Source organism: Vipera berus (genome assembly GCF_964194415.1).
Source record: "Vipera berus genome assembly, chromosome: 1".
NCBI lineage: Eukaryota > Metazoa > Chordata > Lepidosauria > Squamata > Viperidae > Vipera > Vipera berus.
This window is the reverse complement of record NC_138202.1, coordinates 312,941,414-313,013,502: the sequence shown is the minus strand read 5'-3', so window position 1 is coordinate 313,013,502 and position 72,089 is coordinate 312,941,414. Positions and strand designations below refer to the sequence as shown.

At 39.4% G+C, this 72,089-nt stretch overlaps 1 protein-coding gene across 2 annotated transcripts; it reads right to left on the bottom strand.

The window, feature by feature from the left end:
* Positions 1-19,371: 19,371 nt before the first annotated feature.
* On the bottom strand, positions 19,372-70,148 carry LPGAT1 (lysophosphatidylglycerol acyltransferase 1). Of its 2 annotated transcripts, XM_081315322.1 has the most exons (9): positions 69,827-70,148; positions 68,028-68,252; positions 66,761-67,028; positions 54,580-54,698; positions 50,466-50,561; positions 40,776-41,049; positions 28,788-28,914; positions 22,260-22,366; positions 19,372-21,186 (listed from the first exon to the last, which is right to left on the bottom strand). In XM_081315322.1, the coding sequence occupies exons 3-9, from the start codon at positions 66,996-66,998 to the stop codon at positions 21,035-21,037; spliced, it is 1,113 nt and encodes a 370-aa protein (XP_081171448.1). In that variant the 5' UTR covers positions 66,999-67,028; positions 68,028-68,252; positions 69,827-70,148; the 3' UTR covers positions 19,372-21,034. The 2 variants fall into 2 exon arrangements, with proteins under 2 accessions (XP_081171448.1, XP_081171449.1); XM_081315323.1 differs by lacking the exon at positions 68,028-68,252.
* Positions 70,149-72,089: the final 1,941 nt, after the last annotated feature.

Below are 72,089 nucleotides of genomic sequence, written 5' to 3'. Positions count from 1 at the left end.
GTTTCAAAGCTGAAGAGCCAGCGTTTGTCCGAGGACGTCTCCGTGGTCATGTGGCTGGCATGACTAGACGCCAAAGGCGCACAGAATGCTGTTACCTTCCCACCATAGAGGTCCCTATTTTTCTACTTGCATTTTTACGTGCTTTCGAACTGCTAGGTTGGCAGAAGCTGGGACAAGTAACAGGCGCTCACTCTGTTACGCGGCACTCGGGATTTGACCCGCCAAACTGCTGATCTTCTGATCGACAAGCTCAGCGTCCTAACTGAGCCAGCGTGTCCCTCTATATAAGCTATTAAAACAAACTAAATAAATCTGGTCGAGCAGTGCGTTGGAAGACTTCCAAGTTCTCTTCCAACTGAATAATAATAATAATAATAATAATAATAATAATAATAATAATAATAATAATAATAATAATAATAGATGGAAGGGACCTTGGAAATCCTATACCAGGGGTCTTCAAACTTGGTCCTGTTATGACTTGTGGACTTCAACTCCCAGAATTCCTCAGCCAGGCATTCTGGGAGTTGAAGTCCACAAGTCATAAAAGGGCCAAGTTTGAAGACCCCTGCCCTATACAATTTCAGACAAATGGCTGTCCAGTCTCTTCTTCAAAATTTCCAGTGTTTGAGCATTCACAGCTTCTGAAGGCAGGTTTTTCCACTGATTAATTGTCCTAACCGTCAGACAATTTCTCCTTAGTTCTAAGTTGCTTCTGTCTTTGGTTAGTTTCCATCCATTGCCTCTTGTTCTGCCTTTAAGTGCTTTGGAGAATAGCTTGACTCCCTCTTCTCTGTGGCAACCCCTGAGATATTGGAGCATTGCTATCATGTCACCCCTTGTCCTTCTCTTCCTTAGACTAGACATACCCAATTTCAGCAACCGTTCCTTATATGTTTTAGCCTCCAGTCCTCTGATCATCTTTGTTGCTCTTTTCTGTACTCTTTCTAGAGTCTCAACATCTTTTTTACATCGTGGTGACCAAAACTGGATGCAGTATTCCAGGTGTGACCTTACCAAGGCATTGTAAAGTGGTATTAACACTTCACATGATCTTGATTCTATCCCTCTGTTAATACAACCTAGCACTGTGTTGGCTTTTTTGGCAGCTAAAGCACACTGCTGGCTCATATTTAAGTGATTGTTCAGTAGAATGTAGAACATTATTCTATGATGTTTTATAATGTTCTAAAATGAAAGGTGGGGCAGGAAATGACAAAGGATACTGAAAGCAGGCTGAAAGCATGGCAAAAAAGCAGGACTGATGACTTGCAAAGCCACAAAGAGAACTGGAGAGACCTGAATTGCTGGTTACCTTTACTGACCAGTGGAGCTCATGTCCATTTAGCAAAATATTGAGTACTATTTAAACATTGTCTTATTGCTGGTTTGATAAAAAAAACATTGATTTTCCATTGGGAATTGCTTCCTGCAATTGGACAAAATACCATTTGCATATTTGGTCTTTTCCCTTCAGGTCTAAAGCAGGCTGCCCTCAAACTGAGTCCCTCAGGATGTCTTTCCTAGGCTAAAATTTTTTCTTTTTCAGGAGTGAGTGTGACCGAGTGAACCTTTTATTTGATGCAATGCCTTAAACTAACAACATACAGTAATCCTAGAATCATAAAGAAGAATGAAATTAGAATGTTAGAAGAACTGGAATTTTATTGCGAGAAGGTCTCTAAAACATAAGCAGGTAATCTGTGTCTAGACTTGATCAGGCTGCATCTTGCTTCAGCCACAAAATCTTGGGATTATAGTGTCAGGGTAGAGGTAGTAAAAGTTTTGCTCTTGTCCTATACCTATAGCAGACATGTCAAACACAAGGCCCGGGGGCCGGATGCGGCCCGCAAAGTGGTTTCATGTGGCCCGCAAAGCCATCCTGGAAACAGTGAGGGAACGGCCCCCATTGCCTTAGCCCTGGCCCAGAGACCCTCCTTCTGCCAAAGACCCTCAGATCTGTCCCACTCCTGCCCGGGCTCCCATAGGCAACCTTAATGTGAACGATGTAGAGCTGGCCATGCTCACCCAGTAGGCCATACACACTCCAGCCACACCCACCCAGCAAGCCACGCCCACCCTGGCCACACCCACCCGGCCCCTTGAGGGCAACCACAATGCTGATGCGGCCCTCAATGAAATTGAGTTTGACACACCTGACCTATAGCACAGGTTCCTATACCTAACCATTCCCAAGCACTCTGAGTTTGTTGCCCATGTCCATTTTCCTATCCAAGTTCATGCTGACCTAACCCTAAACTTAAGTGGAATTTTCCCAAATAGGATTGTCTCATGTATTTTACTAGGAAACATAGAAAGGACACTGTAGAAAACTCACTGCCCCCCTAACCATTCCCAAGCACTACAAGTTTCTTGCCAATGTCCATTTTCCTATCCGATTTCATGGTGACCTAACCCTAAGTGGAATTTTCCTCCAATGGGATTTTCCCATCTATTTTACCAGGAAACAAAGAAAGACCAGGCTAGAAAAGTCAACGCTCTCCTAACCATACCCAAGCACTCCAAATTTGTTTGCAATGTCCATTTTGCTCTACAAGTTCATGGTGACCTATCCCTAAACCTAAGTCCTCCAATGGGATTTTCCCATCTATTTTACCAGGATACATAGACAGGACAGCCTAGAAAGGTCAGTGCTCTCCTAACCATACCCAAGCACTCCGAATTTGTTGGCGATGTCCATTTTGCTCCATGAGTTCATGGTGACCTAACCCTAACCCTAAGTGGAATTTTTCGCCAATGGGATTTCCCCATGTATTTTACCAGGAAACATAGATTGGGCAGGCTAGAAAAGTCAGTGCCCTCCTAACCATACCCAAGCACTCCTAGGTTTGTTGGCGATCACCATTTTGCTCTCCGATTTCATGGTGACCTAACCCTAACCCTAACTGGAATTTTCCCAAATAGGATTTTCCCATGTGTTTTACCAGGAAACATAGATAGGGTACCGTAGAAAAGTCAGTGTTCTCCTATACCATATTATCTTCAACCTAGCTTTCTAGCCTCAGGCTAATAAATCTTTCAGCCAATCCCACTATCAATGGAGTATATCTAATTCATTGAATCATCACTCTTAGCCGCAAAGCATATAAGTTGCATGATCTCTCCAATATCAGGGTTAGTGAACTTCACAGAGGAATTGGAGGTGACCGAGGAAATTGAATCAGCAAATGTTAATGAGACTGATCAGCTGGGGAGTTTCCACACTCCTGAGCATTAGAAATTGAGTGCCCTTGGGAAGAATAAACAGCTTCTTCACCAGATTGTGCATATGGAGTCTTCCTATGGGATGTAAGTATGAATTCTGCTGTTTGTGAAGGTATGATCTAATTAATATAACCACATGCATACAACTGAAGTATCAAGACTGCTTCAGATTCAGTTTGGACTGTGCTTGTATTTTGTTGTTTTTTTTCAAAGTAAACACTGCATTTGATTGTGCCTAGCATCAGAATTCTAACATGATTTAAGTCCATATAGATAGAAGAAATAGGCTTGCTCCAGTATTCTGCAACATGTTGGAGCCCAAAACATGTCATCATATTGAATCCCTGGAAATGTTACAATAGCTTTTTGCAAGGGTGTCCATAGAGTATGGTAAAATAACTCAAAATGGCAGTTGCAATTGAAGCTCCATCTGTTTTTTATGAGCATGATACGTTAAAAATTCTGACCACAACTGGCTTTTTAAAGCATGCCTTGCAGATATCTTATCACCTTCTGCAAAGCCATTCAGCAGCAAGACACCACAATAATGCACAATAATTTCATCGGGAAAAGATGAGCGGAGTTAGGATGCATTGGGAAAAGTAATGGAAGTGTGTTGAAATCTAATGCCACTTACTGCTAGTTCTTAATAACTATAAAATAACACATAAAGAGCAACTTAACTAAGAAACCAAGTTGCTTCTCTGTTTGTCTGTTTCCAGTTTGGCCCTTGGGAGTCAAACTTAGAAGGAGGAGGCAGGGAGATACAGTCAATTTAATCTTGTCAAATAGGTTTGCAGTTTTACACTCTCAAATGCTTATCAAGAAGTACCATTTATTTATTTGATTTTTATACCGCCTTTATTGCTTTATAGATAGTCAGCGCACATACCTAATACTTCTCTGTCCTCCTATTTTCCCACCAGTAATAACTCTATGAGGGGGGTTAAGGTGAGATTCACCTAGCTGGCTTTCATGCCTAACAGTCACAGACTCCTGGTTTCGAGGTCAGCTCTTAACTGAGGTTAGATGTTGTGTAAGCCACTCAAGAGTCAACTTTATGTGAGTCAGGTAAGAGTATCAGTTTGTTTAAAAATAAAGAAAATAGATTTCTTTCAAGTTTCACTAAATCCTGAATGTTATACAAAAATCCAGTTTGGAAAGGGCTTTAAATCCTCATTTGCCACGATGCAGGAAATTTGTAGGAAAGTTTGGTTGGTAAGAAGAGGGGAAACACAACTTTTCCTGTACTCCCTGAAGCTTCCTGCTAATATCTGTCCTCTTTCCAGCCATTTTTCCATAGACCAATTTGCTCCAGAGTCATAAGTCCATCCTGGGCTAAAGAGAATCAGGCACCTTTAGCTAGGAACATTTAGTTGTAAGGAGAGGGATTAATTGCTTACTTCCATTTATAAGTAAAAAGTCCCATTTTGGAATATAGATGAAATTGTTTTGGACTAGAACCTATTCCTTTTCTTCCTTTATAACCATCCCTTCCCTCCTCCCCCCCCAAAAAAAACACCCCTCAGTTGGCTCTGAAGCAGAGAAATGTTAATTAGATCATTGACACAGATGAAATACAATTTCCAGAATTTGTATCCCAAGAAGAGAGTCTGAGAGACAGTTTGCCACATGGGATATAAACAAGTACATACAATCCTCAGCAATCAAACAGACCTGCTCCCTCAGCAATCAAACAGCTCCCTGCTCCCTTGGGGCAATTGTAAAGTTAAATTTCATTTGTTGATGCTATAGAGTTTAAAGACAATAGGAAAATAAGGAAATCAGAAAAATAACAAAAAGATTACTATTTGTGAGAAAAAAATCACTTTCCACTGAACTCTTCAAATCAGGACATGGGTGGATTCTGCCAGCACAATAACAGGAAGGAAATATATGATGCTGAAGCAACAGTAGATAAAGGGAAAATTGCCAACAGGACAAGAAAGAAGAAACTTTGGGGGAGGAGAGAGTTTCTTAACATCTTTCAGGACTTAAAGCAGCCCAAACCAGCCTTAATTTCAAGTCAGTGTAGCCTTCTTATTGAGGACGTAGAATGGATTTCCTTTATATAGCTTTCAGTAATTCACATTGGATCGTGCATTGCAGCCCCCCCCCCACAGCAAGAGGTCCAAAGAGCAATACTATTATCACCTGGACATGGCTTCAGAGCTTTTCTAGCTAAATCGTTTCAAATTTAGATTAAACTCATCAGACTTCTCCTTTTTGTATGTATTTAGCTGTATAAGCTAGTATCTGCAGATGATAAAATTAGACATGAAAAGAAAGCACAACATATGTATAACTTTCAAAAACTATACTGCTACTAGCCGTGACAACATGCTTTTCATTTCGTTTTTGTTAAACTAACATGTATAATCCAAAGTACTGAAATTACTGTTTACCCCATTGTATGTTTCTTTAGTTCTTCTAAAAACAGCGCTTTGAGGAAAAGAGCTTATTCCTACTTTAATCTTTAGAAAAATAAAAGGTCACCTTCAATAGCCTAAACTATCTGGAATAAATCTTATGAAGATCCAAATGTTCTTGTCAAGGCACAGGGCGTGTATGCTTTGATGTTAACTACCTGGATGGATTGTTCTTTCAACTGAGTTCAAACTGTAGCAACAATGGGGAGAGGGTGTAGATCAGGGGTCTTCAAACTTGGCCCTTTTACGACTTGTGGACTTCAACTCCCAGAATTCCTCAGCCAGTATGCCTGGCTGAGGAATTCTGGGAGTTGAAGTCCACAAGTCGTAAAAGGGCCAAGTTTGAAGACCCCTGGTGTAGATCATTAGGATTCATACATAGAGGCTGGGGTGGTGGTGGACATTCTCAGTGTAAGAAGTTGATCTGCATGGGCACAGTGATCTCAGATATATATGATTATACATTATTTATTATTATAATTTCCATTATCTGTGGCACAGTGAATAATGCCAATTGGGCACCAGATGAGGGGAAGCTGACACAAAATAGGAAATCCAGCCTAGAATGGGAACTGAAATGGAAAGGATATGATGAACTCTTTAATTTTTTCTGCTTTTCAAATCCTCCATAATAGAGCAAAAAGTTGTCAGAGGGAAAGTTTTTGGCTGTGTTTCACTGCTAGAATCCCTCACAGTTATGCATTGGAACAGAGCTTTTATCTGAATTCAGCTTGCAAGTATCCATTAAATTAATGGATATTAAAAAAATATTTGGCATAGTTAAAGCAAAGAAGATGATAAAGAACATCACAAGCTTTTCTTTAAACTGATTTGCATTTTAATAAAAGGATGCACATGAGGCACATGGAAGCAAGACAGCCTCCCCTCACAGATGAACTCTATAATAAAAGTTTTGAGCTAGTAGCAGCTGATAACAGAGAGATGGAGGGACAGGGATGGAGAGCTTGATGAAAACATGGATACATTGCTCAACTATGACAAAGGCAAATTCCTTGTTGGGATCATTAAGAAAAGGCTAGAAGATAAAATTGTTCATTTTGTAACAGTGCTGTACAAAACCCTATCAAAAACCTTGTAAATTGGACAAAGAATACTGTAGAGCTAGAAAAGGTGCATAAAACAAACATATGATATGTGGGAATGGCTTTGGGAAGGGGTGGGGAGGAGAGGCTACCTAAGGAATGATCATACAAGGGATAAGGGGAAGCCCACAGCTGCATTACAGGCAGACAAAGAAACTCAAAGAATCCTCCCTATCAGACTATATAAAGAGATGTCTATACTTTCAGACTTGGAAAATTTTGGTAATGTAGCCTTACAGTAAAGTAGAATTAGCTCATCTGGTTTGGTCATTACAGACTTTGCATCTTTTTAGTTTAGGAAAAAAAATGAAAAATATAGGCAAGTAAAAAAGGATATTGCAAATAAGTGTAAGATTATGCAGTGGCTCAGTGGGTTAGGACGCTGAGTTTGTTGATCAGAAGGTCGGCAGTTTGGCGGGTCGAATCCCGAGTGCCACATAACAGAGTGAGTGCCTGTTACTCGTCCCAGCTTCTGCCAACCTAGCAGTTCAAAAGCACGTAAAAATGCAAGTAGAAAAATAGGGACCACTACGGTGGGAAGGTAACAGCGTTCCGTGCGCCTTTGGCGTCTAGTCATGCCAGCCACATGACCACGGAGACGTCCTCGGACAAGCGCTGGCTCTTCGGCTTTGAAACGGAGATGAGCACCGGCCCCTAGAGTTGGAAACGACTAGCACGCATGTGCGGGGGAACCTTTACCTTTACCTTTACTTTATGCTTGAAATGGAGTAAATGAACCGAAAGCCATGTTTTAAAATCACATCCTGTAGTGCAGGGGTCTCCAACCTGTGGGCCGCAGCCCACTAGTATGCTGTGAGGGGATTGCAACCAGGCCGCAGAAAAGATGACGAGCATGCAGGTATCCTCACTTGCGCAAGCAGCAGGTGTGTGCCCTCCATTTGCGTGAGCAGCATTTGCGCTTGTACATGCACTTGCCAGCCGCTCGTGTGGAACCATCCACTCTCCCCACCACCACCACCGGCCTAAAAGCCAGAAATGTTGGGGAAGTCTGCTGTAGTGAAACTGAATTATTTCCTACTAGGATTTTTTTTTCTGCCTAATCTTCCTTTTAATGAGAGTTGAATTGGCTTAAATTCAGGCTCATCTTCATTTTGGGTATATACAGTAAATAGTGATTTAGTTCATCAATGACAATCCTCAGGATGAAATGCAATCATGGCTACAAGCTAGGACAACTTTAAAAGGGAAATGCATTTAGTAGTTATGACCCATTATTTATCTATTTAAAACACTTATATAGGTACCCATTTTATATCATAATCTGGGTGACTCCTAATCAACAAGTGTCTATGTATTACCTTCAGTATTAAACTCGACATTCTACTCTTTATTCTTGGGAAGCATAATGCTGCTTATTTATTAGACTGATGTTTTGTCATTCCTTCAAGAGATCTAGGCAACATAACAACACTCCTTTTTCAAAGTTTCCCCCCACAAAATCCTGTGTAGTAGACTGAACTGAGAAATAATGACAGATCCCAAATCACCCATGAAGCTTCCATAAATAAAGGAGAACATGGACTTTGATATCCCCAAACTAAGTCTAATATCATGTTATTCTTATGCTCACACTGCTGTCACGTTCTGATGTGAACTTCCCAAGGCTTCTATAGGCCATTTAAGGAAGAGAATGTAAGTCTAGATAAAATGTAGGTATGTGTTTGTTGTAACTAAATGGTGTTAAGCTCAGATGTAAGAAGACAGTCTCCATGACTGTCTGAATGATCGTCTAATGAAATTCATCATGAAGAATTATTATTAGAGTGTCTTTTTCCTTCTCTCTTCCCCATCTCTTTTTCCTCATGTCTTTAAAAGCCAGAGGCCAAGTATTGCCTGATTTAGTGGCCATTGGACAATTCTGAAAAAACAAATGTAAAAACAAAAGTGATCAGAATAAATGGAACGGGCTCTCATTTGTTTAAATTAGGTTTGTACAGGAGACAGGATTGTTGGATTGTTCCCAAGTTGCTATCCTTCATGAATCACAGTTGCTACTGCATGGTCAGCAGGGAAATGCAATTTAAGGTTCTGCAGCAGCATTTAAAGTATAAAATAGCTCCTGTCCAAGTACTCCTAGAACCTCTCTATGTCTGTGCTGTTTGTAGCCAGATATTTGGCCAAACTTTGGTGAGAAGTTAATCTATATCACAGGTGTCAAACTCGCCACGTCATGTGATGTGTCGTGACGTATCGTGACTCTTTTTGCATTGCCGGCAATGGGGTGGGCACGGCTTTGGTATGATGAAACCAGCACAGAGGCCGGCAGTTTGACACGCCTGATCTATATCTCCCATTTCCCAGGTACCTGGAATGAATGGGTGCATCACAACATTTTTCTTACTAACCCAGAGTAACTTATTTATTTAGAAGATTTAGAAGATTTATGGAACCGCCCAACCCACATAATCATGATTCCAGATGGTGTACATTAAGTAAAAAAAACGGTAATTACAAATGAAAAACTGTATGAAATGAAAAATGAAACCCATAAATTAGACAATATACAGCCTAGATCAGGGGTAGGCAACCTCGGCTCTTTTATGACTCATGGACTTCAACTCGCAGAATTCCTGAGTCAGCTGACAGGAATTCTGGGAGTTGAAGTCCATGAGTCATAAAAGAGCCGAGGTTGCCTACCCCTGGCCTAGATCAACCAAACCTCCACCTCCCAGAAATGGGTTCATCTATCATCCTGGCCCAAATCCCGAGGGAAAAGCTGGTGTGTTTTTTTAAAGCTTTCCAGAAGGCTTAAAGGTTTGGGCCACCTGTAACTTGCCAAGTAAAAGTTGCATAGGCAGATTTAGGGCATCCAAACTACTCATATTGCTGCATTCTAGGCCAAATACAGCCTGTAGTTGTCTATAAGGACAGCTCCATGTAGTCCAGGATATGATTAAGGCAAGAGGGCTCACAAGCAAGACCATCTAATCCAGGAATGGTACACATGATGGAATTGTGCAAAGGCTCTCCAGGTCACAGCTGTCACTTGTTCCTCTTGCACTCAACGTGGACAGTAGAGCAGGACTAGACAAAGTTTTAGCCACCGGGGCAGGGATGCAAGGTTTCAGATAACATAATGCATGTCACTTGGGCAGCTGCAGTGAAAAAATTGTTCCAAAACCAGACTGCCTTTGAGGTGATTTTTAATTATTCAGATTGCTCAACAATCTAGTTTTGGTTTGTGATAGATTATTTTACTGAATAATAATTTATTGTTATTGCTTCTGTGCACTACTCTGGACATCTTTTCAGAAAGAACAGTATACAAATAGGATAAATGAAGTAAACAATCTCTCACCATCCTTCAAACATCAACAACTATGAAAAATCATCCTTACCACTTGGCTTCTTTTAATGGTTTTAAGTGTTGTCTTTAGTAGTCTAATTTGTTTTGTTTTACTTTATGTTTTTAATTGTTTTAATCTAGTATTATTTATTTATTTGTTTGTTTAATTAGTTTTCTATACCGCCCTACTTCCGAAGGACTCAGGGCGGTTTACAGGGCAGTTATATTTGTAAGCTGCCCAGAGTCCACTGGAATGGGGCAGTTATATTAACTTAATATTATTTGCTGAATTCTGAGACTTCTGCCAACACAATAGAGCTTGGTGACCTGCTACTTGGGGATTTAAGTTGCCCTGCTCTGATCCTGTGAGGTTTGACCACTACTGCAAAATGGCATCTCTGGGAAGAGCATTATTATGAAAGCAGTAGCTTGTATGTGGTCACTAGGAGTCAATAATGACTTGCTGGCACACAATCATCATCATCAATAGCTTTTATGCTAGAATCAGCCAAATGTTGATGATTGGTGAATGGAAATAGCTTGGGATTAAGAGTAATATAGGGGGCACAGTGTCCTAGTGGTTAAGATGTTGGGCTTGTTGACCAGAAAGTTGGCAGTTTGAGAAACAAACACTGCATGCTCCAGGTCCTATCAACTAGCAGCTCGAAAACATGCAAATGCAAGTAGATAAATAGGTACCACTTCAGTGGGAAGGTAACAGCACCCTGAGTGCCTCAGCATATAGTCATGTCAGCCACATGACTTGGAAGTATCCTTGGACAATGCTGGCTCCCTCAGCTAGGAAATGGAGATGAACACCACCCTTAAGTTGGACATGACTGGACAGGAGAAACCTTTACTTTTACCTTTGTAAGAGTATTTTTTCTCTCTCTCTCAAAACTGATGCATGCATTTCTATTCCAGCAACCTAATGCAAGGGAGGAAAATTCTGGAGCTTCAGAATTTAGTAAACGGAAGTGGATAAGCTACAGTAAAAATTACAAGCTCAAGCCTCAGAAAAATTATAAAAATGTGAAATGAAAGAGTTAGAAGAAAAAAGCATCTAATCATTCAAAAGTTCCAGTTAGCCTGGTGACTCTTTGTCTATCAATGAAACATTAGCAAAAAGTTCAGTTTAACCCAATACCCAATTTTTACCTTACATCGTTTAAAGTCATTTGTAATTACTATTCTGGATGCTATTGCAAAAATATTCGTGTTAGTTACTGTAGAAAAAAAACTGACTTACTTTAAGCAATTTGTATAGATGAAAAAAGAAATACGAGATCAAAATATTTCTCCTTCGGGATATTTTCAGGGGCATTCATAGTTCTGTAGATCATAAATCATATGCTTGATCTTTCTGAGCTTCTCTTGTGCTATTCGTATTCATCTTGGACTATTATCTCACAGGAGAAATGAACAGCCTTTATAGTCCAGTCTAATGGAAGATGTCTTTCTTTTGAAAATGTGGCACACAGAATGGAAAAAGTAGCAGCAACATCATTATTGTATTGGTCAAAAACGGGCAGTTTTCTGGCGGCTTTGTTTTTCTCAAGAAAAGAAACCACTACATGAGATACGTTGGCCACATAAACCCATTTAATATAGTATTTGCATAATGAGATAAAAGCAGGTGTCTGCATTCTTAAATCAAAGCTGAAACTAAGCAGAAGTGGACTTCCAATCTTGCCAAATGCATCTTTAGATGTTCAAGCTTTGCATTATGCATGTACAGCCCAACACAAAAATACTGAGACAGTTAACCTGAAAGCTAAATGAGAACTTTAATTAATTACCTATCCTGCAGCACACACTTATTTTACTTAGAATATTAAATTCCATCCGCATTACTTAATGTGGAAGAATCACATTTAACAGGATAACGAAATAACAGAGTTGGAAGGGACCTCTGTCTTCTAGCCCAACTCCCTGCTCAAGGAAGAAACCCTGTAACATTTCAGACAAATGGTTGTCCAATCTCTTCTTTAAAATCTCCAGTGTTGGATCACCCACAACTTCTGAAAGCAAGTCATTCCACTGATTGATTGTTCTGTGAGGCAATTTCTCCTTAGTTCTAGGTTAGTTCTCTCCTTGATTAGTTTCCATCTATTGCTTCTTGTCCTGCCACCAGGTTCTTTGGAAATAGGTTGACTCTCTCTTCTGTGGCAGCCCCTTAGATATTGAATCACTGCTATCACGTCACCCCTAGTGCTTCATTAAACTAGATATACCCAATTCCTGCAACCATTCATGTGTTTTAGCCTCCAGTTATCTCTGTACTCTTTCTAGAGTCTTAACATCCTTTTTATATTGTAGCAACCAAAAGTGGATGCAATATCCCAAGTCTGATCTTACTAAGCATTATAAAGTGGTACCAACACTCACGTCACCCTTGTTTAATCTACTCTAGGTAGTCCTTGACTTATGATTTATTTATTTATTTATTTAGTTATATTTATATACCGCCCTATTCCCTGAGGACTCAGGGCGGTTTACAGGGAATTAAAAATCCAAAATACAAAAATTAAGAACCAAATTAAAAAATATTAAATTAACCCTGTAGTCAGTTAAAAAGAACCCCAAATTAAAAATTCCTCCTCAGTCTGGGCCCGAGAGCTCGAAGAGCCAGGTCTTCAGGCCCCGGCGGAATGATCGAAGGTCGGGGAGCCCAAAATTTCCATTGCCAAGCAACCAAATTTTGATCATGTGACCATGGGGATGCTGCAACAATTTTAACTGTGGAAGTGGTAAGTCACTTTTTTCAGTGCTGATCACTAAACGAATGATTGTGAGGACTACCTGTGAGCACGGGTGGCTCCATAGTATTCTCTTTTGCATCTGAGGTAGAAGCTTAGTTAAGGCCTTCAGGGTAGGCTATGGAATGTGTCTCATAGGATTCGTTCTGTTACCATATGTCAGCTTTATCCTCATAAGGAATAATTTTGCTGTTGGGAGTCAGGAATCCCATTGAGATCTACCAATAAGTCTTGCTTACCTTCTTTCCAGCCCTACTGCAGGTAATGAGGACCCAGATTGTTGGGGGCAATTAAGCTGACTTTGTAATAATGCCGCTTGGGGTGTGTGTGAAAGCCCTAATAAGCAGGCATATACATAGAATGAAGGCTACTGCTAAGCTTGTCTTCGGAGAAGGGCGGGATATAAATGGAATTAAAATAAAATAAATAAATAAATAAATCTTTGTCTTTGTCTTTGTCTTCAGTGTTACAATTGTGCTGAAAAGGGTGACTTATGATCATTTTTCACACAACCGCTACAGCATTGCCATTGTCAAGTGATCATAATTCAGACACTTGGCAACTGGCAGGTATTTATGACACTTGCAGTGTCCTGGGGTCATGAGATCACCTTTTGTGACCTTCTGACATGCAAAGTCAATGAGGAAGATTCACTTAACAACCATGTTACTAACTTAACACCTGCAATGATTCACTTAACAACAGTAGCAAGAAAGGTTATCACACATGGGGTAAAACCCACTTAACAGCTGTCTTGCTTAGCAATGGAAATTTTGGGCTCAATTGTGGTCATATGTTAAGGACTACATGTATAGGATTTATTTGGCATCCTTGTACAATCAAGAATTATGTAAAAAATGGTTTATTATTTTGAGTAAGTAATCAGTGAAAGCTCCGATAATTATTGAAAAGGGGGAAAATTTAAGCAGTGTTAAATTCTCACTTTCAACAGTTAAAAATCTTATTCAGACACTGTTATTTCTGAGATTCAGCAGCACAGCCCACACACTCCCAAGCATCTTGTGCCAACTAACCAGCTACACTTTGAAAGCCAACAGAATAAAAGTAAATGAAAAAAATCTAGGACACTAAGTTTTGTTTCCATTACTGTACTATATAGAAAATGCTGAGTGGAGAACTCAGTGCCCTGGTTGCTGTTAGGCTACATCTATCCATACTCTTCAGAGCTTGCTGGGACTGCTGAAAGTAGTCATTACTCAACATCTGGCAAACCTCCCAGTCCAAGTCTATGTGATACAACTATTCATACTCACTAGCTGGTAGAGAGGAAAGTCAAATCTTTGTTCCCAGTCAAAATTCTATCTCTTACAGTATTTCCTTATATATCTATAACCTGGATGAAATCTGGGTTGGAAAAAGCTCATTGAAAACTTGCACAATTCCTTTCACAGGGAAGCTTGGCCTGTGCTTTCCAAACAATGAACTGTTTATGGACATGGAAAAATGTCTCCTATTTTAGTATGTTTGGTTGACCTTTACAATTTCTGTTATTCATAATAAGAAAATGGCCTTGACATTATCAAGACTAGATAGGCCAAAGACCATTTCTTTCATATTCCAGTAGTTTCTCTCTACATTCCTATCAATGAGTGAAGTTGTTCATACAAAACACACCCAAAGAATTTACTAAAACAATTGGTGATGATCCAATCATCTTACTGAATATTGCAAGTTGCTGGATTCTAAGCCTTAGGGAACAGAGTCCTGACATAAGTTTATTATTAGTGTATATTAGTTATACATGTGCAGTAATAACTATTAGGTCATATCAATTGTTGCTTGTTAATGAAGGTATAACAATTTTCTAACAAGTCATCAAATCCTGAGTGTGAAGACACACAAAGGATGCTTTTGATCCACATTGTTTGTATTTATTAACACATATGCGGTAAGTGTATGTTAATGTCTTTGTGGTGTTTGGTCTCTCAGGACAGGAGCCTTTCTCTCAAACAAAAGACCATGTCCTGGAATGCTGTCATGCCTACTTATACGTACAAGTAGGCCCTACCATTTGAAAGTTAATCTAGCATTTAATAAAATTGTTATCAATGAATATAGGAGTAGGGCACATACTGTATAGTGTATTATTATGGGATCAAATGCATTTGATTAAACTGATTGTACAGTCTGTTTTTAAATTTTTAAAAAATATTCAAGTCGCATCTTTCTTCTAGACCAGTGTTTCTCAACCTTAGCAACTTTAAGATAGGAGGACTTCAATTCCCAAAATTCCCTAGCCAGCCTGACTGGAGAATTTTGGGACTTGAAGTCCACCTTTCTTAAAACTCCCAAGGCTGAGAAAGACTGTTCTAAGCAAATAGTAGAACCGGTTTCCACTGTGGAAAAGCCCAAATATCCAATCCTTTCTACGAATCTTTTCAGAAACTCAGTACGTATGTAAGCATGTCAAACTAGTGTCTTTTCAATGCCAGAAACATCAGAGAATTCAGAGATCTACTTGATTATAATTTCCTGAAGATATTAGATGAATCATGCATGTCAACCAAATGGCAGACAAAAGACTAAAGATTTAAAAGCCAATGTATCAGACTGCAGCAAAGCAGGGGTAGGTGAAATGTGAAGGGCGTTTTGGTATTCTGAACTTGGAACAAGACATGCAGTATTCCAGATTTTCATCACAAGATCAGGACAAATTGGGAGCTATTTTTGTTCCACAAAGTTTAAGTCCTAATTTAAAAAAAACAACCCCAACCGTTAAGAATGTATATTAACCAATTAAACAAGTGGCTGTCCCTACCTTTTTGGCTGGTTCTAATTGAGGAAGGAAAGGAGGTGAAGTAGTTTTGTTCCCTCAGAATAAAAGCATTTGCAACTGGTCTTAAGATTCCACAAAGCAATTTCAGAGAGCAGAAGCAGGAATGCAGGACTGTACTACATCTCTTTAACTCTCTAAAGCAGTATTTTTCAACCTTTTTTGGGCAAAGGCACACTTGTTTCATGAAAAAAATCACGAGGCACTCCACCGTTTTCCGCACCGTTGGGCCTCCCCACGGTCGCTACACGAACGGTCGTAAGTTGAGGATGGCCTGTGTTCTCAAGGGGTTGGACTAGATGACCTCCAAGGTCCCTTCCAACTTCTTCTTCTTCTTCTTCTTCTTATTATTATTATTATTATTATTATTATTATTAGCCTCTTTATTTTATTTTATTTTGGGGCTTTTGTTTGTTTGTTTTTGCTGTGAAGGAAAAGGAAAGCTTGCATTTCTTTTTAATTTATCTTTCTGTATTTTCTTTTTTCTCTTTTCTTTCTTCCTTCCTTCCTTCCCTCTCTTTTCTTTCTTTATCTTCCTTCCTTTTCTCTCTCCCACTTTCTTTCCCTCCCTCTCTCAATTTCTTGCTTTCTACTTGTTGTGGAAACTGGAAGCTACTTGCATTTCTTTTTAATTTTTCTTCCTGCTTTTTTTCCTTCCTTCCTTCCTTCCTCCCCTCCTCTCTCTCTCTCTTTCACATTGAAGCATTCCAGCTGCCATGGGTCCCGGCGCCTCGGCGCCCAGTAAAAATGCTGAACGGGCTCAGAAGGCGTTCCGAGGCACTCCGCTGCAGGCCCCAGGCGCCCCATCGCTCGGAACGGCCCGGCCACTTTAGGTCCAGGTTCCCCGCCGCCCGACTCATTTCGGCGGCCTCAGAAACGTTGCCGCCGCCGCGGGTCAGGCCCGGCGGACCCGGACCGGCACACCAACATCTCCCGCGGCCTCTGCAAGTTGTTACGGCACCGGGAACTCCCGGTGCCCAGCCGAGGCCGTGCAACAGGCAACAGCCTCCTCAGGGCTCAGCCAGCCAGAACTCACCCTCCCGTCTAGCTCAGCCGCGGGCCACGGCCATCTTCTCCGGAGGGAGGTAAAAAAAAAAAATTCCCACGGCACACTAGTGTGCCGCGGAACAGCGGTTGAAAAACACTGCTCTAAAGCAGCTGTTTGGGGGAGGGAGGGGAGAAGGTTTTTTATTAAGTTGCAGGTGAGGGTTACATTCATATGTTCCTAAACACTTTTTAGCAACAGATCCAAAGAAGTGTACAGCCCTGTTATTCTGTCTTATGCTAGGAAAAACAGCTTTCCCTTTCACTTCCTTCTAATGCAGATCATTAAAGGCATTTCAATTGGTAGTTGTATAAAAGGAGATCATGCAGCATTTTGACCCTGAAAATCCATAGGGCATGCCAAGTGATTACCTGAAATACCAAGCACAAGTAGTTCTGAAATACATACATTGTACTGCTTTCTATGGAGTCAGCATTATTACTGTCAAACTCATTCCTTCTGGCCTAAAAATAATACTGTGCTACTCCTGTGATCTGAAATTAACAAACTTTATAGATATATCATTTCAACACAAATTTTCAAGAGCAAGGTGACCCAGGAAAAGGTAGAAGATCAGATATGAGCTGCACTTAATCGCCAACTAAGTACAACATCGCATAAGTAAAGGTAAAGGTTCCCCCGCACATGCGTGCTAGTCGTTTCCAACTCTATGGGCCGGTGCTCGTTTCAAAGCCGAAGAGCCAGCGCTTGTCCGAGGACGTCTCCGTGGTCATACACATACACAGCCATATATACATTCCTTCCTACACACTTTTTGCATTCTTAAACTGGATCATTTGGTCCTGTTGAACTCCAATGGCTTATTGCAGAATAAATAATTTGACCATGTTATATTCTGGGTAGAGAAACCGCTGTCTTCAGTTTTTCCTGATTCAGCCATGAAGAAAGCTCAATAATCTTTCTTCATATTTTCTACTGCAAATACTGTAGAATAAAAAGTCTAATGCAGTTTATACCAAAACACCTCATTTGGAAGCGTCCCTTGAAATTAATGGGACATAGAATAACACCATTTTACCAAAATCACAAACATAATTCATAATTAAAGGGCCACCAGTGCTTTATAAATGCTACTATATCACATTAAAGAAGTAGTGCAAGATCCAAAGATGTGGAGAGACCTGGCCTACAGAATTGCCAAAAGTTAGACCTAACTGAATGGAATCATCATCATCATCTTCTTCTTAAAAAAAATAAACTAAAATTAGTTGTTAACCCACATTAAACCTAGTGATACCCATTTCTGTTTTAACAAGGCTCCATTCAGAATTTGTAGTATTTTTCTATCAACAATAACTGCAATGGACAAGGACTGTATTCCTGATGACAGTTAGAGTTTAAAAACAACAGTGAACTTGAGTGTCTACTTATTTTGTTTGAACCCAGATCATTTTAGAAGCAAGTTAATCTAATGTTATCTCCTAGCAGTGTAAAGGTAAAGGTTCCCCCGCACATGCGTGCTAGTCGTTTCCGACTCTAGGGGCCGGTGCTCATCTCCGTTTCAAAGCCAAAGAGCCAGCGCTTGTCCGAGGACGTCTCCGTGGTCATGTGGCTGGTATGACTAGACGCCAAAGGCGCACGGAACACTGTTACCTTCCCACCGTAGTGGCCCCTATTTTTCTACTTGCATTTTTACATGCTTTCGAACTGCTACGTTGGCAGAAGCTGGGACGAGTAACAGGCGCTCACTCTGTTACGCGGCACTCGGGATTCAATCTGCCAAATTACCGACCTTCTGATCGACAAGCTTAGCGTCCTAACCCACTGAGCCACCACGTCCCCTAGCAGTGTACATCCAAACAACTATTAGTTTGTATCCACATTAACCAATGTCTTCTGAACTATAGCCACATTCATCTAACGAACAGGGTGAAAGGAAAGCCTGTACCTAGAGTACGTTTTGCAAAAGGAAAAGGAAACCCTGCGTTCACTTTAGAACCAGCATAAAAAGGCAAGTGCAATTAAAAGTGCTCTTATCCTAAAATGCTGCACTTCATAAGAATTAATTTAATGGTTTTCTTTTTCTTACATTAGTAATCAATTGCTCATGTTTCAAAAGCTAGTTAAAGTGTACCTTTAACGCTCATAGCTGAATGACATACTAATGGCCTACTGCATATAATTATGACAAGGTTGAAAATATACGCTATCCTACTGTATATATGGATGTTACCATAATACATAGGCCTTTGAACTGTGGTGCTGGAGAAGACTCCTGCGAGTCCCTTGGACCGCAAGGCGATCAAACCGGTCAGTCCTAGAGGAGATCAATCCTGACTGCTCTTTAGAAGGCCAGATCCTGAAGCTAAAACTCAAGTACTTTGGCCACCTAATGAGAAGGAAGGACTCACTGGAGAAGAGCCTAATGCTGGGAAAGATCGAGGGCAATAGAAGAAGGGGACGACAGAGAATGAGGTGGCTGGATGGAGTCACTGAAGCAGTAGGCGTGAGCTTAAATGGACTCCAGAAGATGGTAGAGGACAGGAAGGCCTGGAGGAATGTTGTCCATAGGGTCGCGATGGGTCGGACACGACTTCGCAGCTAACAACAACAACAACATAATACATAATGAAAGGTATTCTAGTTTAAAATTAGTATTATTTGCATTTTATGGCATGTATACAGATAATATAAAATTTGCTTTTCTTTTTGTACGTCTATCCCATTCAAAACAAAAGATAAATATAATGTGGTTTTATATTTTTATTTTATATACTACTCACCAAAGCTGGTTCTCATGAAATTTGGGAAAACAAAAACAGAAGAAAAACAGAAGAATATATATCTCAAACTCAGCACAGACAGCTGTTGGTTTGACTTTGCTCTTAGAAAAAAAGTTACAGTCCAGAAAAGACAACATTTGGTAATTAGTGTACAGCCCTGAACATGTAAATTAGAGACTGGTTTCTAGGAATGGTTCTCTATTATAATGATGCAGTCACACGGTGTTGATGTCAAGTATTCAAAGAATGATAACAACACGGAATTCTTCAAAATTATTATAAAACTGTAATGTGATCACCTGGAATCCTGTTACAGTGCCAAACTGCCTCTTCAGTTAAAACTCCCTGCGACAGTGACATATTTCAACAAGATGACAGATTTAGTAATGCCCTTTACAGTTCAGAGAACTTTACAACAGCTCTGGATTATAAAGCAGATTATCTTCCTTTTTCTGTTTTGCTCATTGACTAGGTATTCTGTTTGGTGATTAAGCTAACTTCCTCTTATTTTTCCTATTAGCAAAGCATCTAGGTGCTTGGCATGTATGTACACAAACTGTCCCAGACACATTTCCAGTACTTCTTTTTCTCAGATGAAAATAAAGGCCTCTCTGAAAAATAAAAAGTCTGTGGCAACTCATGTATTTCAATGCTGAAAATCCAGAACTTTCTGAACTGTTAATAGCCCTCCAAAACACTAGCTCTTAGAAACAGCATCTACATTTCTTTCTAGCTATGCTCCTTATCACTTTTTAAAAGTGCATTTTGAGAGAGAAAGAAAGAAAGAAAGAAAGAAAGAAAGAAAGAAGAAAGAAAGAAAGAAAGAAAGAAAAAGAAAAGACAAAATGCATTCTATAATAACAACAGGAAACAGATTAATGACATTCCATTTCTGAAGCACCCTTTCAAGAGGATATTCACAAGAGGTTCAAATGACAAAAACATGGTAAAAATAGATTGGTCTATGAGGTATGCACAATTTTTTCAACACTTCATGACACTGCAACTCTTTTTGCAGTGTACTTTCCTTTTCTTGTGTCACAATACAAGATCTCTCAGTCAGATAGTATTCAAAAAAAATATTTTTTTTTAAAAAAGGAAAAAAGCTACTAAACAGGTATCGTGGGGCAGTCACAATACCATAGCCAGGGCTGTGAATTATGTTAAACAGATCCAGCATAATTAATTACAATACAATTTGAATTGTGCAGATGAAGGATCTCTACCACAAGACTTGCAGTACAGACTACTGAAGAAAGAGTTGCTGAAGATTTGGAGTTTTAACTACAGAGCTGAATATTACCGGTGATAAAAAGCATTCTCTGCTACAGATATTCACCTCTTATGACTGCATAACTACATTTCCTGTTAAAATGCTGGATTTGCTGACATAGGTATGCTGAAGTCTCCTCCTTTAAAAATATGGATAATTCTTAAAATATATCATTCGGTCACTATATTGTTGATCCTTTCTTCTAGTGGAGTTTAAAATCCTTCCCCAAAAGGAGAGAAAGTCCATCCAGTATGCTCCTTTCTACTGGCATATTCACATTTGAACACATAACATGATGCATTCTGTAAAGTACCCAAGTTCCTCATTGTGTCCTTGTGTCCCATTCATTCACCTTTTAAAATAGGCATTCATAAAAATACTGAAGAATGCAGTACCACATACCACCTGACAAAAATGCAAATAACTGTACAAGAACTAGCCACAAATTGCTAAGAGTCACATCTCGGGAAACAACTTCAGTCTGTCCTTGCAGAGGAGGGAATGTTCCTGAAACACAAGGAAAAAAACAATGCTTTGTGACAAGTTCAAGTTACCTTTCTGGAATTTTTCTCCATATCAATGGAATTAACTAGGACTCAGGGCACACCAGATATAACTCTGGCTCTCTTTTATAATCATCAGTACATTAGGAAGCAGTTGTGTTACCCATCTGCACACGTTTTCATATCTGGAGTAAATATTGTTTATATATCTTAGTAATGTTTATTCCACTAAGGCTAATTAGTTTTACCAACATTTTGATATCAAATCTTAGTCAAGCAATGGAAAATGAATGTATCTTTAATTTCTGCTGGGTAAGCATTGGGGTTTAGCTTCACCTCTGATTAGCATCACAGCTTAATACCTTGAGCTTGAGATAGGGTTTCCTCTTCAAAGAAGACATATCATACAATGTATTTCCAACCCACATAGACAAAGGAATCAGAGTAACTTCAATAGTTTTGCTTATCAAGAAACTGTTTTGTTCACAAAGCAAGATGCTGCATCAAGTCTAACCGGAAGGGCTCTAGATACAGTTTAAAAGATTCTCTTTGCATTTTTCAAAAATTAAAGCAAAGATGACAGCATTTCTGCAATGAAACAGCATGGTGAACTAGTATTTAAATGTAAGATTAATGTATTGTATACATTTATTTGAATAATATTGCTCAATATCATCAAGTGTTTTCTCTTAACAAAACTTTAAAAGTTCATGGCAGCAATAACAGAATAACAGGACAACTCTCAACAACTGTTATTTTTTTAGCCACCTGAACTTTTTTAGACAAATTTGCAAGCTATGAAATAACTCATGATTTCTACTATAGATTTCTTCGATTAGGCATTGTCAACAAAAGTCTAATGGACATCAAAGACTTAACAAATTCATTGTACAAATCTTCAATGTCCATTTTACAAGTATATATTATTTTAAGAAAGGCGACTAACCCAAACACATATCCATTGCTTGGTGGACCAGCAAAATGAGAATATAAATAAGAGTTGTGTATCAGGATAGCAACACCTACATGGATCAAGAAATAGTTATTGGTGTTACACAGACAATTCTTATATAGTACCTGTCTTGTAAAAGTGTGACAAAAGTCCCTCCTTTTCAATGAACCGTTGATATAACCAAACAGTGAGTGCTTCAGGATCAATGGGTACATCCTTAATTGGAAAAATTCTGCATTTAAAAAAACCAGAAAAGTAAATTAGATGTATGAAATATTTTTATTTTGTAAGATGAACTTCATTTTTGCTTTGAACTCCATCAGGATTGAGTATGTTTCAATATTTACAGTTTTTTTAGCAAAATCTGTAATATTTATTAGTATTATTCAAGGGATACATTTTTAAAAATCACCAATTATTGGGGCAGTTGAACTATCGAATAATAGTTATTCTTCAATTTCAATTTAAGAAAATTAATTCTGACATTAATTCTGAGTTTCAGTTCAAACTCTAGCATCTGGCCTATATTTCACTAAGAGCTGCATTTTGTAAACATAAAACTGTCATTTAAATCTTGTACTAAATATTTCTTGTCCAGATTCTGAAAAAGAGAATCAGCAATTAAATATTCATAGCAATAAATATGTAATAAATATAAAAGGGCTGATAACAAGAACCTGAACCTCAAAACTGATAATCTCTGAAATTTTTCTAGCTGATTTTATTTTCTATTTGCCTTGGTTTATGAAGACAAGTACTATGAAAGAAAAATTAATATATACAATACTATCTCTACCTAATGCTTTCATGTGTGGTTTATATTATATTTGTATGATTCAGTTATGGTGAAAAATTATGCCATTTGCTTCTTGTGAACTTCTGTGTTCTGTGTCACATTTTTCTATTATTTTTCTTGACAAGGATATGATGGAATAGCTAATTAATTTTATATAAATTAGAAATTTGAGAAGCTCTCAGCCTGAACCACTAACCTCATTCTGATATTATATACAATGTATCTTATTCTTAATTTTGTTTAGTTTCATTGAGAGCATCCTAGCTCTGCAAATCTGGGTTCTTACATGCATTATGCACAGTCTTATGGCTGTACATTCTTACATTCTACCTCCTATCTCAGAAGGGCTCATCATTGGGGTACTGTTGCAATAAGCCCAGTACCAGAAATGCAGGATTTATGCTAAAAAAGAAATAACAAGCCTTCAAAAGCAAGAATATGTTTTAAGAAAATCAATATTAGATTAATGGAATCAACTAAGTCAAGTTAACATATAAAGGTATAAGGATACTGACTTTTGAACCACAATGTTATCTTATTATAACAATTCCCATAGATTTGAAAATGAAAAATGTTTTCCGTTTGGCATCTAGCATTCCCAAATTGACCTCTGCTCTTGATTTATAGGAGAGCTTTCCTCTCATTTTTATTGCTTTATTCCTCAATTTTGGTTTCCTGAAAATAAGCAGGCCAGGAAGTAACTGAGATCCATTAAGATCCTTTACCTATGAATATGTATGCTTACATTGTCTGCTGCTTATGTATTAGTTTCCCGTCTTTCTGACAGGCAGACAGACCATTATTGGGTGGAGTCTCTCTCAATATTCTTTGGAAGGAGTCCCACCAGCCATGTGCTGTTTAATAAGCACTTCAATAAGCCTTGGTTATTTGTTTTGGGTCCTGCATTTTGATTCCAAACAACTAAAACACATTCCATCCTTCTGTCACCAGTATATTGAAACTTCTCCCTCAATCTGCAAAGCAAAGATTTTCTCTTTATTGCCTAGTAAAACACCGAATGGTGAAAAAAATTTTTTTTCCATGCAATAAAAATCCAAGGGTTTTTTAAATGTTACCATAATAGCATAGTCCTCAGAGCCCTAATACAAAAAAGCTAATTCACTAAATGAAATATTTCCTGTTCATTTGAACCGTTACATATCTGTTGTATTCATTTCACTGCCAATTTCTGATTCTCATCATCCTTGCCAGGAAGATACTGAAAGGTCATGAAGTAGCAAGTGCCTCTGGGCTTCTCTTATGCTCTGAGCTTCTCTTATACCGAGCACTAGCCTTCTGTTAATACTAGGAAGTGGTGATCTAAGACTCAGACATTCAGAAACATCTTTCATAATCAGATCTGTTTGTATTGTCCCTTTTGTTGGTATGATTCTTTATCTCTAAAACCTTTCCAGTCTACTTACTTACGATACAATTTATCATGCTGAAAAGTTTTTCCAATTATAGAGTAAACTACATTAGTGCATAGTGTGTTATATTCCAAATGTACCCTATTTTGGGGGAGGCAGTTTGAAGGTCCCTGATGTTATCCCAAAGGTGCTTTTTTTTAGGAGGCTACTGGACTTTCTTGTGGTTTTTTTAGATAGTTCCACAGACACTCATCTGTTAAGTCCAATCTACTGCTCATTACAGGAATCTCAATAAAAGCATTCTCATGTCAGAAAAAAATTAACACAGAATCATAGAATTGGGACATGACTAATAAGGAGTATGTTTTGTTCATTGAGAAAATAACAGGGCTGCATGCTTACTCGGAATACAGCATCATATTTTGCTACTTAATAAAATACAATTGTGAGTTTGCTTGCTATGCCAGGGACACAGCAGCACACAGTTTAGGAACCTTTAAAGGCACTGTGAACTGAGAAATTTTGCAACATCTGTGGTAGGGTATAATAAGCAAATCTTGAAAACTTGCTGCTGCTTCCAAAAGGAATCAAAGTGGAATTATTTTAAGTCTCTTTCTCAGAGACTTCCCTTTTGCCAGGACTCAGTAGTTTATGATACTTAATGGCTCTCCTAACAGCTCTTGCACAACCTTGCAAAGCTATTCCTGCACTCCTCTACAAACAGAGATATGGAGTCTGGAGACAACTAAGAGTCCACCTCAGTGTTATTTATCTATAGATGTCACACTGAGACCATATATAATAAAACACAAGAACAACTGCATTTCAAATACCATAAGTTCTATTTTTATTTATTTTCTAATGGCTAGTAGTACGTAGTCATGGTAAGTTTTGATTAACTACAATTTCAAGATCCTTTTGACATATATTGCTACTAAGCCAAGTATTATATATTTGATATCTTTCCATTTGATTTATTTGTAAGACCTCTGAATTGGTTTCTATTAAATTTTATCTGTTATTTTCAGTCCACACCTCTTGCCTTAGCTTACCAACATAATTTTGAATACTGTTGCCATTTTCTAGAATATTAAGTTATGCCATCCAGTTCAAACTATTAAAGAATGTTAAATAGTATGTGACCAAAACTGAATACTGTAATACCATCTGGAGTTTACACCAATTTATTTATTACTATAATATATATACCATTTTATTTCCAGAGTCTCAAGCAGTTTAAAGAATGAATATATGAAAATAAAGAATAAAAATAAATAAAACCAATACAACACCATTTGGGTTACATGTTCATCTCATCTGAAGAACCATGATTTTATAGCTCTCTGAAAACATAGTGTGTATTGGGTGGAGGGAGGAGGTAACTGGATATCTAGGGGAAAATTGCTGCAAAGAAAGTAGTCCATTGCTAAAACGACTTCAATAAAATTCCTGAAAAATGTATCTCCTTGTTGGTGGGTCTCAACAGGCCTTCTCTTCCACTTTTCACTGGACAGGAAAATTCAACTTAAGGAAAGTGGTTGTTGAGATAAACAATTTGACAAAGAAATTGGTGATGAGAACACTAACTAAATTTTCAAGTTTAATCAATGTCCCACTACCCTATATTCAATTAGCTTGCCAATCAGAATATCATGGAAATTATAAAGGCAGGATGCATACACACACACCGCCTTTATTATAATAAATATACACCAGTAATTATTACGTTAAATGCTTTATGAAGTCCATAGCGCTACCAAAAAGAGCCTGCTCAGAATATCTGATCTGATCAGGCTTATTCTTGATAAATCAAGGATGACTTCAATTAATCACAACATTGTTTTGAAGTGTTTTCTTATTTAACAGTTTATAATCTGTTTTATAATCTTCCAAAGATATGAGACTGACTGCAGTATACAGTAATTCCGTATCTTATTTTTCCCATTTTTAATGACAGGGACATTTGCTGTCTTCCATTGTGTAGAAGAACTTTAAGTATTTGGCAGGATTTTTCAGAAATAACAGACACATATCCATATGTTATATTATACCATGATTTAGCATTACGTCAACTTGCTGAAATCAATCTGTACAAAAGCTTTGGACCTGCTCCCTCTCCTCCACTCTTATGGGGGAAATGGCTTTTTCTATCACTTAATTTCATTTTATGGAACCCTGGCTTATTTCTTACTGCCGTTTATCACTTCTGCCCACTGTTGAAACATACTTGTTTGAAATGGTGTTCTAAAATAGGGTTTATTTGACTTTGTAAGAATCTGAACAGCATACTAGAAAAGCAAAATTGAAACTAAATGCTAGCAGAACCCCTCTGGATGCATGGGAAAAGAGCAGTAAGAGAAATGGAAGCCTCAAGTGCAGTGGTGATTCATTCCAGCTCATAAAGGTGGCACTAAGAAAATCTTCCACAATTTTGTACTCTCTAAAACTGTTGAATTACAACTCACATTATCCCCAGGTGGGGAAAATCAGTCTTAGATGAGTGGAACTAATTAAATCAAACTGCTATATAGAGATATAAGGTGAAATCTCATTCCATATATTACTTACAATGGGCAATATTTTTCTTTGTGGTGACTTGCATTCCCAAAATACCCCCTTCCTCTTGAGTTATTACTCCGTTTTACTACGTTTTTGCTTAGTAACCTGAGTTCATTTGCTTAGAGCAACTTGAGGTCTTTTACCTATTACGTACATTATCTGTTATATATGCATTGGTCTCTCCCACCTTTCTAAGGTATAAATATGAGTGCCGCACCAACATGTGCTGTCTAATAAAACACTGCAGTAAACCTTGATTATTTGCTTTTGGTCCTGCATTTGATTTCACACCAACCCTCTCAAATGTTGGCAGAAAACTGATGGAACATGTAATCCTGTATATTATAAGACATCAGGAAGAAGAAAAACTATGATTTAATGTCAAGTGCTAACCAGCCTATTTTTAAACTGTTGTACTGTAAGTTGCAGAAACTGTCAGCACTGAAAAGAAATTTAGGGGGGAAAAATCCACTCTCTTCCATATTCTCCCCACATTATTGAATTAGTGAAAACAAAGCTGAAAAAGAGATACACCTAGAAACACAAATAGCATTTTCCCCCCCTTTTTTGCACAAGTAATTATTCTCATGGTATTTCAAGTTGTTTAGCTGAGAGTTGGATTATTGGCAGTTCATTTTGGTTAAGAAGATTTGATTTACCATCCTCGCGAACTTTGTTGCTCTTGCAATAAATGTTAAATATAGCCTAAGAAAATAAAGGTGCTCTCTGTGGTCTTATAGGTCTTTGTTTAAGGCAGAAGCAACCAGCAAAAAACTGACATCTGAATAGACACAGGATCACCTTGTTTCTACCTGAACTGGCCGAACCTATTAGATCATCTAGGAAAAAACAACTCCAAATATCCGAGAGAGGAAACAAAGGGAGGTAAAACAAGAAAGTGCTGCTTTCCAGGGCAGTATGAAACTTCTGGAGCAATATCCGTGCAGAGATCAAGTTGATGCTCTCCCTGAGTGCATTCAGGACATTGCAGAAAGAGGTGATCCAGGTGTTGTGATTCAGGGTCAGCCTGTGGGTTCGGCAGTTGGGTCGGACGACTCAGAGGAGGAGGAGGAGGAGGGGGGTGTTGAAGAGCTTGCTGAGGGGGTTGGACAGCTTGATGAGAGCCCTCAGCCAGGCCCCTCTCACCTGGTCACGACGCAGACCCAGCTGTGTGAGCCTGACAGCGTGGATGAAGATGACCCACAGCTGGCCCTGTTCAAGGACGCCCGACGCAGGAGGCAGTCAATCAGGAGTAAACAGAGGAAGGCAATGGGGCTCCTCGGAAGGAGGCAGAGAGAAGCCACGCCCTGAACTGTATTTAAGGGGGAATGCGTGGGAGGGCTGGTTTGCTGAAGGCAACCGCTTGAAAAGCTCCTGTTTCTTGGTTTGTGTCTTGTTCTATTTGTTTTTGTAGCAATAAATTTGGCAGGCGTAATTCCAGCCTCTTGCCTTCTTGTAAAAGGGGTTGTCCCTGCCTTTTCTGCAGGGCCGGTAGCAGGCTGGTACAGAACACCAGGCAGGGTTTTAACCTGTTGGGGTCTCCTTTTGTTTTATTCGTGTTTTGTATTTACTTAACTCTTAGGTTTTCTTTTTGTGTTTGTGAGCTTATCACAGATGTTTTAAATATGTTTTCTACTACATACGCTAAAGACTAATCATATTTAAGTTTATATATGGAGGGGCTTCCTCCTCAAGCTTACTAATTTGGACTTGGGACTGTAACTGATTAGTTGCATACTTACAGCAACCAGGATTAAAAGTATACTTTTCAGCATTTCCAAATGAAAAACTGCATGCCTAAAAATTAAAACACTCAGGGTAAAGCTGCTTACATTTCTACACAATTTTATGCTCTGAGATGTTCCACTAGGAGAATTTCAAATCCAGGCCTCTTAAAATGAACTGAAGACAGAAAGTGCATTTCATACCTGTAATGTACATGAGTAATTGTTGACCGCCTGTAGCCAAGAATCCATGTCTGAATGTCTATGGGCTCAGCTTTGGGATATGCAATAGTTGTATCTATCACCCACTGAAGACCTTTTGATTTACTTTCTAAAAAAATATATAGAGAAAGAGGAAAGTAAACCAGGAAAACAACACTTTAAATCACATATACCATAATTCTAATGTAACATTTCATTAATATTAACATGCCAATAATTCATCCCTAAAAGATACCAAATCTCACATACTATATTCAAAATGTTTATTTCTTCACTTGGCTAACAAATGGAGAATTCTCTTAATCTCCAAATTGCTACCTACATACATTTGCTAATTTTAATCAGTACTACACATCAAATCCTGGATATAAAAAAACTGTCCTGATTTCTTAATAAGCCATGAAATAAATCAACACTGTAATGTGAAAGAAAAATGCTTGCCATTCAAATGCTTTAAACATACGGTTGTTTATGTTTTTATTATTAAATTATATTATTAAATTTGTTTGCTCCCCATCTTAAAGCAACTCTGTGTTAATGGAGTTGTTCTAATATCAAATTTAAATAACAACAATATAGTAGCTAAAATATGATTTTAAAAAATCCATGAGCAGTGGATGTGCATTATTTGGAATTCTTATTCTATCAAAAAGTGAATGGCTAATAAGCCAAGCACTTAACTCAAGCTATAAACACTAAGTGATAAATGTATGTTTGTGTACTCTTTCCAGGCAAAAGAACTGACATCAGGCCAATAAGTAACTTTAAAGTGCTTGCAATTTCTAGTGTTACTAGCTTAGTTCTAAAATCTATTTTCAGATCCAATTTCTACACAAGAATATACAAGGTTAGGTTCTGTTATTAAGATTTCATGAACTAGAACTTCCTTTCTCTCACTTCTGTTTGCAAGAATATTCTTGCAATTCTTTAATATGCATGGTCCTTTAGTAAATATGCCTTTGACACACAGAACCTTATGTTTAATAACTGTTTAGCACAAAGCTGATTAATGTAAATGATATATTTCTTAATAACTGTAATATTGTAATCTACATTCCACTTAAATCAGCATTTTCATTATCACCTATATGGTAATTAAGACAGAAACCTTTACCTTTACCTACATCACCTTGCAAGTCCTAGAAGGGGGAAGTTGACCCAGAACCTGTTGTTAACCCAGAGATTATTGTTGGGGAAGGTATTGGGTTGCAATAAAGCATTGTATACAGGTTTGCTATGCTGTGATGTGTCAAGTCCTTGGAGAGCAAAGAAGCGGGGCTATAAACATTTGTCAAATTGAAATTTTCATGAATATTCTTATCATAACTTGAATACAGTTATTTCACCACACCAGTGTTGCATCATTTAGATACAGTCTGATGCATATGGGAGGATAAAGCATGTTAATAAAACTGATGTAATGCCTTAACAATAGCTACAAAATCATTTATTCTTATAATTCAGAATAGATATATTAATCTCTTTTATTAATACTGGAACTGCTACTGATTTTCTGAAAGCCTCTGTTCCTGCAGTGCCCAATGACCAAATGCCTATTCAATGAAAAAAGTCAATTCTGGACACTCTGAGAGACTGGGTCTGCTGTGCACCTTTAAAAATGTTGGCAGTGGGTAGCAGCTCAACAATAAATTAGGAGGAGACAGGCATTATGGAGATTTGTGCAGAAATTCATTAAAACACAATGAAAATTCACATGGAATTACCCACTCTAATTTAAGTATTATAGCTACTTTAGAAACTTTTCAAAATAAAATATTTCAAAAACTAAATAAAAAATTAGTATTCTAATAATTAGAAAATACAATGAGTAAGGATATTCAAAAGTGGACTACCCGATTCTGTAATAGTTTTATTCCCTATGCCATGGGTGTCAAATTCACGACATCATGTGACATGTCGCGACATATCGTGCCTTTTTCCCCATTGTCGGCAATGAGGTGGGTGCAGTTTTGGCACCCCTGCCCACCGTTATCCGTCTGGTAAACTCGCAAGATTCGTTTTTCTTGCCATGCACATGTGTACATAATCCAAACTAGACTGTGTTGTTTCTCTGTGTCATATGTGGGTATATGCATAATTCTGTATTTATTTATTTATTTGTTTTTGTCGTATTTATGTAGTATATACTGGAGGTCGTGACCCTTTGAAAGCTGTATGCAACGAGATTTTGTTTTAATTATGCCGATTAGTGTACATTCAAAGTGACAATAAAAGTATTATTCTATCTGTGGTAAAAGTTCAAGGTAATGCCAAATTGCAAGGCTGGTGCCAAAATCAAGTTACATGCTTATTTTTGATTGCCATCAAGTCAGTGTCAACTCTTAACAATCACATAGGCCTCCTCAGGATAATCTGTGCCTAATCTTGCCTGTCACATCTTCCATTGGTACACCCATCACCACTGTATTTAAATCTATCCACTTTGCTGCTAGTTATTCTTTTTTTCATTCTATTTTTTCAGCATTAGAACTTCTCAGGGGACCTGAATCCTTACAAGATATGTCAAAAATATGATAATTTGACCCTGGTCATTTGTACCTCTGAATTGATTTGTTCTATGATTCGTTTGATTTCTTGGGTATCCAATGGGAGTCTTCTCCCACACCAAAGCATCAACACTTTTTCTACACTGGTTCTTCAAAGTTCAACTTCCATACAATATTACTTCCATGATTTTGATCTTTTTAGGTGGAGACATGTCACAACATCTGAATAAATTTTCAAAAGGCTGCAACATTATCCTACCAAATGCTAATTTACAGGATACTTCTTGTTTGCTGCTTCCTTTTTACTTTGTTACTGATAATCAATCCTAAAAGACAGAAATTATCCAGTATTTCAGTATCTTCATTCGACAGTTCTATAATTGGTTGCCATTACAGTTGCCATCACATATTCTTCATATTTAATTATAATCCATTTTTTTCAATGTGCTCCTTGACTTGCATTACTAAAGCTTCCGGATCATCTGCATTTTCAACTATCATACTAATAGCATCAACTGTATTGATGTTTCTTCCTCGAATTTTAAAACTACACTTATCTTCTTCCAATTCAGTTTCCTCTCAATATATTTTCAAACACATAAATTGAATAAATAAACCACATCTCCCTCCTTTGCCAATTTGGACTTATCCTATTTCATCATATTCTATCTGGATTGTGGTTACCTGACCTGTATATAGATTTTTCAGATTTTTATTGATTCTTGAAGATTAGATGTTTTGAGAGTCTCATTTTCCTAAGGACATTCCATAGCTTGACAAAAATATCCTGTGGCTTTCTCAATTACCAGCATTTATCAGCAAAGACGTACTTGTTATCCTCAGACTTTTCTAAGCCATTTTGAACATCTGACATGTCCTTTTCCATGTAGGACTCTAATCTTCATTGGATTATCTTGAGCTTTTTTTTTTAACTAGCACACAAAATAAGGATATTGTATGATAGTATGGAGTTGTGGTGCCATAGTGTTTAGAATACAGTATTGCAGGCTACTTCTGCTGGCTGCCAGCTGCCAGTAGTTTGGCAGTTGAATTCTCATTGGCTCAAGGTTGACCCAACCTTCTATCCTTCCCAGGTTGGTAAAATGAGACCCAGATTGCTGGGGGCAATATGCTGACTCGGTAAACCACTTAGAGAGCACTTAGAGAGCACTGTAAAGCACTATGAAGTGGTATATAAGTCTAAGCACTATTGCTATTACCCTTCAGACAGGAAGGCAGTGCAGAGAACGGTAAGGATGGCAGAAAAGATTATTGGTAGTTCACTTCCTTCTATCCAGGACACAGCATATAAACGATGCTTGAGCAGGGTCTGCAAGATTGTCTGGGACAATATACAACCTCTTCACGACCTGTTCTCTTTGTTACCTTCTGGGATGAGGCTTCGTATCTGAAGCAGAACATCTAGATGTCAGTTTTGTCCCATATAGCATCAACCTTGTGAACTCTCAAGTTTTCTCTTTCTGCTATGTATTCAAAATGGACAGTGATGTGTGTGTGTGTGTGTGTGTGTATTTGTCTTTAATTACATTAAAAATACGAATGGGCACATCCATGTTACAAAAGAAAGTCAAACACCGCGATAAATATAAACTGTGTGTATGTATAGCGTGTGTGTGTGTGTACAGTATGTGTATATGTGTGTTAAGCATGTATGGGTAGATAGATATATATTTTTGAGAGCAAGCAACAGAACTTCATTTTTAATGTGGGCCAGTGTGCTCACAGTAAAAAAACGCAATAAAAGTTATCTTTATCTTAACTTATCTCTTCCAATCTGTTGGCCACTGTGGTGTTTTTTTTTCAGATTTGATTCCTTAGTTTGGTTAGAACCTTTACTAATTCATCTCCTATTGTTTGCTATATTTCTATAGATATTCCATTAATTGCTAGTTTTCCACTGGTGACTTTTAGCATGTCCATTCAATGTTGAAAACTCCTGTGTTGGGAGATCTTTTGGAAGTGCATCCTTGCTTTTCTCTGTCAACTTGATGTAAGCCGCTCAGTCACCTGAACTGCAAGATGAGACAAATAAATTTGATAGATTAAACAGATCCATAGATGGAGAGAGATAGAACACTTTTATTTTCTTTATTTGTTTACAGATGTTGTTTTAATAGTTTTTCTTGTCTCTTCTACCTGGTCTCTAAAATTCTTTCTTAAGTTCTTCCACCATTCATTTTGATATACAGTTTGCTTTCTTCTGCTTCTTGGTCTTTTGTTGCTCTTCACACTTATCCTTAACAACTTCTTTATTTCACTCCACAGTTCCTTTGGTTTCCTAGCAATTAAGTTCAGGACTTCAAAGCAACTTAAGTTCTCCTTGAAAATGCTGGTCATATGATCAATATCATAGTATGGAAATGGGCTGGTTTTACTGTTTTACTTTAGCTAGATTTGGAACATGCACAAAAACAGTTTATGATATAGTCAATTTGATTTATGCATATTCTGGCAACGTAGGCATCATTTCAATCACCATTGGAAAATAGAAAAGAATGACTTTCTCCTGCTTCTTTTCTGTTTCCAAGGCCATACAGTCCAACTACATTTTCCTTCCTACCATTTCCAACTTTGGCATTCCAGTTTCCAACCATAAGCAACACATGTTCTGTTGATTTGAGATTGCCCTTGACCATAAACTTAATCAACCTTCTGTACCAGTGGTAGATAATTATGATATGAAAAGGTTGTCTGCAAAATCTACCGGTAATTGATGCTATCTGATCACTGAATATACTGTGCCTAAGCATTGTCTCTGTTATATCTTTCCTAATATGAAAGCAACACAATTTCTTTTTTTGTTTTTCATGTCCTGACCACTAAACAGTATGCTCCTCCTGATTCCCACTATATATGTGTCTTTGCAGGTTGGGATTTTCTTTTCCTGCATGGTAGTATCATCAACTAGACATCCAGAAGGTTTTCTTCTAGCCACATCCTAAAAACCTTTAGTACTCTGAAAAATCCTCAGTAATTCCTCAGAAGCATGTTGAGTGTCATAAGTCTGAGACCCAGCATCTAGTACTATATCACCAATCACTTTAACTTGTCTGTGTGATTTCTTAAAAAATACAGGTGTGGGTTACCATCTGCCTTCTCCCACATAATATGAAATGATGCCTTTACTGTTGTCACCAAGGTAATAATCCAATTCCAGCATTTTCTTATACTGCTGCTGCTTGGTATAGATGTCAACTCTACAATGAACCTGGCTGAAGTCAGGTTGCCACAAGAATGGGAGGGGGAAGTGGAGGTTTTCTGATAGTCTAAATAATTCTTTGTCCCATGGGAACCAAGGTCATTTCAAACAGTCGGATTAGGGAGTTGGGTGTACTGTTAGAAAGCCTGTTAAACTATTCTATTGGGAAACGTAGTTGATTGAATAGTTTTGGGATGGGAAGTTTAACTTTATAATAGTGTAACACTTTGGAGGGAATTTCAGACTTGGTTTCACTTTTGATTGTGCTGATACTTTGTAAGCAATAAACACGTAATTTGAGGATGCCTCTAGCCTCGGAGTTCTGATTTACTTGGTCTCATTTATCAGAACCATGGCAATAGGTTCCTGTCTGTTTAGCCGGGCAAATCAAATAACATTCTCACCTTGAGTGACCTACTAGGAGTATATTCTCTTGGTGTAATTGTTTAAAAATTTTCACTTGTTCTTTTCAGGAATACCTCCCTGCCCTGCTATAATGAGACAGCACAGCAGGATGTGAGGGTATATGATTGTTTAACTACTATGGTTAAAATCTGGCCAGAGAGTGCTCTCAGTCAGCTGCAGGACTGCTTTGAAACCACTGACTGGAGTGTATTCGAACATCAAGACCTGAATGTATACACGGATGCCGTACTGTCTTATATCAAAGCTTGCACCGATAGCATGACAATGGAAAAGTGGATTAGAGTTTACGGGAATTGCAAACCCTGGATGACTGCAGAGGCATGAACATTCCTGAGAGCCCGGAATTCTGCCTTTAAGGCAGGGGACAGGGACACATATAGAGAGGCCAGGGCAAATCTCAGAAGAGGCATTAGGATGGCGAAACAAGAATATAAACATAAGGTGGAGAACCACCTAGCAGACAACTACCTGAAGCAAGTGTGGCAGGGACTGCAGCACCTAACCAAAATAAGGGCAACATGAGGAACACGATTAATACCGATTCCTCCTTGGCAGAAGAGCTTCTTCACTCGCTACAAGGTGAAAAGACCAGACCCCATAGCCTCTGCTGGCCAGCCTTCTGATTCTCAGCAACTCACTCTGTATGAAAAGCAAGTGAAAGCTGTATTGAAGGCTGTGAATCCCAGCAAAGCTGCAGGCCCAGATGGGGTGCTGGGGATAGTGGTTAAGAATTGTGCCGATCAATTAGCAGGGGTCCTGACAAAGATCTTTAACATCTCCTTGCAAACGGCCTGTGTACCATCATACTTGAAAGCAGCCACCATTGTCCCAGTCCTGAAGAAAACAGCAATCGAGTGCCTAAATGACTACAGACCTAATGCATCAACGTCTGTAGTAATGAAATGCTTTGGAAGACTGGTTCTCCAACATTTTAGGACATGCTTCCCACCGGATTTCAACTAACATCAGTTTGCCTACAGGGGGAATAGGTCGACAGACAATGCCATAGCTGCTGCCTTACATTCTGTAGCAAGCTATCTGGAGAATCCAGGAAGTTATGTCAGGATGCTTTTCATAGACTATAGCTCGGCTTTCAACACTATTCTGCTGAGCATTCTTATTGAAAAGCTGACTGACTTGAATTTTCCCCACTCCTTCTGTGATTGGATTAAAGACTTTCTGAGGGACCAGCTACAAACAGTGAGGGTCGGATCTGTTTCATCCACCCCCTTGAAGCTTTGCACGGGCTCGCCTCAGGGCTGCGTGCTTAGCCCCTACCTGTACTCACTGTACACATATGATTGTGTATCATCCAACCCATCCACCGTGATCATTAAGTTTACAGATGATACCACTGTAGTGGGTCTTATTATAGGTGGAGATGAAACAGTGTACAGGCGGGAGGTACAAAAACTATCCCTATGGTGTTTAGAGAACGACTTGAACCTGAACATCAGCAAGACAAAGGAGATGGTGCTAGACTTTTGGAGGAAAAGAGAGGAACCTGCCCCACTTTACATCGGGGGGGGCTGTATGGAGAGAGTCTCCTCCTTTAAATTCCTGGGAGTCTATCTCTGTGAAGATCTTACCTGGAAAGTTAATACAACCCAGGTGGCCAGAAAGGCCCAAAAGAGACTCCACTTCCTCAGGGTCTTGCAGAAGAACAGGGTAGAACAACGACTAATGACCTTCTTTTACTGGTCTACTATAGAGAGCATCCTCTTGCACTGTATTGTGGTTTGGTATGCTGGCATGACAGCCGCGGATAGGAAGATATTACAGAGGGTGGTGAACACAGCACAAAACATCATGAGATGTCCCTGACACCACTGGATAACATCACCAGGGCTCGCTGCCTTGGAAGAGTGAGGAAAATTTTCAGGGATGACTCACACCCTGGTCGGTACCTCTTTACTCTCCTACCATTGGGTAGGAGATACAGAAGTATAGCCAGCCGTACCAACAAGCTGAAAAACAGCTTCTATCCATGGGCTGTCAGGCTCCTGAATGGGAAATAAGTCTACTTATGATTGACTTGTGAGGCTGGTGTGTTGTGCAATTAACTCACATGGTGTAACAAGATGGTGGGTTTGTTGTCACTGTGAGTTGTGGAGGGGAACTGAGGGAGGCTCAGCCAATCTCACTGTACACATTTTGTACTTGGATAATAAAGATTCATTCATATTAAATATGATAATGTGCTAACAGTTCGAAAATACTGACCACATTGCAAGCATCTTTCCTAACATTTGCCATATAAGGTAAAGGTAAAGGTTCCCCTGCACATGCGTGCTAGTCGTTTCTGACTCTAGGGGCCGGTGCTCATCTCCATTTCAAAGCCGAAGAGCCAGCGCTTGTCCGAGGACATCTCCGTGGTCATGTGGCCGGCATGACTAGACACCAAAGGTGCACGGAACACTGTTACCTTCCCACCGTAGTGGTCCCTATTTTTCTACTTGCATTTTTTACGTGCTTTCGAATTGCTAGGTTGGCAAAAGCTGGGAGGAGTAACAGGCGCTCACTCTGCTACACAGCACTCGGGATTTGACCCGCCAAACTGCCGACCATCTGATCGACAAGCTCAGCGTCCTAACCCACTGAGCCACCGCATCCCTATGCCATATAGATACCTCAATGAATATGGCAAACAAAATCCAGAGATTAATTAGAGTTTCAGGAAAAAGCCCAGTAATGGCTTTATCTATTCAAAAAGTTATAGACAAGAATGATTTAATATTATAGGAAACTATCATGAAGACACAATTGTTAACGACAGCAAAAACTGTGCAAAGAACAGGCTGTGCAAGATTGCTATGACTGCTGCTGTTTCTATAATAGAGGTAGTCCTTGATGTACAATTGTAATTGAGCCTGAAAGTCATGAAGGTCATTAAGTGGGTCACTATGTGACTAGATATGATTTATAATCTTTTTTTGCTGTGGTTGTTAAGCAAATGACACAATCATTAAACAAATCAATTATATTGGTTAATTTACCCATTTTTAAATTAATCAATGGGCTAATTTTGCAAGAAACTGGAAGTAAACACTCATTTCTAGCAAAAAAAATAGTGTAAATCACACTGATATGACTGCTGGGCACTGCAAATGGCCATAAATGTGGGCTGGTTGCCATGTTCTGGAAGATTCCTTTTGACTCTTGAAATACTACTTCATGGTGATGGTAGGGGATGCATAGATCAAGTTACAAGAGATACACAATTCTGAAGATACTAGAAAAATAACTTAAGTTTTCTCTTTAGCAGTTACAATACATTTCAGCTATAGTCCCAGCCCATGGAAGACCTATAGATATGAATCATCCAATGACTTCTCAGGGAAAAAAAAAGATAAGCACTTATATTTATTTTTCAGATAGGTATTCGTCAAAAAAAACTATAAATGAAGGGGCTAAAATGCTTAAATGACTCTGTTTAGTTACTTGCAGAAAATACAAATTTCTATAGACTTCAGAGACTGCTCCTAATAAAACTCATAGTGTTCAGTGTTGCTCCTCTTGAGAATTCTCCATTCTTGCTTCCTCTCAAAGCAAACAAATTAGCCTACAGAGATTTCAATGGAACCCTGCAGAGTGCAGGAAGCATGTATCTACTTCTCTGAACAGGTCATTTGTCCTCTTACAGTTTCTTGCAGTCAGAGGCTGCCAAGAATAATAGTTTGCCTTAATATTTCATACGAATACACCACGAAGCACAGTGTGAATGCAAATTCTCACAACACCCCCATGGTCATGTGATCGCATTTTTGGTACTCAGCAACTGGCCACATTCACAGGCATTTGCAGCGCCCCATGGTCATGTGACTACAATTTATGATGGTTTGCTGAAAAACAGTGTTTACTTCTGGTCTCCGGTAAAAACCACCCTGTAGTGAACAATAACAACCACAACTTTGCTTAATGACTATGACATTTGCTTAATGAGTGCCGCAAACAATACTGTAAAATCAGGTCTAGTTCCATGGTGATCCACTTTATGACCATCACAATTTATGACTGTAATTGCCAGGGTCAATTACAGTCCTAACTCGAGGAGTACTTGTATTTTGTGGCAAATTTTGTTCCTAAGAAAGAAAGACACTGAACAAGTATTATTTTTGTAATGGTTTGTACTGAAAATCATATAGGGGTCCACAGAAATGTGTGACCCTCAAAAATTGATCCCAGAACTGAGACTTGGCAGTTTGGTGTGTTGGGCCCTGGTTGTAATAAGCTCCAATTGAGGTTTGCTTGAATGAAAACCATTGTCTGGATCCCTTTCTTCCTACAGTACTTCAATCACAGAAGATGCAGCAAGCAATTTTATAAACCTATTCCAGGCAGCTTTGACTCTGCATATGAGACTAAGATACTGAATAGACTTTATGTTCTGCAAGTTTGCCATTGAACCATGAAGTGTAGATGTTGTTACTTCTAGATGAATATGAGCTCCTAAACTGACTAAATTTGATCCAAATGGAAGATTATTCTTACGGTGGCCTAAGTGGAAATATTCCCATCTTCTGGTATCTGAATAACAGAAGGAAAAACCAAAGAAGCAGTGCCAGCATTTGCACCAAACTCTTTTGGGCGTGGTCTCTACTAACAGATTTCATTAGTTCATCCTCTTCCAGTAATTGCTATTTGGATAGCCACCTTCCCCAGTGGCAAAAGATTCACCCTATAAGACCCCATGGACTTGCAACAGTCTGAGATTGGAAAGGAAATTGTCAGCAAAGACTACTTGCCTTAAAATTAGTCCTATTAAGCTTCAGAGATCATTAGGACTATTGCTTCCATCTGTTAACTTCTTCCATGCCCTCCACTCCCCAGAAGGATCGAGAATAATCTTTCAACCAAGGAAACAGCACAGGGAACCTCTACCTCAGGGGTCCCCAACCTTTTGGGCACCAGGGACTGGTTCCATGGAGAGAAGTTTTTCCGCGGACTTGACGGTGCGTGGTTTGGTGTGCTGCCTGCATATCGCAGATGGGACTTTGCTTGTTTGTGCGGACTGGTTGCTGGCATGCCACAGCCCGGTACCAGTCCATGGACTGGGGGTTGGGGACCCCTGCTCTAACTAGTATGCTGCAGATGCCAAGGGTGGTCCCTGAAAAGAGCTACATGGAGAACTGCCTTTGTAAGTTCTGTTGAAGATACTATTCAGATTCCAAATCACCTGGTATAAAGATGATCTTGATGGAAATATGCAAGAATCATTACCTAGGCCGGGGGTAGGCAACCTTGGCTCTTTTATGACTCGCTGGCTCAGGAATTCTGGGAGTTGAAGTCCACGGGTCATAAAAGAGCCAAGGTTGCCTACCCCTGGCCTAGGCAGAAGAAGCCAAAATACTTTTCAAGTCCAGAGTCAGGCGATATCATTTGGAAGCGGCTCAGAGAGATGCCTCCTCATTCGCTGAAGTACGGAAGAGGAAGGAAGTACAGCACAAACAGCTTTGCAAGATTCTGTTAATATTGCCAATCTCAGTAAAGGTAAGTTTTAGCTTTCCCCTGGAGTTGATTTTCTGATTTGGGGCTGACATTCACCTGTCAGAAAGCTTTCCTGAAGCACCTGAGGAGCTACTCAAGACTTCAGAGATCAACGGCAGTAAAGAAAATTAAAATGAATTTGAAAAAGGAATTGTTTTGGTAGCTTAATAGCGCTGCACAGCTTTGTGTAAATGATAAAATTTACAGCATACCAGAATGCTAATTTATACAAATTATACATGCAACACAATACAGAGTGAAACCTCAAGAGTACTTTTAAGATTCTGATCGGATATCAGCTGTTTCATAAATATTCAAAATGTTTCATACCTGATACAGGAACCTCTTCACCCACCAAAGTTCCATTTTCTTGCTGAGCTACCAGATTTTTCAGTATAACTTGTGTGGCTCCCAGTCTTGGCAGTGTGACATGTGTAAGAAATGGCAAATTGTTTTTCTTGGCAAATGCCTGACTGGTTTCTCTTCTTTTTCTAAGAAAACCGCCTTCTGGAAACAATACAATCCACTTGCGACTACGGCTCCTGTAATATTTTTCTAGATGTTCATGGAGGAGTACAAGCTGCTGGTCACGATAAGCTTTTCCCTAAAATGGAAACGACAAAAAGAATACTGTATAAAATATCAGAATAATCTCTACTTTCCCCACCCAAACTAGTTATTTTTACTCAAACCAATTTCTTTCTAATAAATTGTGAATTTAGGAAATAAAAAACATGAAATTAATATATAATGAAATATTTTTTTCAGAACTTCAGTTTCCTTTATCAACAGCTAGATTCATACATTACCACAAGGTATATAATATGCTTTGTTTTGATTAGAACTTAGTATGAAGTATACCAAGTAGGTATGGATTTTTAAATAAAATACAAAATAAGCCATGGCTTATCACATTGTATGATGAGCGGTCCCTGGTATTCTCTGAGCTTGGTTGTTTTCTTACAGATGTTTCATTACCCAAACTAGGTAACGTAATCAGTATCACGCTAGTAGGGAGTGGGGTTTACGCTTAGTTCATATTCTAGTGGCTTGCTCTGTCAGTGTTGGTGGAGGTGGTCTTAGAAGTTGTTTGGCTGGGCTATTTAATGTTAGCTTGTTTTGCAGTTACTTGATGGGGGTACTGTTTACGCCTTGATAGTCTGATGTTACTCTACAGTGCTCATGTGGGTGGAGATATTTTGGTCTTTTTGTTCCCTTTTTAGTTTGTTGATTGTCTCCTTGCATAGTAAGTAGATGTTATTTCTATCTATGTGTCTATTAATGGCTGATTTGTCAGAGTTCCAGGCTTCCAAGAATTCTCTAGCATTTTTGGACTTGGCTTGGTATCGGATGGTCACAATTTTCCAGTTGAAACTATAGATAAGTCTGTCCATATGTTGTGAAATTAAGAGTTTTTTCATCATTAAAGACATATACATATACCACTTCCTCTATATATGAAGAGGTTATATATGACTCGTTTTTTCTTCTGGGACTGCTCAATTTTTTTGTTTACTTAAGGTGTTTTTGGAGAGCTTTAGTTGATTTGTGTGCTATGCTGATGCCATGTGGCAGTAACTGTCTGTTAATGGTTTCTGAGATGATTTTGCTATGCATGTTCTGAGGTTTTGCTTGATAAAAAATACAGGAAACCAGAAGTTGCCTTTAAGCTTTACGTTTTTATACAGCTGAACAAAGAACGGGATCCTCTAAAAGAGAGAAGGCCCAAATGACAAGAAATCCTTGTATTTATTCTTTCTGATTACATAAGCAATCCACCCAAGCAAAGCTGACACATATAAGATAAAGATTTCACCCAGTAAGTCTGGCACACTGTAGATAAAGAAGGGAGAAAAGAGAAGTAGCTAAAAATGTTCCCTTTTGGGTATTTCCCTAAAGACATCGTACGTTCCCGGGTGGGTTAGGACATTGGGTGTTCTCCTTGCTGTCCTTTCATGACCATGCATCCAAGACTCTGCAAGTGCCCAAAGACAGCAGGGCCATCTGCACATATTCACAACTGATACTTCCTATGCTCTCTCCTAATTCCAGGTCAACATAATCCCCCCTTTCATACTTTGAGCAGCGCGCAGAAGTATGATCATCAAACTGGAGAGACACAGGATAAGCTTCTGCAGTATGTGGGCCACATTGTTGAGGACAGGCAGAGGTGAGTAGGGGCAAGTAGTGAAAGATATAACAGAAAAAGATAACAAGGAACACCACAAAGTGAAGACCAATAAATAGTTCCCTAAACCATCCCCATCCCGGAAGCCAGCCAGTAAGGAACGAGAATTTACTACTGAAGACTCCCCATACAGCATCAGTGAAAACCTCCAGATCCTCTGGGCAATTCCTGATTCCTCCTTCCATGAGATGGATGTTGTGACTAATATTAACTTGATAATCAGTGAAAAAAATCTAAGTGGAACAAAGCACACAACGCTCTTTTGCTGCTAGTACCATATCTAACGTTTGGCGATTCTGTAACACTACTTCCCTTATTTCTCCCTGTTCCTTACTGAATTATGGGTCCGGGTTACTTACGGGAACATCTGCTGCTGGCATCAACTTCCCTTCGTCCAGTGCGCTCCCACAGAGAGGGCCTCCTTAGGGTGCCGTCGGTGAAAGAGTGTCGACTGGCGGCCCCCAGGGGGAGGGCATTCTCTGTGGGCGCACCAGACCTGTGGAACCGTTTACCGGTGGAGCTCCGGACGGCTCCCGACCTTCGCTCCTTCCGATGTGACCTAAAAACATATTTATTTGAACAAGCCGGCCTGGTCTGATGGGTTTAGGGGTATTTTAACGTTTTGTAATTTATTAAATTGGGCTATTGTATTTAATACTTTTTAATTTTTATATATTGTATTTTATTGTATTGCCCTGTACACCGCCCTGAGTCCTTCGGGAGAAGGGCGGTATAAAAATTAAATTAAATAAATAAATAATGTAAATGCCTATATGGTGTTGTTAAACATTTCCTCTGTCCAGTCACCTAATTCTATAAAAGATTTACAATTCAAGCCAACCCCCACAGCTGGGATTACTGCTTGTGCAATGGCATTTCCTAGGCCATGAGGTACAGGATGGTGTTCAATATGGTCTTTATGCGATTGTGGATGGGGCAGTTCCAGTCATTATGTCAGATGATACAAACCAAGGAAAAGATCATTCCTCCAGTACATGTACCTGACCAGTAAGCTGGCAAAGACTTGTAGGCAAACAGGCTACAAAAGAACCACCAGTCCGAGTGGTTAACCAGATAAATGCCTTGTTTGCCTTCTAACCGCTCAGGCATAGAAGCTCGAACACCAGACATATAAGCTACAAACAGCAGATGGATCCTTTTTGTAGTCAAGACCAAAGGTCTGATGACATTTATGCCATCCATCCCACATGCTAGTACTCACCTTTCATGTGACCATGCAAGGAGCATAAATCCCTAACTTATCTGGAAGAAGAATTAAAATGACTAAGGCAAGCTGCTGCAGGGTGCTGTATAGTTGACCAATCTGCAGCTTTCCTGCCCCCAAACCCAGGGAGTGCCCAGCCCCTTGTGACAATGATCATGCTGAACATAGAGGCTCCCAGAGGTGTAGCTTCCATAACCAAACCATGGGTACCAGCTGGGGTTATGTGGGTGGAAATCCAACAGTCCATTACATTCAAGAGTTTAACCCAAGCCGGTGCATTCTGCATAAGGGTGTTGGAACCCTAAATTCTCAAGAGGGGCTGGGAATTGGGAACCATTCTGCCCCTCAATGATAGGAAAGATGGGGAAGGATGTCTGCAGCTCCTTAGGCCTTTCAGGCATGAACATAGGTCCAGCATCAGTGTTTTGGGGAGCATCTGGCTGAAATCCTAGAGCTATCTTTTCAGGTTGGGATACTCGAGAAGGGGCTTTTGAGTTTTCCTGTCCAGTGTTCAGACTAACCCAACCATGGGTAAGAAGAAACCGTACTTGCCGAGATATGGGGGGCACCGGTTATGGCAAAGCAACAGAAGAGTTCATGCTTGGAGGGCGTGTCAGATTGTACAATTTGACCCATCCCAGTCCACAGCACCTGTCCCCATAGTCATGTCACATACCTTGACCATGACCAGAACCTGACCTCGAACTTGACCACCCTTCCATGTGTGCTGAAGACTGGGGCCTGTAGGCTAAATGAAGCTGCCAAACAATACCCAGAGCCCGAGATACCTGGAGGGTAATGTCAGAGATAAAGTGGGGCCATCGTCAGAGCCAAACCCTTGGTATGGGAAGGAAAAAAGCGGAATAATTTCCTTCAGGAGGGCCTCAACCACGTCACATGCCTTGCTAGTACGACAGGGAAAGGCCTCATTCTATCCAGAGAAAGCACCCACAAAAACTTGCAAGTAGCTAAAACCACGTGTCCATGGCAACTCAGTAAAATCAACCTCCCAAAACTAGCAGAATCCTGGCCAGCCCCAAGCTTCCCCAAGGGGAACTTAATAATTTCCACAGGATCATTACATCGACAAATCACACATTGCTTGATCATGGTGAGGGCCTTGTTATAGTTCCTAGGACAAATATAGTCCTTTATAAGAAACTCAGCCATGGCCTTGTAACCCCAATGAGTGCTGGCATGCAATGTTCGTAGAAGGGCCCATAATTCACGTTTTGGGAGAAGGCATTTCCCATCCTTCTCCAGCCTACGTCCATGATAAATAGCACCCAGTCTATAAGCTCTGTGCCCAACCTGTGAAATATATGTTGGAGCCAGCACAGGCAAATGGGAGGGTACAAACGCACCCATATACCAAGGGGACAGGGGACTTGAAGCGGCAGACTTTGCGGTGCGGTCGACTAAGGCATTTCCCCTTCCATGTTTAGTATCAACCCTAACATGGACCCTCACATGCGTGACAGCCGCCTTATGCGGGAGCAAAACAGCATCCAATAGCCTTAAAATGTCCTGTCCATATTTAATAGGAGCGGTGAACAAACCACACTCGGTCCACAATGCCCCATGTGCATGTATAACACATCCCCGACCCCTAAATTTACTGTCTGTAAATATATTAACTGCACCATCTGACTTTTCCAAGGCCCTCATCAAGACAATGAGTTCAGCTTTCTGAGCTGAAGTACCTGCAGGGAGAGCTGCTGCTTCCACTACCTGATCCAACGTGACCATGGCATAGCCAGCTAGCCTTTCTCCCTGTCTCATAAAACTGCTGCCGCCTGTATAGAGGTCCCTGTCCGCATCCTCTAGTGGCTGGTCAGTTAAATCCGGCTGGCCAGTAAACACTACAGTAATAGTTTGCACACAATCATGATCACCATCCTGTTCCAGTTGGGGAAGAAAGGTTGCTGGATTGAACCTGCCACTGCACTTGATATGAACTTGTGGGTTGTTAAGGGGACCAATCAGATACTGCTCCAGACAGGATGCTATAAGCCAATAGCCCCCCCCCCCGGATGCTAACAAGTCCTGGATGGAATGAGGTGTTTCCACTGTGATAAGAGCCCCAAAAGTTAATTGTTTAGAAGCCTCCAAAAGGAGAATAGCAGCTGCTGCAGCCCAAAGGCATGCCGGCCATCTTTGAGCAGTAAGATCAAGTTGTTTGGAAAAACAGGCCATTGGGTGAGACCAAGTACCAAGGGTCTGAGTAAGTACTCCAGCAGCTACCCCTTTGCTTTCAGCCACATATACGGTGAACGGTTTCCTGTGGTAGCCTGATACAAGGGCTTAGCCATTAGAGCAAAGATGGTGGCTTGTAATTTAGCAAACAAATCACATCCTAAAAGGGGCATAGGGCAGTCTGGAAGGTAAAGAAATTGATGAGTAAGGCGAATATCACCCATAAAGCATTCCAAAGGGTTGAGTACTACAGCTGACACAGAATGGCCATTGGCCCCAAAGACCTGGAACGTTTGTCAGGAATGTGATGCTCCTGTATCAATCAAAAAGGGTATTGTTTTCCTCTGACTTTGAACTTTACCAGGGGTGAAGAGGAAGAATCGTCCATAAGGGCAGGGAGACAAAGGCCCCCAGCCCCTCATTCCCCCTTTATATCTGCAGCATGGTTTTGGAACAGCACCCTATAAGAGAGTTAGGAAGGGAACATAAAAGACATTCCCTGCTCCAGTGGCCAAATGTCATGCATATACAACGCTGGTCCTGTCTTAGGGCAAGACTGCTGTGGGTGGTCTGGGTGTGTGTGTGTGTGTGTGTGTGTGTCTGGAATCTGGGTGACATTGTCCCATTTCTCTCTTGAGGGGGCCCTACCACTCCTCGCCATCCTCTTCCGCAAGACCCACTTCTTCCCCCTTCCACTAGAGGCTTTCAGCTGGCAACCGATGAACGTCATAAATTTTGCCCAAATTTTTCTGTTTAGGGAGGGCAATCTACAATGCAGTGACAATAATGTCTTGGAAACCCTTTAAGTTGCAGGACAAAGGACCTTCCTTTCTTTTTAGCAGCATTTCCTACCAGATGCCTTTCCTCTGTTGTTAAAAAGACATCCAACATGGCTTGGATGTCTGCCCAGCATGCCAGAAACCCGGCCACGCAAACAAGTGAAGCCCCATCTGCGGGATGCAGGCAGCCCACAAAACCATGCCTCCTCCGGTCCACAGAAAAACCTTTCTCCACAGAAACGATCCCTGGTGCCCAAAAGGTTGGGGGCTGCTGATCTACAAGAAAACAACAGAGCTCAAAGAACACCATCTCAACCCTGAACTACAAATATTTTTCTTTACTGATATCTTGTATGATTTCATACAGTGTTTGAATTAAGGGTATTATTAGAAATTAGATACAAAATTAAATCATGTAGTTGATCATTATTTAAGTAAGAAGATATTCAAATATTAGCAGTTATAAACAACACTATATATATATATATATATATAATCAATTTCTACACTTCACTAACAAGGATTGGTAAAGGAATAATACTATTAACAGAACTGAAAAAAGGATAGCTTTCATTCAAGTTTAAGTGCTGATCCTGACCCAGAGAACCCTTTATGGCACTAAGTTACCTTCAGGACTATAGTCACCCACCCACTGATCAAGTTGATTTGAAGAAAGAAGTTTGGGGAAGGGGAAAAGTCTCAGAGTGCTGTTTCTGCCACCAGAGATTAGGCAAGCACTTACAGGTGCATCTGAAAACAGAACTCTTCCAGAGGGTGTTCTGAGATATGACACTAGGGATTTTGATTTATTCTACATGTTTGTGTTTTCTATTTTTAACTTCCTCCATTCCCTCCACTCCACAGAAGGATTGAGAACGATCTTTCACTCAAGGAAACGGAAAAGGGAACCTCCTCAGATGCCAACGGTGGCACCTGAGGAGAGCTACATGGAGAATGCCTTGACAGGTAGTCAGATGTCCTGGTGAAAATATTATTCAGATTCCCAATCTCCATGAATGCTCACTAAATGTACTTACTAGTAAAGATGACTGCACACCAACTTTGCATTAATTGTTGTATTCCCATAAAGCAATCAGAGTCTTGTGGGATTGTGATAGGACACAAATAAAATAAATAAACGTTAAGGTAAGAATATATGGACAATAGAAAGAATGCAATCTTATTCTGGCCCTAGGAAGTATGTACACAGAGGTAAGGACATCATTCATTCATAGGGGAGACCTGCAGATATATAAAACCACTAGCAGACAGTTAATTATATGTAATTTGATTTTCACAGAGGTAAGCACTATATTTAGTTTAAAAGATTTACATAAATTATGCAAATTTAAAACTATTTCTTTCTTATGCATTTTTCTAAGTTTCCTAGTACTAAGGTTCAAGTCAGCAGGTGGGCAAAGATTGAATCGTTTCTTGTAAGTGGACTTAAGCACGAAGCTTCAATTTTAGAAATAATTCTGCCCCTTCTTTACCCTAGAAAAAGCATCCAAAAGCTGGAGAGGCACCATGAGATGAGCTTTATGTTAAAAAAGTAGTTCTTTTAATCTTAATTTTTAAAAAAAGGAAAAAGAGAACACAGAAGCTGTTCAACAGAGTAAACCAAGACAATCTAATCAGTCTTATCATTTCATAAACTTGTAACGCACTAATCCAGTTAAAAGTAAACTTCCCAGAGAAGAGGGAATCAAAATTAAATTTAATTATTTGTGAATTTATCATTCTTCCATTTCTCCCTGTAGCCAAACAAGGTAGACTAGACTAAAAAAACAATGCCACATAGATCAAGATTTTTATTTTAACAGATAAGTATGTTCTCCTCCATTTTTATCTTCTTGTTGGGAAGGGAGGGCCCTGACTGATATGTTTATGCAATCCCTCTTATCTGACCATTGCTGTGATATTTACTCTTCCTCCTGCCTTCAAGGAGGAATGCCCTATGCCCTCTATACTCCCCCATTGACATCATCTTTTATATTTGGGGACAAATCCAATCAAAATATGTTCCTGCCATTATTTCTTTTGTTGCCAGCTTTATAACTAATTGCTGAGTCTCCCAAGCTCAACAATTTCTAGCCAAATGGAAATTAATATTCAAAACTTCTAAACTGTGTCCATTTCTTTTCATATTTTTTCCATAGAAACCTGGAGTGATGAGAAACTGAAGGAGAGATCAACAAACTCTTATAGAACAGAACTAGACCTAAAGAAGAGCAGGAAATAGGTATCATAGTTTGCAGAGCTATGTTCATTCTATTTTGAACCTTGTGGTCTGGATCTAGGCTACTTCCATTCTCCAGCTATTCTCTAAAATGGTCCATTAGGAAATGTTATTTTTCAACTCACTCTTCTTTCTCCAGGGACCATTTTTTTGTCTTTAACTTATAGCCTAATTGTTCACCTTAATCCTTTTGAAGTTAAAAGGGTGCTTGTTCTTATCACTTTTTTCCGACTTTCACTTTCTTTCTCTGCAAGCACTGTTGAACAGCAGGAAACAATTTCCAAAAAGCAGAATATTGCATCTGCATCAGTAGTATTCTCTGAAATATATAGGGTTGATTGTGGACTATCTGATAATATACTGTATCTTAGAATTTGCTAAATCAACAATTAAATAAAGGTATTTGCAAAAGCCTATAAAACCAAAAAAGTCATTCCGTTCAGCTTTTTTCCTGACATGTCTACTATGCAGATCTATGAGAGATGAATTTTACAGCTTAAACAATCCTTTCCAAATCTATAATTCTATGAAGAATATAAATGTTTTATACATCAATGATACATTATTATAATTTTTGGTTCCCTGACGTTTAAGTATGCGAAATATTCTGTTCCACTTCAATTCCAAAAAATCATCTATATGTGTAAAAACACTAAACTCTTAGATAACTGTGTTTTACAGTTTTTAAAATGAGTTGCCCAGAGTTGCCTGAAAGGTGGGTGGTTATATAAATGTTTTAAATAAATAAGTATGGGACACACCTGGCATATGAAGAAGTCATTCAGACAAAGCCAAAACATGGATTAATAGTATATTTAAAAAGTTTGGATTCACTTGTTCTTATCTCACACTAGATTAGATACTTGTGGCAAACCATGTACTCCAATCCCCCAAAAACCAGTTTGCTGTAAGCAAAGAGGTCTGGTATTCCTAGGTGGGTGAACAAAATAAATGACACAAATCTACAGTACACATAAAACCAAACCAGTATTCTTAGAAGTTACTCTGTTTTTCTCCACATTCTGTTAATTTTTTCATTAATTGTTGACACTATTTGAAATGGATTTCAATTTAATATATAGCAATATCAACACAATAGCACTTAGATATACTGTCCCACAGTATTTTACAGCACTCTCTGGCTGGTTTACAATATCAGCATATTGCCCTCAGCAATTGGGGTCCTCATTTTACCGACCTTGGAAGGATGGAAAGTGGAATCAACCTTGAGCCCATCAGGATTGAACTCCAGGCTGTGAGCAGAATTAGCCTGCAATACTGCATTCTAACCATTGCACCACCAGGGCTCTTCATATACACTGACAATCATAGCAAGGTACAAATAAATATTTAGAAAAGCAGATTTTACTATTAAAATATTTGTAATTCTTGCCTGTCTTATAAAGAAGTCTCCATGAATCAGAGATACAATTCCAAAATTTGTGTATTTAAATATATGATCCATCAGCCACATCATCCGACGAACAACCTGCGAAAATTGAGATAAGAAATAGTGTGCATTCTGCATATAAATAAAAGAAAAATCAGAGGGGTTTTCTGTTCCATAGAAGCAAATGTATACAAAAAATACAAAAAATATTTTTGCTATTAAACAGAAAACTGAATATAAATTGCATCCTTAAGAGATGTTCATGTAAATGTTTTTACTAAAAGCTTACTAGCTTTCAAGAAGTATTCACTAAAGCAACATTCTCTCAGTATATGTCTCTTCTTCCTAAAATCCTTACTTTCGCTTTATATAAAATAGATAGCTATTTCTTCATTATCTTGGATAAATCATATTATTTAAAATCTACTTTCATTAGTTAACATTTTTAAAGCTCTCATACAATCTTTATTTTAATTTTAATTTTTTTTATTTCAGGTAAGAAAAAAACAAGAGAATATAAAGCAAATATGTAGATGTAAACAAGATTTGCAAAAATATACTGATTATTCAAAAAATATACCTATCCAATAATACTTCTTAACATCTTTAAACATTTCTATTTTAGAAAGCATTTCTTTACAATGTTAACTTAATTTTTAAATTTTTTGTAGATGTACAAAGTTGACAAAGTTAACCTAATTTCTGTATTATATCCATCACATTCATTTTAAACACGCCATTATATGTTCTCTACAGGTAGTCCTACAGGTTCTCTACAGGTAGTCCTCGACTTACAACAGTTCATTTAGTGACTGTTCAAAGTTACAGTGGCACTGAAAAAAGTAGTTTATGACTGGTTCATATTTCTGACGGTTGCAATGTTCCAGGGTTATATGATCACCTTTCGTGACCTTCTGACAAGCAGTCAATAGGGTACCCAGATTCATTTAACAACCAGGTTAGTAACTAATCAACTTAACTGCACTTAACAACTGTGGCAAGAAACATTGTAAAATGGGGCAAAACTCACTTAATAAATGTCTCACTTTACAACCGAAATTTTGGGCTCAATTGTGGTTGTAAGTCGAGGACAACCTGTATTTTATTTGTCCCATTTTGAATGATATAATTTCTTATGCAACAAAAATGAGATAAGAAAAAAACATGAAGACCAAATTAAGGTATCTAATTGCCATCACCAATCTCCCAATATAAAAATATAAAACAAAAACAGATATACGCAAAATAGTTCAGATAATCCTCAAGTTTCAAGAGCAACTGTATCTGGGGTTGCTGTTGCTAAGCAGTGTGAATACAATCCATGACCACATCATTTAACAATGGCAATCCAGGTAGTCCCAGTTGCCACTATAAACCCAAGATGTGCAGGTTGTTATGGAGGGAAGCGATATTGCACTAATGATACCCACGTATGGCTTTCTACTACTAAATTCAATCAGTACTTTTGAATGTTTCTTAAGTTCAAAAATGGGATGGGTGAAAGAAAAAAAGAGAACCAGCTGAATTAGATGAAAAGATTGTAAACAGGACTTGGGGACTGAGGTTCAACCTCTTGAATAAAATTGCATTATCCTTAAAACAGTGGCCTCCAACCATCTGGACATCAGGGACCAGTTCCCTGGAGAAAGGTTTTTCTGTGAACTGGAGGGGGCGTGGTTTCGCGTGCTGCCTGCATCCCAAGGATGAGGCTTCACTTATTTGTGCGGTCTGGTTCCTGGCATACCACAGACCAGTGCCAGGCCGTGGACCATGGGTTGGGGAACCCTGCCTTAAAAGTTCAGAACCTCTATGTGGGAATATTCATTGAAACTTAGCTGTAACTCCCTTAGCATTTACATCTGGCCCCAAATCTTTCAGGGCTTAGAAAATTTGTAAATATGCATGCCTTCTATCAGACTCTTAACTGTCCAGTGATTTGATTATTTTGTTCTTTACATGTCTATTTTAACTTCAATACAGGTAGTCCTCTACTTATGAAACACAACTGAACCCAACATTTCCATTACTAAGCAAGACAGCTGTTAAATCAGTTTTGCCTCATTTTACCACCTTGCCATAGTTGCTAAGTGAATCACTGCAGTTGCTAAGTTAGAAACAAGGTTTTTAAGTGAATCTGCCTTACCTATTGATTTTGTCAGGTTGCAAAAGGTGATCAGATGACCCTGGGAAATTGCAACCATTATAAATATATATCAGTTGCCAAACATCCAAATTTTTATCACATGACTATGGAGATGCTAGAATGGTCATAAGTATGAAAAATGGTCAGAATTCACAGTTTTCAATACCATTTGTAACTTCAGTCACAATGGTTGTAAATTTTTATTTTTATTTGTGAACACTTGTGTGTCCTGCTTCTACAACAGATGTGTACTGTGTTTCCCCAAAAATCAGACCTACCCCAAAAATAAGCCCTAGCTTGATTGGGGGCTAATATAAGCCCTACCGCAAAAATAAGCCCTAGGTTTAGGGCGAGGCGCATGCCTAAAGATGTCGAGCTCCGTGTCCCCGACATTCAGGGGGGCAGAGTCTCGCGTCGGCATCTCTCCCCTGGATTCCGGATGCGTTGGAGGGCGTCACCGGGCCGCTGCTTCCCTATCTGGGACTGCCACCACTGCCGAGCTCCCCGCGGACCCTACCAACAATCAGCTGGGTTCGGGTCCTCTTGCAGATGCCGCTGGTCACCTTGGGCGTCTTGCTCCTTCCGCCGCCTGCCAGCTAGCTCCGGAAATGCTGGCGGGCACGGCTGCACAGTCGGGCCTCCCTGCCGGGTCTGCCACCAGCCAGCTGGTCCAGGAGACGTCAGCAGAGCAGCCAGATTTTCCTGGTGGGTCTGCCGCCAGCTAGCTGTTCCAGGAAACATCAGTGGAGGCAGTGGAGCAGCCGGAGCTCCCTGCCAGTTCTACCACCGGCCAGCTGATACGGGGAGTGTCGGTGGGTACTGCTGAGGTGCAGGCAACACTGTCATCTTCCTGCACGCCACTGCCATCGGACATTCCAGGGCTTGCTTTGCCTCGGTTGAGGCTTGGGGGCAGTTTGGGCTGCACCGTCCCTCGTGAGACTGGACTCGGCAGGCCTGGACATCTAGAAGTAAGGGTGGGGGTTGCATGGTCTACTCACCTGGTTGTCGGTGGACTGTTGGATGTGGGGGGAAAAGGCTGATGGACGCGCGGGGGGATGGTGAATAGGAGAGAGCAGCAAAAGGAAGGATTATAAGGGATTGTGGGCGGATGTTAGTTTGTGGGTTGGGAGCGGGGCCCTGTCTCTGACCGGCTATGTAAGGGTTGGGAGCAATGAACACCCAACGCTGACTTTGCTTTTGCTTTATGTGCTTTGGAGTTGAATAAAGTCTCTTTTGTTTTGTCACACATTCCTGTTGGACACTCGTGCTTGCTTTCATCAAAGCATGTGTATTGACAAAAGATCAAGCTAGGGCAAGGATGGAGCTATCCCACACTCCCCACACCTTCTTACTGTTGCAGCCAAGCCTCCCATACCCAGACACCTGCCTCACCGGGCCACTTCTTCTGTGACCACTTGCTATCGGTCAAGTGCATCACCCCCGGACTCCATTTCACTGTCAGAGGCCTTCAGGAAATGCCTCTGCAACTGAGAATGCAGCTCCGGATTGATGCACATGTCACCCCCGGGCTTCATTTCGCTGTCAGAGGCCTTCAGGAAAGGCCTCCACAGCCAAGAACTGAGTTCTGGATTGACACGTACAGCACCCCCTGAAGGCCCCTGATGGCGAAACGTAGGCTGAGAGCAAAGCACGCAAGCAGTGGCAAGCAGCCCCAGAAGCGGGCCGGTCATGAGGTGAGTCTGTGGAAAAGACATCCCCCAAAATAAGAACTGTGCCTCTTTTAGAGGCAAAAAAATAAAAATAAAAATAAAAAATAAGATTGGGTCTTATTTTGGGGGAAACACGGTAAATAATATAAGTTGATGTGAGAAGATACAGAAATAAAAAATATGGTTAAAGTATTGGATGGACATAGATTTTGTGTATTAGTTCTCTAATGTTATATTTCTGAAAAAATTACCCAGATTGTTCAACAAGTACAGCATATCAACAATATCTATCAAAGTAGCATACCGTGCCTTTGTCTTGAAGGCACATCATTAGGGTGCAAATATCTCCGGTTGCTTGATGATTCACCAGCATCAAAGCTTCATCTTCTGAAACTGTTCTAATATCATCTCCCCATTCCATGACTATGCAGAAACAGAAGGGAAGAACAGACTTAATTAAAATAATGGTCCCTTACACAAATTTAAAATAGATGAAAATAACTCATGTTTCAGAGGTATTCCAACAGATTAGAATACACTGATTTGTAAATTTGGAGTACTTCAAATTTAATACACTATTTAAATATAAAGTGATGTTTGATGGAAATACTTTCAAATTCTCTTAAGCTTTCTCTTAGAAAGCCCCAAATATACATTCTCCCACATTTATTTTTCCCCTACCTTTTCTCAATTGCTAGTCAATTAATGCATTTTCAAGGGAAATATGTATGCAAAAAATCATCTGAGATGCCATTTTTAAAAATTACTTTATAAAAATTATGTTCTTAATTTTTCACATGTATATATATGCATGAAATCAAATTTCAATAGCAAGTGATAAGAAACAGATTTATAAAAATGAGGTAAAACTAAAATATAATAATCTTGCAATAAATTTTCTAACTCCAAGAACAAACACTATTTTCAATTTTTAAATATGTAAATTATTATATGCTATATATTGAATATGTATGTCAAAACTATCTTTGAAAATAAGTAAAACAATGATTAGGCAAGAAAAAAATGAAGACTTATAAAAATGAGACAAAATTAAAATGTAGTAATCTCACGGGTAAATTTCTAAATTCAGAAACAAATACCTTAGATTTTCCATTTCTAAATTTGTAAATTATAATATACTCTATACTGAACATGTATGTTGAAACTATCTTGAAAAATAAAACAATGATAAGTCCCTTCAAAGTGAACTCAATACCTAGTGATTTCATGATTATGTCCTTACTATTTTCAAAAACTTGGAATGATTTACCATTGCATTCTTCTATTATTATTTCCTTAATTTTCTACTCTAGCTTGATATTTTCTGTAAGTCTCCCAGTCAAATAACAACCCAGCATGGACAAAGATTGTTACAATGCTTCAGTTTTTAATTCAAGCATTCATATCCTGATACCAAATGCTTAAAACTTAAAAAACACTGATGAATGAGAAAGACTTGGATACCTCCTTGAGAGGTATATAAAAGTGTCTACCAACAACACTGAATCATACAAAAATATAGCGTATCATAAAATCCCAATTCAAGTCACAGAAATTCAGTCCAGGTTGAGTTATGTTAACCCACCAAAATGGGTCAACTTTAGTTAACCATGGATAAATGTCATGTGATGATAGCACATGACTCAGTAGGATATGCAAGGAGAGCTGCAAAACATAACTTGCTAAAATTACCATGGGACAATGATGGGTTCTTGTTTTTATTTTCAGAATTTAAAATCCAATCCCTGATGATGGCTCACTTTGTGGTTTTCCTATGAGCATACTAATACTAGCTCTGACACAATACTGAAGCTGGCTAGTTTTCTTGTAGGGTAGAGAGAATCATGCTTCAACAATTCTGAGTATACATTTGTGAATTATCCCATATGAACCATCTGCCTGTTGTAAATATTACTGAAATATTAGCTTCATATATCATAATTAAGGAAAGTAAAGAATAGTCACGCAAGAGTACTATAGATGTAGAATGATCTCCATCAAGAGTTCCAATAGTAATGTAAAGTTCAGTTATCTAGGAAAGCTTAGCAATGTCAATGCCTAAGTGTTAATAGCTTGAACTAATTTTAACTACACTCTGGAATTTTTAGATAGGGTTCTCTCACTACAGCATGTTCTACAGTTACATTGGAATGTTCCTAAGAAAAGATACAGTATGGAGAAAAATCATAATTATCCTCTTCAATTAAATTTGATTAGGTCTTAAGACTGAAGAAGGTTACTACCATATTTTTCTGTCTATAAGAGGCACCCTTGTATAAGACGCTCTGGCATGCAAGTTTCTCTACGCCGAACAGCTGAGCCAGCAAATCCGGAAGTTCGGCCGGACAACGATCTTGTCCCTCCCCCCCCCGTTAGTGGCAAGCCCACAGGGCCTTGACACCTGCACCAGGCGGCATGGCAACCCACACAGGTATGCCCTGGGCTGCAGAGGTTACCATTATTTTTCCATGTATAAGACGCTGCACTTGTATAAGACGAACCTGATTTTTGAACAGGGTTTTTGCAGGGAAAAATAGCATCATACATGGAAAAATACGGTACTCTAATAAATGTAAGAAAATGTCTGTAAATAATTATCAAGTTTTTTATTTAATAAAATTACTGATTCATTACTATATTAAGAATTCTAAATTTCTGAAGCTTGCTATGTCATCCTGAGAGAACATGAATTTCTTCTATCAATTCTCTTTGAAGCCTATGTAATAAGCAAAACTAAAAGTATCTTATTCTTATGCATTTGACAAGACTGGTCAAAGTCTAAATTTTATCTTAAGTTTAAAATACACGTACACATTTTTCAAACATAAAAATGTTCAAGTGGCAAGATTAAGGTGACATTAGCTAGTAGATGTGTCATAACACCCAACATATGTAATTTCACATACAAACATAAAAAGATCTATACCTATTCATAACCTGAAATAATTAAGATATTCCTAAAGCAATGTTAAATACTTTTGAACTTAACAAATCTTAAGATCCTAAGTTTTTCTTTTAAAAAAATCTGTTTTATTATTTTTAATATCAAGTACAGTTAAAAAGTATTGAAAAAGAAAGAATATACAAAAAAACAAAGAATATATGTAAAGAAAAAAGAAAAAGAGTCCATAAGAGTTCCATTTCATTCAAATGCTGAAATTAGGGAAAGGATGACAAATGCAGCACCCCTCTGGAAGAAAGATAACACAGCAGCAGTGACTACAAAGATGCTGCACCAAGACTACAAGAATTGCTACCCCTGTCAATGTAGGAGGTTTCTGGGACAGAATGTTTGAGACAACCAATCTTTCAATCTAATGATGTTATCCCTCTACAGCAGGGGTGTCAAACTCACAACGTCACGTGACGTGTTGCGATGTGTCACAACTTTTTTCCCATTGCCAGCAATGGGGTGGGCGCAGTTTTGGCATGACACATCTGGCTCGTAGGCCAGCAGTTTGACACCCCTGTTCTACAGGTATTCTAATTATATTGTGTGCCTTTTGATAACTCATCACTATTCAAATTACCATGTTTCCCCAAAAATAAGACCCAAAGTTATTATTTTGCCTCCAAAAGAGGCATTGGTCGTATTTTGCGGTGGGGGAGTGTCTTTTCCATTCACCTTGCGGTGGTGGCACCAACAGCCCCGCCCAGCCGGCCCACTTCTTCTGCGGCCGAAGCTCAGTTCTCCGCCGCATTGGCCATCTGGAAAGGCCTCTGACTGTAAAATGCAGGCCAGGGGATGCCGCAGAAGTGGACCAGCGACGAGAGGAAGGTGTCGATTCATGGGAGGCCTGGTAATCAAGCTCCACACACCCCGCTTGATTTTTAGGCATGCGCCTTGCTTCAAAACTAGGGCTTATTTTTGAGGTTGGGCTTATTTTAGGCCCACCCCACCCCCAAAATCAAGCTAGGGCTAAATTCAGGGTAGGTCTTACTTTTGGGGAAACACGGTAATAATATTCTGTGGTCAAGCTGTAAGTCTCTTTGATAATTGAGAAATATTTTGAAAACAAACTCTTCAAATTTACTTTTGAGAAATAAAAATGTACTTAAAAGTTAGAAGATATTAAAGCCTAAACACTATGATACAATCCATGTAGCCAGCTACAAAAATGAAACTTCAAAAAACATAATATTTGGGTATTTTGAAGATAATTTCAAGGATGAGAAAGAACAATACATTCAAGGTTATCAGTGGTTCAGCATAGTCCACTGCAACATTATTTGTTTCTTGTATCCCTTTATTATCTTTTTATCAGAAAGCACTAGTAGGAATCAATAGTAAAGTGTTATTTAAAAATATTCTAACAAAAGATTTGTTCTGTAAACACACCAAAAACAGGACCATCAGACTTTAGCTTAAAAGTACAATAAATATTACCTTTTCCCTTCCTTCCTGAAACATAAGGCATTCAACACAATTACTGAACACTAGATTGCCATTTCTATCAACTGGTGGAGAATAACATTGGAAGTTTTTAGAAAAGAACTGGTTAAACTGCACAAATTGGCTACTACTGAAATGAAGGATGATTTTTAAAAATAAATGTGGAAATGAAATTAGTAGCCCGAAATATCTCAGATTACCAGAAACCATCTTTCAGGAGCAACACATTTATCCTGTTTTCATCCAGATTAACATCTGTATAACAGGGCAGAACAGAGAAGAGAAGCAGTTGAAGATGTTCATTACATTTGATTTTTAAAAATTTGATCCTATATCTGGAGTCTATTTTAAAATCTATAAATGGAAGATGCAAATTATCAGCTCCGAGTTTCTCAATTATATTTAACGTAAGAAAAACAGCTAAATATTACTTTATACATTCTTCCATATACTGTACGATGAATTCTTACTACCAGTAGAAAATGTAGATATAATAGCCATTATTTCAACTATCACAGTTCAAACAGTTTTAGCAAAAAGCTATAAAACATTTTGGCACCTGGGGAAGTCAAATGCTTCGATAATAGGTAGCAGATGATATAACTGTAAAGCACATGCTGCAAATGTAAAGAAAAAAACTAAAGGGCAGGTGGGAGGGATGTTGTTTTTTTTTTCCTTGCCAGGGCAGTTTTCTGTATCTCATATATGAAATTTGGTGCTTGTTTTCTTCTAGGCTAGGAGTGTCAAACTGCCGGCCCGCAGCCCAGACGCATCATCCAGAAGCCGCACCCACCCCATTGCCGGCAATGGCAAAACCGTCCCAATACGTTGCGTGACATCATGTGACGTCGTGAGTTTGACATGTCTGTTCTAGGCAGAGAAGCACTGAAAAATCCTAGTTATTACTGACTTTTCAGAACTTATTAAATCCTTTAAACAGGAAGATTCTTTATACATGAAAGAGAAAAATCATTTTACCAATATTGTTTCTTAATTCTATTGTCAATCTGTACAACTATATTGTAAATTCAAGAATTCTTAAACATTGTAAAAAGAAATGTCTAGTCCAAATGCCGTTAGGTCTGCTACAATTTCAAAGATACAGAACATTCTAAAACATCCTTTGAAAAAGATCTGAGGGAACCAACAGGTAGTCCTCAACTTACAACAGTTTGTCTAAAGTTACAACACTGAAAAAAGTGACTTAGCACTGTTTTTCAAACTTATGACCATCACAATATCCCCATGATTACATGATCAAAATTCAGATACTTGGCACCTGACTCATGTTTATGGCAGATGCAGTGTTCCAGTCATGTGATCATCTGTTGTAACCTTCTAACAAGCCATCAATGGGGAAGTCAGCTTAATTTAACTGTGTTACTAATTTACCAACTGCAATGATTCATTTAGCAACTGTGACAAAAAAGGTCATAAAATGGGGCAAAACTCACGTAACAAATGTCTCACTTAGCAACAGAAATTTGGGGCTCAATTGTAGTCATAAGTCAAGGACTACCTATCATGTTCAATCATAAAAGAGCACAAACACATACACATATCCTTGAATCACACACAAGAGGTTTTTTACTTTGCCCGGCTGACTTCACACATCACACTACGGCAAGCAAAATGTGATTTACATGTTTATGCTTTAGACTGTTATATGAACTTAAACTTTATGCCTTGTAAAGTTTGGTTTATGGCCTAATGTTATTTTGTTATTTTGTCATTAAATCAACAAGTCATAAACAAATAGCTTTACAGAACTTGTGAACTAGGTCTAATTACCATTTGGGAAATCCAAGGTACAATGTATGCTTTAGCTTCATTTGATTAATTAAAGCATTATGTGAGATCATTTCACCTTGAAGAATAATCAGAATTTTATGTTAAAACAGAGATCAACTTGCAGCCTTAAGGTTGCAATGGATATGTTATATCCAATCTTCAGACCCAATGTTTGTGATCCCAAGCACCCTTTAGGTGTGTCACTGAATACATTGAACAACAAAGATTCGGAGTGTATCTTAGAGATTTTTGGCTGCTAATCATGAAAATAATCTGCAATTTAACCTATCACATATCGTTTTATAGAAATCTCTTTTTATACAATGGCAATGTCCACCCTTCATATTTATTGGCTATGCTGCACAAATTAAAGAAACATATGAAAATATAGAACGGTTGTTGAAGCACATCCAAGACACCAAGTACAACTGGAATATCTAACATTTAAGATCTAAAAGTAGTGGGTCTGCTACTTGGAATGCAGCTCAGATATACCAAGTTCTGTTGTTACATATGTGAATGGGGCAGCCATGCAAGAGAGTCACATTGCATTAAAAACACTCCAAAATAATTTGCTTCCAAGACAGAACGTGGCACACAAACCACTTATTGACCTGATAAAAAAAATTGCCTCCGTTTCACATGAAATTCAGACTAATAAAAATTTTTGTGAAAACAATGAGCAAGTGGAGGTTTTCGTTATTTAATACAAATGTTTCCAAGAGTAACTGATACCAAGGTTAAAGAAGGCATTTTTGTTGGTCCGCAGATCAGATGATCAGACAAGCAGTTCAAGGATCTATTAGTGCGGCCAGAGAAAATCACCTAGAAAGCATCCAAGGATATAGTTGAGAATGTTCTTGGCAACACCAGAGCACCAAACTACATTCAGCTGGTTGACAAACCTCTTACAGCATATAAGATCATGAAGTACAACATGTCACTGAAGATTCATTTTCTGCATTCACACTTGGACTTGTAGGTGCAGTCAGTGATGAACATGGTGAAAGATTTCATCAGGACATTGCCACAATGGAAAAACATTATCAGGGCAACTGGAATCCACCAATGCTGCTGACTAGTTGGATTCAGCAAGATACATCAGACAACGAGTGTAAACAAAAATCAGCGGCAAAACAGTTAGCCCTGTTGAACTCATGCAGTGTGTCAGAAACTTTATGCATTTAAATACATTGAAAGTTAATTTCATATTTCTCAAGATTTCTACATAATATAGTCATTCTGAAACTATACTTGTGTTTAGTTTGAAGGGGTCTTCATAATCACCGAACATTTTTCAAGAAGCAAAACTTGAAAAAAATCTGTTGTCCAGTGATATTAATGACATTTCTACCAAAAAGCCAACATTGCAGTTTCCCATAATTTTAATTAATTTAATTTAATTTATTATCATTTCTATACCGCCCTTCTCCCGAAGGACTCAGGGCGGTGTACAGGGCAAGAATAAAACACAGAAATTTACAAAAATTAAAAGATAATTAAATGCATGCCCGATTAAAATACAATTGATACATAGTAAAAAACCCCAATAAGAATGATAAAAAAACCCCCACCAATCCCCCCTCAGGCCAGGCCGGCTTGCTCGAACAAGTATGTTTTCAGATCGCGGCGAAAGGAGCGCAGATCGGGCGCCGTCCGGAGCTCAACCGGTAACTGGTTCCACAGCTCCGGGGCGCCCACAGAGAAGGATCTCCCCCTGGGGGCCACCAGACGGCATTCTCTGACCGGTGGCACCCTGAGGAGGCCCTCTCTGTGGGAACGCACAGGGCGCAGGGAGCTTGATGCCGGCAGCAGATGTTCCCTGAGGTACTCCGGCCCCATGCCATGGAGGGCTTTGAACACCATTACTAGCACCTTGAATCTCACCCGGAAGACAACTGGCAACCAATGCAGCTCACGGAGCAGAGGTGTCACGTGGGAGTATCGGGAAACTCCCAACACAACTCTCGCGGCTGCATTCTGTACCAGTTGGAGCCTCCGGGTGGTCCTCAAGGGAAGCCCCATGTAGAGAGCGTTGCAGTAGTCTAGACGAGAGGTCACGAGCGCGTGAGTGACCGTGCATAAATCATCCCGGCTTAGATAGGGCCGCAACTGGCGCACCAGGCGAACCTGGGCGAAAGTCCCCCTAGTCACGGCCACCATGTGATCTTCCAAGGTAAGCCGCGAATCTAGGAGGACTCCCAAGTTGCGAGCCCTATCTAATTTTGAAATAAGAAACCAAAAAAACATATTTAAACTCTCATGAGTTGTTTGATGACTGCCATAAATCCATTGTTTTTGGCAATACGCAAGTATTTAAAAACTTAATCCCAGACAATCCTATCATGTTATAGCATTGAAGTGCCCATACATTTTTTTGCCATCAAAAGCCTGTAGCAAAATATTCAGTAGAAATGTTTACTAAAGGTATGTAATAACAAGATACTAAAAACATTTTAGAGGATGTTATCTCCTAATACAAACTTCAAATGCTGCATTTACATCATGCTTAACTGGTTGGACTCTCCCTGTCATTTGAATTCAGTAGTCTGGACATTTCCAGGTTTGAAGGTTATTTTACCCATGTGTATCCAAGGCTAGTTACTAGTACTGTACTTTTACAAAGAGGGCATTTTGAGGCTATTTATCTTCATCGGTTTCCAAAGAAAATAATTTGAATATTCATCATACAACATAGGCTTCTCCTATTTATTTATTGTGTGGTCTCCTTTCTTCCCTCCTTCAAGGACCTATGAGGAGCTGGAACTGTGCAGAAGGTGAGTAGAGTAAGTCTTTGCGAATCCAATCTCTGGGGGCTCCGCTACCAATCAACCTCTGTGAATTTTAAGTCTTAAATTATACGGAAGGAAGTAATAGTGAACAATGAATGAACCTTCATTGTCAAAGTACAACCATGTATACATTGAGATTGGCTGAGCAATCTACTATATAGCTAGATGGAAGGTTGTCCAAAATGACTGCTCCATAGCAAACTGAGACTTATCATCTATTTCTTGGTATGTGGTCACTAAGGTAGGTAACTTACTCATTGTTCATTGAGCATTTTCAAACTGGATTGATATGAAGTGCAAACCAAAATATCCTAGATATATATGACTGAATATTTATGACATACTGTTATGTCATATTGTTAACATTTGTATTAGTTTTACACATGGTATAAACCTGCCAAATTAATTTATGGAACACCAAACTAGTTTGAAGATAAATAATGGCAGATTGCCTTACCCAATACAGTATTATAAAGACTCATTTTTAATTATTAAAATTTTCTAACACTCTTTATCAGAACAAACTTGGGCAACTTTTGGGTGGCATGAACTAAATTGCTTTGAAAATAGCACAGTGACATTTTAGGTTTCCACAACAGGTTTATTTTCTGTCTTAAACTGCACTACTGAATTTCAATAACTTAAGACTGCTAAAATTAATAGAGGTTGCATATAAACCCTTATATTGTACACTTTATTAGCTCAAACTTATAAAATGAAAAACACCAACATACAACTTTTTATTTTAACATGTCCAGATATCAGAGAGAAAATAGTATTTTTAAAACAGATACAGAATCACAAGTAAGAGTTATGCACTTCCCTTCAAATATTTTAAAATACAGCCTTTATTTTTAAAATTAGTTATCTTAAGCATGAAGAATTATTACCTATAGATCAGAGGTCTCCAACCTTTCCAGGCTCAAGGACCGGAGGGAAGAAGAGCAGCTTCAAAATTAGTGTGCGTGCATGCGCACATGTACATGGGGCCACGCACACTGGTGCAGCACTAGCAGCCCCATTTGTGCATGTGGCATGTCCTGGCGCCGAGCACATGCGCGAACAGCCACACACTCCGCCATGGTGGCTAGCTGCCCGTTCATGCATGCGCAAATGGGCCATGCAAACTGCCTGGGCTAGCAGCACATGTGCAAACGGGCTGCGGACACCCACCCCACAGTAGCATTCCTGTCCATGTGCATGTGCAAGCAGGGCTATGGGCGCTAACCCAAGTGGGGAGGGGGAAATGCGCACCTAAGTGTGCGCACACCTGCCAGTCGTTTCTGTGGCCCACTGGCCAAGAGCCCACAGCCCAGTCCTGGGCCACAGACCATAGGTTGGGCACCCGTTATAGATCATGCCAACTGCAATGATGTGTTTGACAATGCTGCAACCACAGAGGAATTCCTCTTTATCAATTACTTACTATCAGGAGATATAACTTTGTTTCACGCAGCACCTACTGATCATTCATGAACAATGTTGACTATGCATGTGTATATAATTCACAAACATAATTAGCACGGTAGCTGAATATGACCTGGATGGCATGAAAATTACGTGGATATAGAGCAGGTATTAAAATCATACTGAATTGTGCTCATCAACAGACATTTACTATGTTGGAATGAAGTATCAGCTAAAATACCATAGAATTTTGGCCATCAACCTCACATTTTATAATATTTTTATTTCAGGCTTACATCAGAAGATAGAGAGTACTTATTATAGGTCTAGTTATCCCAAAAATGATGGAAAAGCTTATATTCTAGAAGACAGCAAGAACTAAAAAATGATTTTATTAGAGAAGTGGGCTGAAAATAATAAGTGTTTTATGAAGGGAGCAAAAACCAAATGTATAGATATGAACTTGGCAATATCTGATCTTGCATTAGTGAATAAAGTGAATAAGTCATCAGTGTGATGTGACAGCAAAAAAGGCAAATGAAATTTTTGGATATATCAACAGAAGTATGGCTTCTAATCTTAAGAAGCAATAATTCTACTTCAGTCCTACTTATTAGATCTCACCAGAACTCTGTCATCTTCAGTCATCATACTTTATAGTTAACAAAACTGGATTAAGCTCAAAAAAATGGCAATGAAAATCATCATGAGATTAGAAACTATGTTTTATGAGGATAGACAGGAGGCATTAGATATGTTTTGCCATAAGACAACTGGGAGAGGATGTGAGTTAACATTTCTAAGCACCAGAAAGGCTACCAATAGAGAATATAAATATCTGTTCTTCATCAACCCAAACAAAAGATACAGAATGATGAATTTAGGTAACAAGACAGCAAATTTCAGCTGAACATTAAGAATAAAATCCTAACAGAAAGAGCAGTTTAACAGTACAACCACTTATTCAAAGAGGCGCTTTTGATTCCCCCAAAAGTGGATGAGTTCAGCAGAAGCAGATATATACAACCAATTTATCACTGTTTTCATATGGATTCTTCCTTTGAACAAAGAACTGACCTTCATGGTTTAAAGAATTTCTTTCAATTCTATTATTATGAGTACATAACTATCCTGTAACTATCTAGGTTATCACTTGGGATATCAACACTATTTGGATGAATATGTCAATAAAACAATAAAATGAAATAGTAAAGGGTGACATTCACAGAAACATTTCCACAAACTATTTGTGACAGTTGTTATAAAAACAGTATTAATTTCAGCATTCACTATGACTGATTTCACACACGTGTTGTCATATTTTAACCATGATTTATTGAACAAACCTGGTTAAATTCACAAGCTCATACACCATAGTTGACAAATCACTACAGCTGACTTTGCACAATATTCTAGGCTACAAATGCAAACAAACCACCTTTTGGTTTACTCTGCTAAATGTATTCAAGCTCTATGTTTCCAATCCACAAATTTCAATGCAGCCCAAATAACAGCATCTAGGATAGCATGCAGATTCAATATAACCTCCTCTTCACCACAAACAATGAAGCTTTTTTTGTAAACTACTTGCAAATGAATCTGTATTCAATACAGCTTTTTTCAATATCAACTTGCCTTTTTTGAAGTGTCAAATAAAAGCATGTTTAAGAATGCCTCTGAGGCAAGAATAGACTAAATGAGCTTCAAAACTCATAGACTTAATATACATTTTCTGTTGGAGAATCACTTTGGTACTGGGTTCTTTAGCTGTCATGTATACTTTACATTACTTTAAACAAGGCACAATAATGTGGACAAGAAGACAACCTAATTTGTAATACTCTAAGCATTTCTTGTATCTGTGCAAGAACATATGTAATTATTTTAAGAATATATTAATATGCTTAAAACACAGCTGTTTGTCCAACATCCTTAACTGAACTATGGTTTAAAATATATGACTTGCATAGCAAACTGTGCCATAAATTAACAACATAGGGTTCATATATGTTAGCCCAAGTGTGGTTGAGTGCATCATGTAATCGCTGCCAGTGATTTATTCCTGTACATATAAACATTTCATATCAAGAAAATGTTCTTACCTGTATATCCTGCCCACCAGCCCCAGGATGCCACCATGGCTAAAAGCCATTTAAATAATACTCCTTCGATATACCAAAACCTTTTATTATCCAACAATCGAAGAGGTTGCAGTACTATCATGTACAGAACATAGGACGGAATAGCAACAAGGTTATTAGCAACCATGAAGCTAAATCTTAACACTGCTTTCAGAAATATATAGCTTGCCCTTTGGGCCTTTTCCAAAGTTATAGCCATTCTTTTCACACAGAAGCCTGTAGTCTTTTCCTACAGAATAAGAAAGAGAAAAATTACTCAGAATAAAGTACACAACTTCATGTTTTTTTTAAAAAAATCCTTCCTAATCAAAAAGATTTTCATCTAAAAATATTAGCAATATATGTTGCCAGTATTTTCATTTTTTTTCAATTTTCTAGACCACTACATAAGATTTGTTCTCAAATCTTTTTTAAAAAGCATAATAAACTTCACTGCAGGCTACCAATCAGAATTACTTGTCTTTATTGTTGTTATATTCACAATTGCTAGAAGAGATCTTACAAAACTGTTCCTCATGGCCCTAGGGTTTGTGTTTTTACAAGTATATTTTACACAATTATACATTTACAAGGATATACATTTTATCTCTCAATAAGATTATTGAATATAAAGTAAATCATTTTCAATGTCTTAAGTATGCCACACCAGGCATACTAAAGAAATGTGCAATCTATTTGATAACATAGAAAACCTATTTATAATATACAAAGGGCTGATCTTTTGAGACAAAGAATTCCCTTTGCTTTTCCTCCATAAAAAATTGTAAAGATGGTTTACATATTAACATCAAGAATATCTAACTGCTCTTTATTTTGCAAGAGGAACTGTAGGTAAAAAGAAAAATGGAAAACATGCAGACTATTATGCTTTTAAGCGTATGCCTTGAGATTTTATTGTGAGGCACTGTAGATCACTGTAGATCACTAAATGATTTTAAAAAGGACAAAGCCATTAATTAGTAACATGATTAGAATGATCACAACTCCTAAATTACAAGAAGGAAACAGTGAAATTAAAATACAAAAGGAAGCACCAATTTAAAAGGCAAATAGGTAGCAAAGGGGAACAAAGCCTAGAGACTCCATCCGAAAGAGACTTATCTAGGAGCAGGATTTATGACATTCAATGCTTGTATCTGGAATATGTAGAATTCTAGTGAAGGGCTGGGGAAGGAGAACAGAAGAAAGGCAAACAGGCTCAGCCCACACTATTCGCTGAATCGCTCACCTTCTGCTGCGCAGAGGAAAGGGAACAGGAGGGCCCAGAGAAGTGGGCCTGATGGCCTTAGCAGTAGAGGGGGGCGCCTTGATCGGTGGCTGCCGGTGAAGGAGAAGGAAGTGGAGGCAGCGGCAGCAACTCTGGCGGGATAACGGCGGTCTCATGGACATGGAGGTTGCTGGCCTAGATCCAACGGAATGGGTTGGGAACACTCCCTATTTCCCCTGCACTTCACTGAGGGGGGAAAAAAACACAAGCGGAGATACCACTGAGAGAGACTGAAACACCACAAACGCCGGAACCAGCCAGGTTATATACAAGGGAAGGCGCAGTCCAGAAGACCTATCACACACCCTAAGAAGATTTTGCACAATATTCGGGGCCTGTGGCGATTCGCGCGCCTTCCCAAGAGAAGAGGCTGAATTCCGCCGCGGATCACCCCGGCTGGTTGGATCCGCTTCTCCTCCCGGGAGGAAGAGGGCAGCAAGCGCAACTCTCGCACCTGTTGGGGTATCTGAGCGCTTGTGCGCCGTAAGGCAGGAAAAAAAGACGCGGAGGATCTCTTAAATCTCAGCCGCCGCTATCGAGCATTTCGGATCAGGAACACAGGCTCGAGCTCTCTGGACAAGCACAAGTTTGCACGGGCTTCCAAAAAAAAAATATGAGCAAGCGCTAGTCATTCCCGGGTCAAACAGAGAAGAACTAAGCGCACTACTCCGCGGTGCTCAGAAGCATTTTACTCTTGTTTAAGTAACGGAAGAGGAAGGATAGGTCTCTTGAGAAAATTCTCCCTCCAAACCATGCGTGTTTCACCACGTAGTAATAAAATTAGCCTCCTCCCTATAGGACAGGTTGAAAAGAGTAGATTTTCACAAGTGCTACAAGCAAGGGATGCACAGACACGGAGGGGCGGCATAGAAAGCATGGGGAGTGACCCATTTTACCTGTATGAAAATGCCCTCGAAAATACACTTATCACCTCACATTCACACGGAAAACTGGAATTCCCCCCTCACGTCCTCTAACGGCGCGGGGAGTGTGAATTCTCCACCTTTTTCCAATAACGGAGGAAACCGAAAGGATCCTAAGCGGGAATAGAGCACATTCCGGGTCAAGCCCGGCCGCAAACTTTCAAGGTTGGGACTGGGTCTTTCCCAGGAACTTGAATTGGCTCCTTCCTCCCGATTAGAAACTTCTTTCAAGGGCACTAACGGTGCGCCTCCTCAGCCTCCAGTGGGAGAACCTTTCGCAAAAAAGCACCGTCGCCTACCTAGGACACCGGTGGGTCGCTCTCCTCCGACCGACCGCCGTCCCCGTCCGTCCCCCCCCGGAACGAAAGCCCTGAAAGGGTCACGTTCTCTCTGGGCGGGCGAAGGCATCTCCCCGTTTTGCCCAAAATGAGCCTAGAAAGGCAGCCGTGGACGACCCCGTCCCTTTTCAAGTTCAACCTCGGGCTCCAGGGTAGCCTCCTCAAGGGCGACAGCCGCCGCCCTCCTCTTCCTCCTCCTCCTCCTCCTCCTCCATCACCGCCGCCACGCCGCGCTGCTCACCCAGAGCAAGGGGAGGATCTGAAGAGAGCGCCAATGGGAAGGAAGCGCCCCGACCTCGCTTCGGGCGACAAGAGGGGGTCCTTTGAAGGGCGGCAAGAGCCTGTCCTCGGCTTCTCCCCCAGGAGGGGCTCCTTCCCGAAAAACCCCGGGAAAGAGGAGGGGAGCGGCTTGAAGGCTCCCTCACTTATCTGGCGCCCCTGTCCCTCCTCTTCCCCCTCTCGAGAGGCGCCGCTGGCAGGCAAAGGATGGCTTTCGTACCTCCGACTAGGGCTAGGCGGCTTTCCTTGCAGGGCCGGTTCTGAGGAGCCCGTCGGATTCATAACGGTGGCAACCGTGGCCGCCAGGGCCCTCGCCCACCTCGACTGCCGCGAAGAGGCTGCGCCGTGACCCCTCGACGCCGCCTCTTTCTCCTGCGGCTAACTCGGCTCGCCGGCAAGTTTCGCTGGCTCTCGAGGAGGTGGAAGCGAAAGCACGAGCAGGTCCTTCACTGCAGCAAGCCCCGCTGTCTCCGGCCGATAGCTCCCTCTAACGAGCCGAAGCTTAGCAGTCTGGCTTCCTTCGTCCGTCCCTCCGCCCGCCAGTCAGCCAAACTCCCGGCGGGCTGGGCCTCAGCAGGCCGCCTCCCTCGCAACTCCCCTCCCCGGTCCCGGAAGAGGCAGCCAAAGCGCGCCCTTCTTCCCGCTAAAAGGAACGCGAAAGGCAGAATATCGGAGAAACGGCGACAAGAATTGCAGCCGATAAAAAATGCGAAGAGGTTTCGCAGCCTTCCCGTTGTCCTCAGCCTTGAATGGCTGTACCAGCAGCAAGAAGAGGATATGGCCGAATGGCTGCCAGGGCGACCTGACAACGCCACGGCTTTTGCACACTTCGTGACTCTCGAGTCTTGAATTTAAAAAGTCCTGTTAGGAGATTAAGACTGGTGGTGTAAAAAAAAAACCAAACCCAGCCCCGTCGCCCCAATTTCTCACGTGTTCTCTAAAGGCCCGGAGAAGGGGAAGGAAGGAAGGAAGGAGAGGCAGCAAGAGGAAACTTGAGCCAGGGCCTATTGAAAGTAAAACTTAGTATTGTAGGCAGGAATAGGTTTGCAACACCATTCTGCTCTAATTTTCACTGTTGTTAAAGATTGTTGGGTGCATGGAGGTCTGTAGTGACCTGCATTTTTAGCTAAAAATAAGAAAATCGTTATTGCATTAGTTTTATTTCTGTTTATTACTTATAGTAATTTTCTAAGTATTTATGAGCAAACTGGCTCATCTACAAAGAAGAGGTAAACCCAAGGAAGTTCTGCAAAGTTTGCAAAAATTTAAACTTTAGAAAAATGCCTAAAATGGGATATTCTGCAACAACTCAGAGAACAATTAGCAAGTGCCAACTGTTGTTCAGGGTCAAAACATAAAAGACATTCTGATAGGAACAACTAGCTGGAACTCTGAATCTATTCTGTATTACAATTTTAAATTGTTTTCTCTGTGAATATGTAACCAAAACCACATAACATTAAACAACATAATTTTGCATGATATACCTTGGAAATCAAGATAGACTGAACTAAAAGGATCTTATGCAACATGACCATTGTTTTACATCTATATTTTTAATGAGACATTGGGAAAAGAAAATAAGAATTGGCTGAATTAATTAAGGTGAATTAATTTTCCCTCTGACTATTAGATTTGAATTAAAATATGCAGCAATTTTTAGAGGGGCTCTGGTTTCAACTAAGGCAGTGATGGCGAACCTTTTAGAGACTGAGTGCCCAAACTGCAACCAGAAACCCACTTATGTATCTTCGGGTGCCGGGTGGGTGTGGCCCATTGGGTTGGTGTGGCTGCAGTGGTAACGGCAGACTGGGTGGGACTAAAAAGTTCAATCAATTCCAACTTTGCGAGATTTCCCCCCCCCAAGAAGTTGAAATTGATTGATTGAACCTTTTTTTTTTTTGCACACGGCGGCAGAGGCCTAAAGTGGTAAGGTTTTATAAAACCCAGCTGAAGGCCTAGGACTGGGGTGACGGCACATGTGCCCACAGAGAGGGCTCTGCGTGCTACGTGCCATAGGTTTGCCACCATGGAACTAAGGCTTGCAGGAGCACATGTGACCCTGGAGTCTCAATCTATATACATCCTTGTATTAGAATACATTAAAATTCTTCAGCCAGTTATTTAGGTGGATAGTATACTTACTGGTAGTACTAATTTGGCTAGAAGTACTCTGTAAAATTATTTAAGTCAAAATTTATACTGTTTGGCATTTCAGCAAAGCTAAATATTTAGTACTTCAGGCTTTAATAATCATTTCGTCTGGATCTGTTACATCACTGAAAATTATGTTTAAGATCAACTCCCCATACTGTTCAAGTGAGGCAACTCTGAAGTCAGGCTTTATCTTGAATTCCAAAATCTGCAAATGAATTATGGCAGGACGTTAAATTTGATATAATTTATATAAAATATGGACAAACATAAACTTTGTAATCAAATCCTTATTCTTAAAATCATAAATATGTGACTGATGTTCATCC

Coding starts and splice junctions, on each gene's coding strand:
- LPGAT1 (XM_081315322.1), bottom strand. CDS start 66,998: ATGGCTATAACTTTGGAAAAGGCCCAAAGGGCAAGCTATATATTTCTG. Junction 41,050..50,465: donor GAGACTTCTTTATAAGACAG/GCAAGAATTACA, acceptor TTTCCATTTTAG/GGAAAAGCTTATCGTGACCA. Junction 22,367..28,787: donor ATTACTCATGTACATTACAG/GTATGAAATGCA, acceptor TTTTAAATGCAG/AATTTTTCCAATTAAGGATG.